The sequence below is a fragment of the Dendrobium catenatum genome, unplaced genomic scaffold (assembly GCF_001605985.2).
Source record: "Dendrobium catenatum unplaced genomic scaffold, ASM160598v2 fragScaff_scaffold_536, whole genome shotgun sequence".
In the NCBI taxonomy this organism is placed as follows: Eukaryota; Viridiplantae; Streptophyta; class Magnoliopsida; order Asparagales; family Orchidaceae; genus Dendrobium; species Dendrobium catenatum.
Genome location: NW_021318998.1, coordinates 141,471 through 213,559, shown reverse-complemented (window position 1 = coordinate 213,559; position 72,089 = coordinate 141,471). Strand labels below are relative to the sequence as shown.

The 72,089-nt window shown below is 33.7% G+C and overlaps 2 protein-coding genes across 3 annotated transcripts; one reads left to right on the top strand and one right to left on the bottom strand.

Annotated features, from left to right (window-relative positions):
- Positions 1-18,074: 18,074 nt before the first annotated feature.
- LOC110109334 lies at positions 18,075-48,408 on the top strand. 2 transcript variants are annotated; one of them, XR_003700645.1, is made up of 10 exons: positions 18,075-18,357; positions 18,433-18,545; positions 27,892-28,099; positions 28,195-28,744; positions 28,821-29,072; positions 29,236-29,427; positions 29,502-29,576; positions 29,674-32,127; positions 32,240-32,319; positions 47,994-48,130. XR_003700645.1 is itself a non-coding variant. In XM_020840354.2 (9 exons), the coding sequence occupies exons 1-9, from the start codon at positions 18,212-18,214 to the stop codon at positions 48,297-48,299; spliced, it is 4,296 nt and encodes a 1,431-aa protein (XP_020696013.1). In that variant the 5' UTR covers positions 18,075-18,211; the 3' UTR covers positions 48,300-48,408. The 2 variants fall into 2 exon arrangements, 1 of the variants encoding a protein (XP_020696013.1); XM_020840354.2 differs by lacking the exon at positions 32,240-32,319 and having other exon boundaries at positions 47,994-48,408.
- On the bottom strand, positions 34,131-34,856 carry LOC110109335 (protein CTR9 homolog). The gene has a single exon (XM_028694653.1). It carries the CDS (start codon positions 34,816-34,818, stop codon positions 34,153-34,155), a length of 666 nt encoding a protein of 221 aa, XP_028550486.1. The 5' UTR covers positions 34,819-34,856; the 3' UTR covers positions 34,131-34,152.
- Positions 48,409-72,089: the final 23,681 nt, after the last annotated feature.

Here is a 72,089-nt window from a genome sequence, read left to right as displayed (position 1 = left end):
TTCAGTTGTAAAGTTTACTTATTAATTTGAGATAGACTTTTATTTAGAAAAGAAAATTATAAAGCTAAAAGAGGTTAGAGGAAGGTAAATAATCAATGGTGTTTCTCTCTTTAATTGATTTAGGGATGCTAAACATTGACTATAAATTTTCAAAAATAGAAATAAGACACAAAATATCAATTCAGCTATGACCAAAAAGAAAAGCCAAAAAATAAAAACATCAGAGATAAAAACACTATAAAATAACAGCAAATAAAAAAAATAATACTCAAAACTAAAAAAGAATAATAGAAAATAACAACAAGCATTATAATAGAAAAACATGCAAATAAGAATTTAATAAGCAACAAGTTTATGCAATTATGTGTCATGAGCCTCTGTTATCCATGTACCACATGCTCTCACGAGGCCTTTTATGAGAGAAAACCTATAAAATCATCAAACATTAAATTTAGGAACCCGAACAAGTTTGGGTCCTTCTTATAAAAAGAAGAAAGTAATTTATGTGTGTTATGCTGTGAATCATGCAATTTGGGTCTCCACACCTAATGTGTACTATGGTGAACAGTGTAAGTGTGTGAAATGTGACCAAGCATGCCACATGAAAAATATTTAACACCAAAAAAAGGGTTTACTAATCTATTTGGGTTATACTATCTCTTCCTAGGTTTCAAAACTTTTAAATCAGGTGTGAGTGTAGTCCTATTTCCTCAAGTGCTTTTAATTCACCTTTAAACATCGAGTTAGAACTTTCTAAAATCATCTTATCAAACTTTAAATTATGATCCCTACTTTCAGCTTTATCAATATATGTTTTAAAATCAGTTTCAAGTGAGGTGTAGGATGCTTTTAATGAATAATGCTCAATGTGAAAGTGCACTGATGGCACTTGAAAGTTTGTTAGGAATGTTAAGCCCTTATGAACTAGTCCCAAAGCTAACCAAGAAGGGGGGTGAATTGGTATTTTAAAAAATCTTTCGATCAAAACACAATCTTAAAATAAAAATTAAGATTCACCATAGAAATTAAAGTGCAGAAAATAAATGCGGAAGCAGTAATAAAGAACACATAAATTTATAATGGTTCGGTCACCACAACCTACATCCACTCCCCAGGCGCCCTCCAAGTATTGTACTAAACTCAGTGTCTCTCCTTTTACTCCCACAGCAAAACGGAGAAGCTTATACAAATCTCCTTTCCACCAACCCAGGTGAGGCAGAGAACTCAACTCCTTTTGCTTCCTCCAGAAGCAGGAAGAGAACCCAACTTCTTTTGCTTCCTCCTAAAGTAGGTAGAGAACCCAACTCCCTTTACTTCCTCCTGAAGCAGGCAGAGAACCTTGAACAGATGCTGAAGTTTACCTCTCTAAAACCCCGAAGGAACTAAGGATGATAACTGGAGAAGATGACAATGGATCCTTGCTTGGAGCAACCTTTGTGAACTCCCTCATAAACTCTCCCTCACAAGATCTTCTCTCTACCTCCCTTTCTCTCCCTCTCCTCTTGGCTCTCTCAGGTCAAAGAAGCAGTAAAAAATGAGTTAAAAAGTAGAACATAAGCTCTTAAATAGAAGAGCTTCGAAATATCTCTTTTTTATATAAATTGACTTTATTTTCCAGGCTAATAGGTATATCATCCAGGCCAATCAGTGTAAATTTTGCTCAATCAGCCTAATCGGTTTGGGACGATCATAAGATTTTTGGTCATATCATCCAGGCTGATATACTATCGTCCTAGACGATAGGTATAATTCCTTGAATATCGTTCAGACGATCACTCTGAAAGGATGTCTAGACGATGAAAAAATAGCTTGATCATCCAGACCGATCTCACGATCGTCCTGGCCAATTAGCTCAAATACGAGAAAAATCATCCTGAACATCACCCTGAATAGAAGCTTGCCGATGTCAATCGTCCAAGAGATCATCCTAGATGATCCTGCGATTATCCCGAATGATGTGAGTGTGCAATCAAACCTTAATTGCTTTCTATAATTACCAGATTAATTTAGGCATAATTTTGTTGTATCGTCCAGGCCGATGTCCTAGACGATGTCCAAAAATAAAGAATACCTAAATAGATATAGCGGTTGATTCTTTCTAATTTGAGCCTATCGTCCCAGCCGATACGAATATCATCGAGGATGATATGCTTAATGATGGCTGCCTTAATCAGGATGCCCTAATTAAGGTTTCTATTTTTAGCTGATCGTCCAAGACAATTTTAGGATCGTCCCAAACTATATGATCAAAATAAAGAACTCTAATCAACATATAAAAAATTTCTCCCATGTGTGTGTGTGCAAGGTTACTTAGCATCAGGAATCATACAAGTTATAATAGACTCAAGAAAGGAAAAATTATAAACTTACTCAGACCTAATCTACCCAATCTTGAGCTAGCTTGAGTTGCACTCGATCTTGTGGACCTGAAAAATTAGTAGGCAGGGTAGTCATAAAAAATCATGAATGTTTGCTATCATCAAAATTCTAATACATGGAATCAGATTCGCAACAATCTCCTCCTTTTTTATGATGGCAAACTAAAAAATAATCTAAGCAGTTTCAAGAATAGTTAAAAAACAGTGAGAAGAAACAAAACACAATTTTATCTAATATCAAAATCAACCTATAGAATAAATAGTACACAAACTACTCCCCCTTTTGACATCACAAAATAGAGGAGGAAAGTAAAACAAAAACAAGAGCAGAGACTAAAAAATAGAAACAAACTACAAAAAAAACATAAAAAGAAACAGACTAATAGAAAGACGGCCCTTAATTATTGGATGGAGATGGAGGTAGGGGTGGCGAGTGAAAGTAGCTGGTAAGCATGGCAAGCTGCTCTCCAAACCAGGCCATATCCTGATCATGCTAGTGTTGTAGGCAAATAATGTCCTTAGTATGTACTGATCCTGTGCAACAATGTATCCCTCAAAGCGAAGCTCCCACTAGTCGAATCACTCCACCAGCTGATCTAGCTAAGAGTGCTGGCGGAGTATAGTAGGTGCAGGAGCAGGTGTTGTAGTAGGTGCAGGAGCCTCCTCCTCCTCCTGAGCTTCCCCATCCCCCGAGTGGTGATGAGTACTGTGAAGATCATGAAAGGAATTGTTGGAGTAGAAAGTAGGTTGGAAGTTTGGTGGAGCAGGATATTAAAGGTTATATTTTAATTTTAAGACATAAATAATGATATGTCTTAGGACTATATTTGGCTTCCTCCTATGTCTTGGATCACAAATGGTAGTAAGATGCTCAATGTAGCAAAAACTTAAATCAGTGGCATTGAATTCTCGATGGGCCAAAATATAAAAGGTGGTGATCAAAAGAAGTGGGGTGATATGAACGCGATCACCAACTTTTGGAATAATGGAAGTGCGAAGGACATGTTGTAAAAACTCCACACAATCCTAATATGTGATCTCGACTGGACATCGATTCACATAGGATCCAAGAGAAGTAAAGGTAGAATTTATACGGAGACTGACAAAGAACTCAAAGAAGAGTTTTAAATTGAAAGGAATTACAATAGTAAGAATGAAGCACAAAGAAGTGTGAGAAAACAAAACAAGTACTAGATAAGACAGATGGTTCGGGTTGATGGACTAGTAGAGAGTGATTCCGGCCATCTTATATCATTGGTAGGCGGCTTATTCGCCTGCCTCCATAAATTGAGGCTCCAGAGATACCCTCAAGGAACTTCCAGAAAGATGACATGATTGCTTTCCTCTTGCCATTATCAGTGAATAGAGTACAAAAACATGAGCATAAGAAGATTTGAGAAAATTTGGGTGAAGAGAAACGGCTGAATGACTCGATTTATAAAGAATCAGCCCGATCGTCCAAGATGATCACAGAATTATCCAGGCTGATAGGGAACATTAATGATGTCCATGCATTGGTCAAAAAAGTGGTCATATCATCCAGGTCGATCAAATATTATCCGGGATGATAATATACAGGTGATCATCCTGAGGAGGCAAGTTGGATGACCATTGAAAAAGTAGATCATCCTGGCCGATTAGGTGGATCGTCCAGGACGATGCCCAATAATGGATCACACCAGCCAAATTTAGAAATGTTTAAAACATTACCACGTATATCGTCCAGGATGAACAGGTGGATCTTTCGGGTCGATCATCAATAATTGATCGTACTTACCGAGTTTAAAGTATTAAAACATATTACTACGTGTATCATCCAGGACAAAATAGTGGATCGTCTGAGCTGATCATTAATAATTGATCGTACCAGCCGAGTTTAAAGTATTAAAATGTATTGCCACATGTATTGGCCAAGCCGAATAGGTGGATCATCCGGGCCAATTTTTCATAAATTGATCAAAGAGAGAATAACATCGTCTAGGATGAAAGAGAATCATCCAGGACGATCACAGATGATTGAAGCAAAAAGACGATCTGATTGTTAATGCATCATCTAGGATGATAAAGAGTATAAAGGTTATAATAGCCAGCAGATGATTTTTTAGAAGTGAATCAAACCGATTGTCAAGGACAATGTGAATATCATCCAGGATGATGTGATAAAAAGTTTAAATTAGAGGATGGATGGAGATGATCAGAAAAGACCCAGAAACATAACAACACCACAAAGTTAAAAATATGAAAAAGATAAAAAAGAAGAGAAAAAACAAAACAAAAAGTACACACATTTTTTTTAAATAAGGCATGAACATAATAAAATCTCTAAGTGATTTAGGGACTTATAAGACCACTGTGTTAACATCGATGAAATTAGAAAAATGGTAGAATATCTGATCCTGCTAATCCTAGCTCGGAGTTCTCTTAGGGCAAAATCATCTTTTGAAAATACAAGACCTAACTCAGAATAAACCAATTGGATAAGTAAAAAAGATCTGTTCAAAACATGGTTCTAAAAAAAATATCTTATAGAATAATATACCAAAGTGATTTATCACAATCACGAAATTTGAAATCAAACCTTTGAAAATATCAAGTGACACATGAATTCTTCTAAGATTTAAAGATTTTGAAAGAGAGGGAAGCTTTTCTTTTTTGTGGGCTCATTTTATGCCTCTTGTAAATTTGATTAGTGCACTTTGCGATTCTTTTAATTTTTTATACACGTGTATTTTTCAATTTTTTAGCGATCATTGCGCATCTTTTATTTTGGCATTATTGGCCACTTTTTTATTATTTTTTCAAGCTATATTCCTTTTCCAAACTCTTAAATATTCTCAGTTATGAGTATAACTTATAGTTATTAGAGAAGAAAACCTCACTCTCTAATAAAGGGAAGAATAAACCACAAAATAGAATCAAATTCATATGATAAATGCAATGATAAGATTTCAAAGAACTTGAGAGTAATATAAAGACTTCTGAACATTATATATAAAAGATAGATTACTGTAGCAAGATAAAAAAGATCTTAATTATAAAGTTTATTTGTTAATTTGAGATAGACTTTTATTTAGAAAAGAAAATTACACCATTAAAAGAGGTTAGAGGGAGAAAAATAATCAACGGTATTTTTCCCTTTAATTGATTTAGGGATGTTTAGACATTGACTATACAAAACCAAAAACCAAGCCAAAAAAAAACATTGGAGATGGAACAACTAGAAAATCAACAAATATAAAAGAAAAAAAATAATAATCAACATAGTAGAAAACAAGCAATCCATAATTTATTAAGTAGCAAGTTTAAGCAATTATGAGCCACGAGTATCTGCTATCCAAGTATTATATGCTCTGACAAGGTCTTTGGTGAGAGCACACCTACAAAAATCAAATGTCAGATTTAGAAACCCAAATAGGTTTGGGTCCCTTCTTATGAAAAGAAGAATGCAATGCATGTGTGTTATGCTGTGAATCAAGTAATTTTGGTCTCCACACCTAATGTGTACTATGGTGAATGGTGCAAGTGTATGCAATGTGTCCTAGCATGCCATATGAAAAACATCTAACTCTATGAAAAGGATTTACTAATCTGTTTGGGTTATAATGCCTCTTCCTAGGTTTTGGCTTTAGATCAAGTGTTGATGTATTCCAATTTCTCTCAAGTGTATTCAATTTAGCTTTAAACCTAAAGTTAGCACTTTCTAGCGCTGTATTATCAATTCTAAAATTATTCTCCCTATGCTCAGATTTATCAATGTATGCCTTAAAATCAGATTCAAGTGAGGAGTAAGATGCTTTCAATGAATCATGCTCAATAACTAACTCACAGTACTTTTTATTCAATTCATCAAACTCATCAAGTAAATACATGTGATTGCTATCAATTTGGAGGTGATCTTTCATCAAAATTTTATTCTCTTTTTGTAAATTCAAAAACTCCAATTTCAAATTAATATGCATTTTTTTAAGTTTTCTATATGATGCATGAATTTTCTCACAAATTTCAACTAATTGATCATAGGTTAGTTCACATAACTTCTTGATCTGATTGATCAAGTTATTTATCAGCCATTAAACATAAGTTTGTGGTTTCCTCCTCTACTTCAGTCTCAAAGGAGTCAGATGCAGAATCCGCCCAGAATGTCTTTTGGTACTACTTCCTATATTTGGGTTTCTCCTCACCCTTCTCTTTTCTTGGATGCTCCTTAAGTGTAGGACAATCAGCTTTAACATGTCCAGGCTTCCTGCATTCAAAGTAAACAACATCAGAAGAACTTTTATAATTTTTGCTATCCTTGCCTCTTTTCCACTTCTGATGGTCTTTATGCTTCTTCCTTAGAAAACTTTTAAATTGCCTAGTGATGAAGGCAACATCATCATTTTTAGATCTAGAAGAATCAGTGTCCATATTATTGGTTTTTAGTGTCACAATATTCTCCTTCTTTTTCTCACCTGCATCAAGATTTTTTTGATTCACCCCATGCTCGTAAGCAATGAGTGATCCAAGTAAGTTATCAATCAAATAAATGTTCAAATCTTTAGATTTAGTAATTGCAGTGATCTTATCATCAAAAGAAGAAGCCAAGCATCTCAAAATTTTATTGACCCTTTCATAATTAGTTAGCTCTCTTCCTAAAGCATACAATGAGGTGACAATTTGAGTAAACCTTGTATACATTTTAGTAATTGATTCAGAAGATTTTATACGAAAAAGTTCGTAGTCATGCAAAAGAATATTCAATCGAGATTGTTTAACTTTATCAGTTCCTTCATAAGTTACACATAATATATCCCAAATTTCTTTACCAGTTGCACAAGTTGAAACACGCATATAATCTTCATATTTTAAAGTTCATAAAAATAGTTCAAGTATTTTGTATTAAGTTGTGATAAATCTCTTTCATCAAAAGTCCATTCAGTAAAAGGAATTTTAATTTTAATGCTATTAAGTTCACGAGAAGGTGGTGTATAACCTTCTTTAACAAGAATCCACATATGATAATCAAGCGATTGTAAAAATATAGACATACTAGTTTTCCAAAAATCAAAAAGAATATTATCAAACAAAGGTAGACGTGTAATAGAATATCCTTCCATTGTGTTATGATTACCAAAGTTAGACATGAATCAAAGTTCAAAAAGTTTTTAAACTTAATTTTATGAATCCCGTTCTGATATCACTTGAAAGTGCACTGATGGCACTTAAAAGTTCGTTAGGGATGTTAAGCCCTTATGAACTAGTCCCAAGGCTAACTAAGAGGGGGGCGAATTAGTATTTTAAAAAATCTTTTGATCAAAATAGAATCTTAAAATAAAAACTAAGATTCACCAAAGAAATTAAAGTGCGGAAAATAAATGCTAAAGCAATAATAAATAACACAGAAATTTATAGTGGTTCGGTCAACATGACCTACGTCCACTCCCCAAAGGCGTCCTCCAAGTATTGCACTAAACTCAGTGTCTCTCCTTTTGCTCCCACAGTAAGGAAGAGAAGCCTTTACAAACCTCCTTTCCACCAACCCAGGTGAGGCAGAGAACCCAACTCCTTTTGCTTCCTTCAGAAGCAGGTAGAGAACCCAACTCCTTTTAATTCCTCCTAAAGTAGGCAGAGAACCCAACTCCTTTTGCTTCCTCCTACAGTAGGTAGAGAACCCAACTCCTTTTTCTTCCTCTTGAAGTAGGCAGAGAACCTTGATCAAATGCTGAAGTTTACCTCTCTAGAACCCCCAAGGAACTAAGGATGATGATTAAAGAAGATGAAGATGGATCCTTTCTTGGAGCAACCTTTGTGAACTCCCTCACAAACTCCCCCTCACAAGATCCTCTCTCTCTCTCCCTTGTTTTCCCTCTCCTCTTGGCTCTCTCAGGTCAAAGCAGCAGCAAAAGATGAGCTAAAAGGTAGAACAAGAGCTCTTAAATAGAAGAGCTTAGGAATAGCTTTTATTTTATATAAACCAAGTTTATCTTCCAGGCTGATAGGTATATTATCCTGACCGATCATCATAAATTTCACTCAATCAGCCAGGTCGATTTTGAATGATCAGAAGATTTTTTTTTTCATATCGTCCAAGACGATATACTATCATCTTGGATGATCAGTATAATTCCATAAATATCATCCAGACGATTGCTTTGAAAGGATGTCCGAATGATGAAAAAATAGCTTGATTATCCAGGCCGATCTCACGATTATCCTGGCCAATTAGCTCAAATCCGAGAAAAATCATCTTGAACATTACCCTGAATAGAAGCTAGCCGATGTCAATCGTCCAAGAGATCATCCCGGATGATCATACAATCATCCTGGATGATGTGATCATACAATCAAACCTTAATTACTATCCTTAATTACCAGATTAATTTAGGCATAATTGTGCTGCATCATCCAGGCCGATGTCCTAGATGATGTCTAAAAATAAAGAATACCTAAATAGATCTGGCGGCTGATTCTTTCTGATTTGAGCATATCGTCCAGGGTGATGTGCTTAATCATGGCTGCCTTAATCAAGATATCCTAATTAGGGTTTTTATTTTTAGCTCATCATCCAAGATGATTTTAGGATCATCCCGGATGAAGTGATCAAAATAAATAACTCTAATCAACAGATAAAAATTTTCCTCTATGTGTGTGTGTACAAGGCAATTTAGCATAAGGAACCACACCTGTTATAATAAACTCAAGAAAGGAAAAATTACAAACTGACTCATACCTAATCTACCCATTCTTGAGCTGGCTTGAGTTGCACTCGATCTTGTGGACCTTAAAAGATAGCAGGCAAGGCAATCGTAGAAAATCATGAATGTTTGCTATCATCAAAATTCTAATCCATGAAATCAGATTTGTAACACAATGATCAACTTAGAATGCTTTTTATTTAACTCATCAAACTCACCAAGTAATGACATGTGATTGATATCAATAATAGAGTGATCTTTAAATAAAATTTCATGCTCTTTTTGTAAATTTAAAAATTTAAATTTTAGGCTAGCATGCAATTTCTTAAGTTTCCTATATGATGTATGAATTTTCTCACAAACTTTAAGTAATTATTCATAGCTTAGTTCATATACCTCTTCTTGGTCAAACTAACCAAGATGTTGTATGCCATCAAGCACAAGTTTGTAATTTTCTCCTCAACTTCAGTCTTAGAGGAGTCAGATGTAGAATCTGCCCATAATGCCTTTTGGAACCGCTTCTTTTCCTTCCTGAACTTGGGTTTCTCCTCACCCTTCTCCTTGCTTGGATGAGTCTTAAGTGTTGGGAATCGGCTTTTACATGTCCCAGCTTCCAGCATTCAAACCAAATCATATCAGAAGAACTTTTAAATTTTTGCTATCCTTACTTTTTTTTTCACTTTTGATGGTGCTTATGATTTTTCCTTAGAAAGCTTTTAAATTTCCTAGTGATTAAAACAACATCATCACTTTCAGACCCAGAATAATTTGTATCCATATTGTTAGCTTTCAATACCACAATTTTCTCCTTCTTCTCACATGCATCAAGTTATCTTTGGTCACCCCTTGCTCGTAAGCAATATGTGATCAAAGTAACTTATCAATAGAATAAATATTTAAATCCTTAGATTCAGTTATTACAGTAATCTTAGAATCAAATAAAGAAGGCAAGCATCTCAAAATCTTATTGACTCTTTCATAATTTATGAGTTTTCTTCTTAAGGCATGCAATGAGGTGAAAATTTAAGTAAACCTAGTATACATGTCAGAAATTGATTGAGTATATTTCATATGAAAAAATTCATAGTCATGCAATAAAATATTCAACCTAGATTGCTTAACTTTATTTGTTCATTCATAAGTAATATATAATCTATCCCAATTTTCTTTACCGGTAGCACAAGTTGAAACACACATGTAATCTTTTAATTTCAAAACACAGTAAAAATAGTTCTAGCATTTTGCATTAAGTTGCACTAAATCTTTATCATCAAAAGTCTATTTAGTAAAAGGAAGTTCAGTTTTAAAGCCATTAATTTCACATGACGGTGGTGAATAACCTTCATTAGCAAGCATCCACATACGATAGTCAATTAATTATAAAAATGTAGACATGTAAGTTTTCAAAAAATCAAAAGGAATATTATCAAATAAAGGTGGTCGGGTAATAGAATACTCTTCCTCAATATTACGATTACTGGAGTTAATCATGGATCAAAATTCAAAAGTTTTCAAAACCTCAATTTTATGAATCCTGTTATGATACAAATTAAAAATTTGATAGGGATGTTAAGCCCTTGTGAACCAGCCCAAAGCTAAACAAGAGGGAGGGTGAATTGGTATTTAAAAAATTTCTCAATCAAAAACATAATCTTAAATCAATCTAAATTTCACCATAAGAAAAAAACTAAGTGTAAAAATTAAATGCAGAAAACATTAATAAAGAATACATAAATTTATAGTGGTTCAATCAACTTGACATATGTCCACTCCTCAGAGCCTCTCCTCTGAGTACTGAACTAAACTCAGTGACTCTCCTTTTGCTCCCATAGTAAGGTAGAGAAGCCTGTATAAACCTCCTTTCCACTAACACTGATGAGGCAGAGAACCCGACTCCTTTCGCTTCTTCATGAAGCAAGCAGAGAACCTCAATCAGTTGCTAAAGTAGACCTCTCTAGAACCACCAATGAACAGAGGATGATGATTGGAGAAGATGACTCAAATCCTTGCTTATATCAACCTTTGTGAAACCCCTCACAAACTCCCCCTAATAAGATCCTCTCTCTCTCTCTCTCTCTCTCTCTCTCTCTCTCTCTCTCTCTCTCTCTCTCTCTTTCCCTTACTCTCCCTCTCCTCTTGGCTCTCTCATGTCAAGATAGTAGCAAAAGATGAAATCTTAGGTAAACAAGATATCTTATATAGAAGAGCTTCAAATCTACTCTTAATTACAACAAACCAATATTATTGTCCAGGACAATCAGCCGATCATCCTGTACGATCAATACAAATTTAGCTTAATTAGCTAGGACGATCTGGGAGAGTCTGGACGATTAAAAAGTACCTTTGTTTAGATCATCCAGGAGGATAGGATATCATCATGTATGATTAATTCAAGTCATCAAATATCATTCAGACCATTTCCCTAGATGGATGTTAGGATAATGAAAAAATAACTTAATCATCCAGGTCGATTAGTATAAAATGATGAATATTGTCCAGAATATTGCCTTGGATGCATATCTAGATGATGAAAAAATAACTAATCATCAAGGATGATATATGATCATCTAGGATGATATATGATCGTCTAGGATGATATATGATCGTCTCGGATGATTAATATAAAATAATACACATCATCTAGAACATCATCTTGGTAGTCCAGGATAAAACTAAGGTTTGTTTAATTGATCATCTCAGACGATCCTGCGATTATCCATGATGATATGATCGAGCAATCAAGTATTAATTGATTTTCTTAATTACCAGATTAATTTAGGCATAATTGCACTACATTATCAAGGATGATGTCCTAGTCAATGCCCAAAAATAAAAGATGCATAAATAGATATGCGTGCTGATTCTCTCTGATTTTAGCCTATTGTTATGTACGATGCTAATATTGTCCAAGACGATTTGCTTAATTACGGGTGCCTTAACCAGGATGCCCTAATTAGAATTTCTATTTTTAACTGATCGTCCAAGACAATTTTTGGATCATCCCAAATGATATAATCAAAAATAGAAAACTCTAAAATAGTCAAAACTATTCCCTCAAGTATGTGTATGCAAGGTTACTTAGCATTATGACCCACATTATTATAATGGACTCAATAAAAAGTAATATATACTTGACATACATTACAAGCTAACTCAATCTTAATCTACCCAATCTTGAGCTGGTTTAATTTGCAATTTAATCTTGTGGACCTAAAATGTTAGTAGGCAAGATGGTCATAAAAAATAGAAGTATCAGTAATGTTTGCTATCATCAAAATTATATTTCCTAAAATCAGATTCGTAACACACCTTGGCATCCTAACATTCTAGCAAGCATCTAAATATTTTACTAACTTTTTCAACATCAGAAAATTCTATATTTTAAGCATATAATGAAGTAATAATCTAAGTAAAATGTGCATACATTTTCAAAATAGTTTTTTTTTTTTACATGAGGAATAGTTCATAATCAATAACAACATCAAGCCTTTATCCCACTAGTTAGCATTGGCTACATGAATCCTTTTCCTACATTATACCCAGTTAAGAATAAAATTCTCATTTAAATCTAATAAAGAAAGGTCATTTCTAATAATTTTTAACCAAGTCTTTTTAGGTCCACCTCTACCTTTCTTAACATAAGCCATATCTAATACATCTACTTTTCTAACCAAGTCATTGGAAGGTCACTATTTTATGTAACCAAACATTTTAGTATATGCACATTTCGTAACTTGCTCTAAGAGTAAAGCCACTCATCCACTTGAGCATCCTCACCTCTGCAATATTTAACTTAATATTATGCTTTCCTTTTAATGGACAATAATTTGCACCATAAAGCATTACAAGTCTCACACCCATCTTATAGAATTTTCACTTAAGTTTGAGGGGGACTTTTCTATCACACAACAAGCCTGATGCATTCCTCCACTTTAACCATCCAACCATAATTATATTGCTAATATCCCCATCTATTTCACCATCACTCTGAAAAATAGATCCAAGATATCTAAAATGAGTACTCTTATTAATGACTTGATCACCAAAGTCACAATCCCCCCCCCACTAGATCAAATATTATTAAAATTATACTCTATATATACAGTTTTAAATTGACTCAAATGAAAACCCTTATACTCTAAGGTTGACCTCCATAATTTAAGTTTACCTTCAATTCCTTCTCTAGCCTTGTCAACAAGAATAATATCATCAGCAAAAGGCATACACTAGGGTACAACATCTTACAAATGTTTAATGAGAACATCCATGACTAAAGAAAAAGATATGGACTTAAGGCTGGGCCTTGATGTAATCCAATTGAGATAGGAAAATACTTGGTCAAACCACCTTGTGTTTGAACACAAGTAACAACCCCTATATATATATCCTTAATGAATTTAATATAAGTATTATTAGCCCCTTTCTTTTCTAGAACACTATATAAACTTCTCTTGGAACTTTATAATATACTTTCTCTAAATAAATAAATATCATTTGTATATTCTTCTTAATCTCTCTATACTTCTACATCAAACCTCTCAATAAAAGTACAACTTCCATAATATACCTACCCAGTATGAATCCAATTTGATTTTCAGAAACATTAGTATTACGTCTAACCCATGCTCCATAACTCTCTCCAATAGTTTTAAAGTATGACACATTAACTTAGTTCCTCAAAAATTCACATAATCTTGTGTATCAACTTTATTCATAAAAATAGGAATCAACACACTCATTCTCCACTCATCCATCATCTTTTTAGTCTTTAAAATAATATTAAAAAGTTTAGTAAGTCAAGAAATTCCTTCATCTCCTAAGCATTTCCACACCTTTAATATAATATCATCAGGTCCACTGCTTTTCCATACTTTATTTTCTTTAAAGCCTCTCTAACTTTGGTTCTACTAATACGTCAATAAAAAACCAAAATCTTAATTTTCATTTAGGGTGCTATGTTCATTAAAGAGAATCATATTCTCATAATATTCATTGATAAGTTTAGCAAAATATCTTATCCACCTTTGTTGAATATCCTATTATAATAAATACACTTTTTTTCTTCATCCTTAATGCAGTTGACTTGAACTAAATCCTTACTACTCCTATCTCTTTGTTTGACTAGCTTATACACGTATCTTTTGCCCACCTTAGTATCTAATATATTATATAAACCATTTAAAGCTAAAATTTTTGCATTACATATTGCTTTGTTAGACTCCTTATAAGCCTCTTTATATTTATCCTAATTCTAAAAATTTTATATATAAACCTTTTTTATAACAAATCTTCTTATTTTTAAAATTTTTATGCACATTTTGATTCCATAGTCATGCAGAAAAATATTCAAGTGATATTATTTCACTCATTTATTTCTTCATGTCTTAAACATAATCTTTTCAAAATTTCTTTTTCAGTCGTACAAGTAGAAACACACATGTAATCTTCAAATTTTAAAGCATAAAAAAATAATTTAAATATTTAATATTAAGTTAAGTAGACTCTCTTTCTTCAAAGTTCCATTAATTGAATGTAAATTCTATTTTTATATCAATTACTACTTTATGGGGTGGTGTATATCTTACTTGTACTAGGTTCCATATTCTATAGTCTCTTGATTATATGAAAGTGGTTATGCATAGTTTTTAGAAGTCAAATAATATATTATCAAATAGTAGTGGCCAAAAAATCAAATACCCTTCTGATGAATTCCTTTTTTCGATAGTGTGTAAGAGATGGATCTGTTTGTGGTGTTAAAACCTATCTAGCAAGCAATATCTCTAATAGCAATTAATGCGTAGGCCCCTCCGTGGGTTTTACCAAAAAAAAATTAAAATTAAAAGTGTACCACATACCCAAGAGTGGGGTGAATTGATGTGCCTTTTAAAATTTTATGATTATATGGAAGCCTTCAAAACATTAATTATCCACTTTTTGAAAAGAATGGAAATAAGATTACTTTTCTCAAGAAGAATTGTATTTAAAATAATTTTTAAAATAAAGTATGAAAAATAAAAGAGTAAAAAGAATAATAATATTTCTTTTTAAATTATTTTATTTAATAAGATCAAAAGAATGACTAATTATCACAAGTTAAAAAATTACTTTTTAATGTAAATTCCAATAAAGATATTATCATTCAACATATATTAATAATATGCAGGAAATAAATAAATAAAAATAAATGTAAGAAGAGGCAAACAAATTTATATTGGTCCCCAAGACCTCTCCTTAGAATTTTCACTTGTACTCTTCATTTTGCTCTCAATAAGGCTGAGAATCCTCTCTCCTTCATAGGGTAATGGAGAAACCCTTACACATCCCTTCTCCTAAAAAAGCCTTCAAACCCATGCCTCCTTGACAAGATTTACAATGTACATACAACTTCCTCAAGATCTTCAGAATCTTTACAATATGACTCTTTAAAGCCCTCCACCAATAGCTTTGGCTACAACCCAAAGAAATAAAAATATGATTTTGAGAAACAACCAAGTGGATGCCTAACTCAAAAATAAAAAATCATCTCAATAAATTCCTTATGCTTCTCAAATCTCTCCCCTCTTAATCATCTTTGAAGCCTTTTGCAAAGTTGCAAAAATTCTCTCTCAAAGTTTTCATACACACTCCAAAGTTTTCATACATTCTCTCTTACTTTGCAAACTCTTCACACAAACATATTCCTTGTTAGGGTTTCTTAGATGTTAAGTATTTATAGGGTGGCTCCAATTAAAATCCTAGAAGAGGTTGATTAGTAAAAGTGTCATATTGATCTTATAGTTTGATTAGTAGATCATGTACTAATCCTAAAAACAATTTTTTGTTTTATTGGACTGTATGATTCATATTGTACATTATGATTATTTCACATTATGTTTAATTTGTTTGTATACTTAATAGTCATATCACTATACTCTCTATTTATTTGGCTTGCATGATCTATATCATACATTATACTTTTTTTAATCTTAATTTTTAATTACATTCTTGGATTCTTGGGTAGTAAATAGGTAAATATCATAATTGACCATATAGTATGGTACTAAAGATATAATATAATATACTTTAATTGGAAATTACCAATTCATGGAAATAATAGATAAATTGTAGTTTTTAATTTAAATATAATTGATCTTATGGCCCAATCCTAGTCATACAATATGATTAGTTTTGACTAATTTTATTTTCTAATTTTAAAAATTTTCCTTATGCCATGTATATCATATAGTACAAACCAACACATATAATACGATATGTTAATTTCCAGTTTTTCTCATTTTTTTAAAAATCCATTTTACTCTCATATATGTGTTTAGTTGTTTAATAAATCATATGCTTGAAAAAAAAATTACAAGATGACTAAAAAAACTAAAAAATACAATTAAAATTTTTATGGCTACGACAATCTTCTTTGATGTCACTATTTCTTGGTCTTGATTGGTTGTGTTTTTATGATTGTCATCTACTGTGTCCAATTATCATCTAATATTTAATCTGATTTATTGAACTATTAGGTTAAGCAAGAAGGAACCTGCACGTACAAATTCATTAGTTTAATTATCACAACCAATATCTGTGATCACCAAAATCTTATTTATCTCAATTGACTCATGGGGTCTAATAAGATCTACACAATAATTGAGGCTACAATAAAATAGGTTAGAAATTTTGTATTTACTCTTCTATAATAGTTTAGCATCCCTATTAAATACTCATCACTAAATCACTTATCCTTTTCATCACTTTCCCTCCAAAGGGTGAAGTGAATTAGGGAATTCAATGTATACTCGCATATGTATTCTTAGATATTTAGTAGATAGTTGATATGTCACAAGGGAAGAGCTATTTCCTTATGGGCCTAGAAAGGAACTCACCAAAAGATCATGAAATCTTGCTCTACAAAAGACTCAATAAAGATTCACCTCCCATATATATAGTTATAGATGCATAGTAGGTTGCCTAACTCGTCACTTTCCTCCCATGAAGAATTCATCATCAATGTTATTCTCTATCTACAATGACGAGGTGCCCTAGATCTTACTTACCACTTTAATTATAGGGAAGGTGCATACTCAAAAGATTCCTACCTTGCCCCATCAAAGCTAGCCAATCATGGAGTTCAACTATCTTATAAGTCAAGCTCACTCACCTCTCTCTCCATAAGGTGAAATACGATGTCAGTATAGGTAGTTAGTGATTTTAGGGTGTCAGTTAGTACATGCCTCTTTACTTAGCAGTTATCAATACACTCATCCTTACCTACTTGTCTATATGCACTCTACACTACTTTGCTTACTAAAAGGTAGTCCAATTAAGTTTAAGGAAGGCAACCTACCCTTTAGCCAACTAGAGTGTGACACATGTTTAAGCAAAGTCTGTAGAGTCATCGAGTTTTGTATTTTTTATTCATATGTTGATGTGGCCATTCATGTGGCCCTCAAGTTGCTACAAATGAAGGGTGAAGAGGATCATTTTTAATCTTTTAACATATTGAGCATCAAGTGACACTTATTCTACAAACGTTTGAGCTAGTGGACTATTATCACTCTCTCCATTTTTATATAAATTTTTAAGTCACACTCTCGGAGCTTTGCTTGCTAGTATGATCAAGTATCACCCATAGAGAAATTTGAATCCAGCACATATGTAGTCAATTTAGTCCCAAACTATCACATTCCTTCAATTTAGTCTCTTGAATTTACAAAATTTGTTCGAATTGGTTCCTCATATATAAACTATGATAAAAATTTAATTATATTAGTCCATCAATTATATAAAATTGACTGTAATTTAGGCTTCATTTGGGACGGCTTTTTTATTGCTTTCTAAAACGGAGTTTTAATACAAAAATAAAAAAATTTGTATTAAAACTCCGTTTTAGAAACCAGTAAAAAAGCCGCCCAAACGAAGCCTTAATCTATGAGGAATCATTTTGGATTAATTTTGCATATTCGATATACTAAATTCGAGTAATGTGATATTTTGGGATTAAATTGGCCACATATAAATAGTTGTAGACTCATATCGTTGCCGGTGAAGTGTTCATCGTCGAAAGCCTGACCTCTCCACCGAACATCGGTCTCGTAAACTACTAAGCTTCTCGTTTCTGGCGGCTGCAACCTATCTTGAACCAAAGGATTGTGAAAATAAGCTGAAGAATCCATGGAGGATGCGGGACAGCTGCAGTGCGTGGGGAAGTTAGAGATCGTGAAGCCAAAACCTGTCGGCTTTCTGTGCGGAACTCTTCATGTCCCAACTGATTCCACCTTCCCCTCTTTCCATGCTGCCATCGTTCCCGCTCCCCACACGTAGTCCTTCTTTACTCCTTTTATACCCTTGTCTTTTTCGATTTCAGCTCTAACCTGTGTTTTAAATTGATTCAGAATTGGAGCTCCGCGCTATCAAATGCTTCCTGCGGAGACCGACCTCAACACTCTTCCATTACTCTCCAATTTGCCAGAAAAAGCTTTCTTAGCGGAGTCTAATACCAGTGAAGGTGAATTATATTTGCCTTTTAACTCAGTGTTGTTTGAATGCATTAAGGATTATAAATAAGGATGCATGATTGCTGTAATGACTGCATTAAAGGGAAGGAAAAAAAAAATCGCCTTTGCGAAATCTAGTCGTGTAGCGCGGCGATATAGGGATCTCTACCTTTATGGCGGCACTGCTGTCCTTATTCCATAAAAAATGATGAGTAGGGTGGATGAATCGCCATCTGCTTCATCAGTATTTTGCATGCAATTTGATTTAGTGTCTTTCGTTGTGCTTTCCTAACTCAGGTTCAAAGTGACAAGCATAATAACTTTTCAAGCCACTGATTATTTTTGTGAACTAGAATGATTAATTGATGAGCGATTCTCCTTACGAATGATTTTATTTTACCTTCACTGTCACAGAAAAATCTAGTTTTGTGGATAATTTACAAAGTTACTGTATGACTTGTGAAGCCTGCTATCTTATGAAGCATAGACAGACCATGCTGTGTGATATAATTAGGATGCTGTTATAAAACAAAGCTTCATATGATTTTCCATTAGTCATATAATGTCCATGCACATATAGTGAAGATTGATTCTATGCATCATTACATCATCGAATATTCATGTTTATGTTCATATACATGGATTTATATTCATAAATAACGACCTTCACTATACTGCATGTACAAAATCATAGATGATAAGGAGATAAGGATAGAGTACATGATGTTGATTTAGAATACTAGGAATGATTAGTTGACAATATAAACAAGGTGAGATGGTTTTTAGGTGAAGTTGTAGAAGGAATTTGCAGGTGGCAATTGAGGGTCTAGAGGGTTGAGAATTGTGCTGTATGACTAATGTTTTTGGAATATCTTCCTTTGGAAAAAAAGAATATGAGACTTTTTATTGTGTGTGAAGCATGCCATTCGTTGATATCTTTGCAGTTGGCATACATTTGCTATCATATATGTCAGTTTCTACAAGATATATTGGCATGCTTATCAGCATATAACTCATATTAGCATATTCTATATGCGGCCTACTGGTGCTTCCTGCCTGGTATTTCTTTTCACCAAAATGATTTGTGTGTGTTTATTGGAGGTGGTAATTTTCTAACACAAATATTTTACTATTATTAGTGTTGGAATTTAATAAAATTGCAACTTGATAAAATGCCTAAATTAATGTCAGAACAAAAGCAAGATGTAATTTTGATAATTTTGGAGCAAAAGAATTAGAAAGCAAAGGCCAATCAAATAAGCAAACATAAAGGTGTTATGTATTTCCTTCCATAAAGAGCATCATACGGCGCCATTCCAGTACTAGAATGAAAACTATTATTGTATGCAATTTCAATTAAAGGTATATGAGTCTCCCAATTTTTACCAAAATCTAAGACACATAATCGTAGTAAATCTTCTAAACTTTGAATTTTCTTTTCTGACTGTCCATCTGTTTGAGGGTGGAATGTAGTGCTGAAAGTCAATCTGGTGCCCATAGGTTCCTTAATTTTCTTCCACAATCTAGATGTGAATCAGACATCTCTATCAGAAACTGTTGATTTTGGAGTTCCATGCAATCTTATCATTTCATCAACATATATCATTACCAATTTTTTTACTGAATATATCTTTTTAATTGGTAAGAAATGTGCGGATTTTGTCAATCAATCTAGAAAAAATCCATATTGCATCCTGACTCTGCCTTGACCTGGGTAATCCAATCACAAAATCTATTGCAATTTCTTCCCATTTCCATAGGTATAGGTAAAGGTTTTAATTGACCACCTGGCTTTTGATGTTCAGCTTTAATCATTGGACAGAGAATGCATTTTGCAATAAATTTTATAACACTTCATTTCAATCATGACCACCAAAATAATTCTCTAAATTCTTGATACATCTTCGCACTGCCTAGATGAATTTAATAATCAAAGTGGTGCTTCCTGCAATATTTCTTCCCTTAAATTGTCAGTATTTGGATTACAAATTCTACCTCTATATATCAATAATCCTTCATCACCCAATACAAAATCTTTCATCTGTTATGCTTGCATTTTCTTTATAATTTTCGGAGCTGTACATCTTAAGATAAGGAATTTCTTATTCTATCCTTTAGTGTGGATTGGAGTACCGGATGATTCAACATCATAATTTTAGTATCCTTTTGATTAACCACTAAAATTTCTAATCTTTTCATATTTCTAATTATCTGCTCATGCTGAGTAATCAACCATCTTTCTACTTAATGCATTTATAACTATATTTGCCTTTTCAGGATGATACTGTATATCCAAATCATAATCTTTAATGCGTTCCAACCATCGTCTCTGCCTTAAATTGAGCTCTTTTTGATTAAATATGTACTTTAAGCTTTTATGATCTATGAATACTTCTGATGCAAGACATATATGAAAATACAATTTAAATAAGAATTTTGCATGCTTGATGATTAAGAGCAAGTTAACTAAAGCTTTATGGTGATTTAGACAATGAAATAAAACACAAAGAGCGGTAACAAAAGCTTAGGTCAAGTCACTTGCGAAAGTAAAAGCCACAAAACAACCAATTACTCTTGACGTTGCATACAAGATGGGTTTCAAAAAAAATCCCTAGTCTAACAATAAGAGTAGTGCAATGAAAGATCTCTCACACACTTCCTACAAAATACTAAGCTTTTAGCGGAGCTTGACAAGATTTTGCATGAATCAAATAAAACCACAAGCAAGGATCAACGAAGAAGGTAAGAGAGAAGGCAAGAGTTCACCCTTTACTAAGATTCAACCTTCTTGCAAGCTTGAACAGCAGTTGGTGGCTTCTTGGATGGCCTGGATAGCAACAACCCAAGCTTGAACCTTTGGACAGTAAGCAGCCAACCTAGGACAGCGATTCCGGGCAGTTTCAGGCAATAACGATGTCTCCCCAAGGGGCTGGACAATAGGTAGCTCCTGCTGGGATACTAGACAGCAGGTAGGTGGCCTTGGACAATAGTTCTCTTAGGTTTGGAAGAGAGGACAGCCTCTGCTAGAATCGAGGAATTTATGGACAACAAGTAACTTAAAGTTCAAAGGAGAATTATAACTAAGCACTCTAATTCAATTTTGAAATTTGAAATTGGGAGTTAATACTTTCCTAATATAGATCATACCAAATAGGAAAGGTTTCAAATATGAAATTTGGAATAAGAATTTGAATTCCTTCCCTCTCAATCTCCCTACTCCAAGTTTGGAAAGAAATTAAATGGGGAGGGAGGCAAGGGGTCGGCGGCATCCATAGGGTGGAGGGTTTGGGAAGAGGAGTTATTCCTTGCCTCTTTTGGAATTCTAATTAAGGAGGGAGGAATTAATTCCAATCCAATTCAAATTTGATTTGGATTTGATTGGATAAGTTTCATAAAGTAGAATTTTATTTTAGGAAACAATTTGAATTTGGGGAGAATATGTTTGAATTATTTCCAAGAGTTGAGATTGGATTTAGGAAATAAATCCAAGGACTCAATGAAGATGGGGTCGGCGGCTTAATGGACTAGGGAGGAGTTTAAGGAAGCTTTTAATGCTTCCTTAAATGAGGGAATCAAATTTGGGATGAGATATTTCATCCTAATCTAAATTGAAATTAATAGGAAAGGATTTGGGAACTTTCCTAATATAGGAATGATATTTTAGGTAACTTTTCAAATTCAAATAAATTTGAATTTTGCAAAGTTAAGTTACCTAAATTATTCAACCCAATTAGGAAAGGAGTAATTGTAAGCAATGATGGAGAGAAAAATCCAAAGGGGAAGGGGAAGGGGAAGTGACTTGAGCTTGGGTTCGGTTGGGTAAGTGAGCCGGTGGTTGTAGTGGGGACGGATGGATGGTGGTGGTTTGAGGTTGTGGTGCTGGGAGAGGGTGGGCCGGTTTTGGGTGTGGAGGGAGGATGCGTTGGATGGCTTGGTGGTGGGAGACATTGGCCGGCGGCAAGGTGGGGTGGCTAGGGAATCTGGCGGCTAGGAAGTAAAGAGATTGAAAGGAAAAAATAACGATAAAACAAACCATGAACCCGGCTGTCTCCAAGGTTGGTGGGTGATTCGTTTTCCCTCTATAGGGATCTCTCCAATGCTCTCTCTTAGAACTCTCACAACTCAAAGAACACATGTGCAGGAATTTTCTTATAATTCATTCATTAACCCTCAAGGAAGAAGGAGGCTTTAAATAGCCCATAGAATGAAAAAATATAAAGTACTATAATGCCCCTTGGGCTTACACATACCTAAGCCATTAAGTAAGGGCAAAAAATAGAAAATTATAATAAAAAATTATAAAATAAAAATAATACATCAATAATAAATATGAAAATCAAAAGTAGAGCGATATAATCATGGCCGTAGATCGACGGTCACACCTTTAGTAAACTTTCCATGTCTTGAGGTCATCATCAACTTCGCACCTAACTCCGTATAAATAATGTTTCCATATTTTGAATACAAACTACAATAGCTAATTCCTAATCATGTGTAGGATAGTTTCTTTTATGGACTTTCAATTATCTTGAAGCATATGCCACTACTTTACCATTTTGCATCAGTTCACATCCAAGATATCTCAATGATAAATCACATAAAATTTAGAATCCCTCTATTCCTGAAGGAATTATTAATATGAGAGCATTCATTAAGAAATTCTTCAGTTTCTGAAAAGCTCATTCACATCAACCATTCCATTTAAATTTTATTGCCTTTTGAGTTTACCTGGATAATGACATTACAATCTTAGAGAATCCATCTAAAAATCTCATGTAATAGTCAGCAAGACCCAGAAAACTTCTCACTTCTGAAACTGTAGTTGCCTCGACCATTTTGTAATAACTTGAATTTTATTTTAATCAACTGAAATGCCTTTACCACTAATCACATGCCTAAAAAAATTTACACTACTCAACCAGAATTCACGTTTTGAAAATTTAGCATATAACTTGTTTTCCGTAAGTGTTTGAAATACATAATATAGATGACTGGAATGACTTTCTTCTTTTTTTTTTAATAAATCAAGATGTCATTTATAAATATAATAACAAAAATATTTAGGAATGATTTGAAAATTATGTTCAGCAAATCCATAAACATTGTTGGAGCCTTCGTCACTCAAAAAGGCATTACTACAAACTCATAATAACCATATCTTGTTCTGAAAGAAGCATTAGCAATATGCTCCTTAATGCGTAGCTGATGATACCCAATTGCAAATCAATCTTAGAGAAAATAGTAGCTCCCTTAAGTTGATCAAACAAGTCATCAATTCTGAGCAATGGATATTTATTTTTAACAGTGAGCTTGTTCAATTCTCTATAATTAATGCATATTATGAAACTCTTATTATTCTTCTTTTCAAACAATACTAGTGCTACCCATGAAGAGGAACTTGGAATAATAAAGCATTTATCTAACAACTCTTGTAATTAACTTTTTAGCTCCTATAATCCTTAACTACCATTCTCTAAGGTGCTTTTGCAACTTGTTTTGAATCCGAAAATAAATCAATAGTGAAGTCTATCTCTCTTTTTGATGGTAATCCTAACAAATCATCCAGAAATACTTCTGGATATTCTTTGGCTACATGTATATCCTTCAACTCTTTAATTTCTTTATTTGTATCTTTTATTTGAGTTAGGAAGCATAAATATCTCTTGGATACAAATTTGTAAGGTTTCATATATGTTATTACCATTGAAGAAAATCCTCGATCCCCATAAAATTTCCATTATTTTTCATCTGGGAATTTAAATTTAACTATCTTCCTATTGTAGTCTATTATCACAAAGTGATTTGATAATCAATCCATTCTCAAGATCGTATCAAATTCTTGCAATGGCAACACATTCAAGGTTATTTCAAACTCCCTTTTATTTATTTTAAAAACTATTTGACATATACTATTAAAATTGCTTGTGGATCCATTTGACATCAAAATTTCTAAAGATGTAGTTGTTTCATAAACATTCAACCCAACAGATTTAACAAATTCCTTTGAAATGAATGAGTGTGACACTTTTGTATCAAAAAGAATTTGTACAGGCTTTTCTTAAATTATTATCATTCCTATAAAATTTTCATAAGAATTAACATATACATATAATTATATATTTATTCTCATTATATCTTTTACTATTTCTATATTATTTTATTACTTGATTTATTATGCAATTAATAATTTTTTTTTTCATGAATTAAATAAAAAATATACCTATAATCACTTCAGGTGAGTCCTTCGCATCCTGCAGAGATAGTGCATATACGCTAGGCTGAGTACTGGATCGAACTTGACTTGGCTCTGGAGTAGAAGCAACTGATTTTATCATCCTTGGTTTTCCAATATTTCTTTGAGATCTAGCATTCATCTTTTATTCTCCTGATGGTCTTTGCCCAAGTGTAGGATAGTTCTTGGCTATATGACTAGGTTTATGACATTAGAAGCAAGTAAATGTCCTAGATAGTCATTCTCCCTTGTGTTGCTTTTCACACTTGCTATAATTATTCAGGCTCATTTGACTACCACTGCTACTGGGTTTTGCCTTCTTCCAATTAAACTTCCCAAACTATGAAGTAGATTTACTGTAAGAATCCTGATAAGCTCTCATAACATCACCACCCTTCCTCTTCTGAAATTTATGTCTTCTTTAGATATTTTGAATGTCTATTTCAATCATTTTAGCTCTCTCTACTAACACAATATAATCTTCAATCCCCAGAAGAACAAGGGGTTGCCTGATTGCATCTCTAATTCAAATAAGAATCAGTGACATTTTTTTTCTACAGTATGTACTAACTGAGAAGCATATCTAGATAATGTGGTGAATTCAGCCTCATATTGCATGACTCATCTATCTCCCTATACCAATCTTAAAAACTTATTATGCATCTGTCTCCTCACAGAAAGAGACACAAGCTAGTCTCTGAACACCTAAGTAAAGTCATCCCATTTAATTTGAATGTTAGGTACTCCAAATTTATCTTGATGTTAGCCCCTCCACTATCTTTCAACCTCACAATAAAGTACAAAAGTTGCCAATGAAAATTTCTTCTCTTTAGGGCAAAACATCCCTATAAAATCTTCTCAATCCATAGCAGCTAGTTTTCTACCTTAGTCGGTCCCTCTACCCCTTTAAATAGCGGCGTTCTCATATCTTGAAATATCTTTAAATATCTTTCCATAGTCATACTACTGACACTAGTACTTTTTGATGGTTGATTTTTTTAGTCTAGAATTAATTTTGTCATTGCTGTCATCACTTGTGTTAGTGCATCAGAGTTAACAACAACATTAGACATTGCTCTTTCTAAGTCTTATTCAGGATCATTCTGGATCCTGAAATACAATTAAAACTTTTCATAAATTTATAATTTATTATCAAATCAATTTCAATAATCAACCTAATGGTTCTTTCAGTATGATTCATATCTTAATTGGTCTCTGATACCACTTTTGTCACGATCCGGCCCAAATACTTAAATTAACGAGGCATGAACGAATAATCAAATATTTGTAAGATTTCTTCAAATAAAAAAAGAGTTTATCAAATATGTTTCAAAGAAAATTGAAGAGCCATTAATACAATTTTCTTATATTAAACTACTAATAAAATTTTTCACATGCATAACATTTATCTAAATCATATATTACTTGCTTTCACTTGTTCATCGTTTCCTGTAGACATATTCCTTTTATTCTTTAGCAATTTCTATTTGTAAGGAGACTTGCCTGAAAGTTTAGTTTAATAGGTTGAGTTTACATGATAAACTCAATTGGTAATCATACTTGTAACGTAGAAATTTCACATACATAAAAAAGAATTTGTTTAATAGCTTTTTTTTTTCTTTTACATGTATATATATGCATATATATATATATATATCATTTCTATTATATTTTGTATACAACAGTTAGGTATATAAAATAAAACATATATGTATTTTTGTCTTTCTTACACTTAAATTGCTTTTCATTATTTTTTCATTTGTCCATTTCTATTATACATTTATTTCATTTTTATTTTCATTTACAATTACATTACTACAAGAGCACCATCTAAATATATCTATAAAGGTACAATAATTTTCATTAATATTTAATGTGCACGTGTATGTTGTTTTTCTAGCCAATACCATGCGGGTAAGAACTTCTGTAATTGGCATTGCATATATCTTTTCTTTTTCCATTTTATGCTTTTATTTATATTTTATAAATTATTTTATGTATTTTATTCATTATAAAACTTGAACTATGGCGGTCAACATTAGAGACTAAAGGTTTTTGCTTGAGTAGATCTAAAATGGAATATATGGAGTGTAATTTTAGTAGTAATAGACCTAGTGAGGGGTTTGTGACTTTGAGCGATCAAGTCATTAATAAGAGTACACGTTTTAGATATCTTGGATCTATTGTTCAGAGTGATGGTGAAATTGATGGAGATATTATCAGCAGAATTCAAGTTGGATGGTTGAAGTGGAGGAATGCATCGGGCTTATTGTGTGATAGAAAAGCACCCCTCAAACTTAAGGGAAAATTCTATAAGATGGTTGTGAGGCCTGCAATGCTTTATGGTGCTAAATGTTGGCAATTAAAAGAGAAGCATAATACTAAGTTAAGTGTGACAAAGATGAGGATGCTCAGGTGGATGAGTGGCTTTACCCTTAGAGATAGGATACGAAATGAGCATATACGTGAAAAGGTTGGAGTAGCTCCAGTAGAAGATAAGATTAGAGAGAGTCGCTTTAGATGGTTTGGTCACATAAAACGGCGGCCTTCCAATGACCCGGTTAGGAGAGTAGAGGTATTAGATTTGACTTATGTTAAGAAAGGTAAAGGCAGACCTAAAAAGACTTGGTTAGAAAATATTAGGAATGACATTTCTTTATTAGATTTAAATGAGAATTTGACTTTTAATAGGACACAATGGAGAAAAAGTATTCATGTAGCCGACCCCACGTAGTGGGATAAAGGCTTGATGTTGTTGTTGTCGTCGTCTTGGAGTTTCCATAAAGCAATATTTTTGGCTCCATAAAGCTATATTTTTGGCTTCACTTATATTGAGAAGCTTTTTCACTTTTTGCTGCTAACTTGAGGACTTGAAGATTACTCTGGATATCATTTTTAAATGCATTTTGGTAATTTGCTGTTCTGCTCTTTCTAGTGTTCTGTTGTTCGGGAATTTACGATTACAATTTATTGATGCTTTGTTACTAATTTTCTCAATTTTGAGTATCTTTGTTAAAACATTTAAGCAATTTAGGATAACACCTTGTTGATGCTTTTTTACCATTATTCTCGTTTTTTATAATCTTTGGTAAATTCTGAACTTAAATCTTTTTTTTCTCTACCAGGTATACAATGGGATAATAGTGTGCTCTCTCAAAATCTTTTTAAAAAATGTGAAGCACTTGCGGTATCAGGTTTGACGGAATATGGTGATGAAATAGATGTTGTTGCTCCGACAGACATCTTGAAACAGATTTTTAAGATACCTTACTCGAAGGCCCAACTATCTGTTGCTGTTCAGCGGATTGGAGATACTCTCATTCTAAATGCAGGGTATGCTTTTAAATACGCATTAAATTTAATTAAACGTAATGAAACATGATGGTTTACGGGTTTCTAACTATTTTGTATTTTTTTGACAAATTAAGCCCCAATGTTGAAGAAGAAGAAAAGCTTTTCAGAAAACAAAGCAACCAATCTAAATGTTCCCATCCTTCAATATTTTTGAATTTCGCAATGCACTCAGTAAGAGCAGAGGCTTGTGATTGTCCGCCCAATCACCAACCTTCATCACAGAAGCAACCAACCTCCACTAGCTTGCCTGTGAACTTTGGACTTGTGGAGGATTCTTATGTGTCTTCCACCCCCTCACGTACTAGTAAGTCTCAGATTCTGGATCAGAAATCCAATAAAGGGAAAAAGCCTTCCCAGTCCAATAATGAGAAATACTTTTGGGACAACAAGATGAATAAGCAAAAAAGTGGTTCAGGTTCCGTCAAAAGAACTCATATTGGCGAAAATCCAAGACGTCCAATACAAGATTCTGATCAACGCAGGAGACCTGTTAATAATGGCTTCCTGAGGGTTCTATTTTGGCAATTTCACAATTTTCGGATGCTTTTGGGTAGTGATATGCTTCTGTTTAGCAATGATAAATATGTAGCAGTAAGCTTGCACCTGTGGGATGTAACAAGACAAGTAAGTCCAATAATAATCTGGAATCTTACATTTAATTTCATGAGTTACATTTGTCATCTAATTTTCATTCTGACAGGTCACACCACTAACTTGGCTTGAAGCCTGGCTAGACAACATTATGGCGAGCGTGCCTGAATTGGCTATCTGTTACCACCAAAATGGTGTTGTTCAAGGCTATGAACTTGTGAAAACAGACGATATTTTTCTACTTAAGGGTGTATCTGAGGATGGAATTCCTGCATTCCACCCACAAGTTGTTCAGCAGAATGGTCTTTCTGTGTTGAGGTTCCTCCAAGAGAACTGCAAACAAGATCCTGGTGCATATTGGGTATGCATGTCTGTTTTATCTCCTGTAGCAAACATAGTGAATCTTCAGCACGTTTTTTATTTATGGATTTATGTATTTTAAATGAAATTTACATCCACTGGTTTATTTCCATAGATTATTGTCAGTTCATGGTTGTTTATTTGTCCTTCATTTTTTTTTTCAGCTCTACAAAGGTTCTGGAGAGGATGTAATACAACTCTTCGACCTGTCTGTCCTTCCTAAGAGTCATCCAGATGACAATCATGATAAGGCCCCCAGTTCTTTATCGTCCTTAATGCAAAAAGGAAGAAGGGATACCATGTTCTCTCTTGGGACTCTTCTTTACCGTATTGCTCATAGGCTGTCACTCTCAAAGGTGCTCTAAAACAGAGATTCACTATCATTTTTTAGTAGGTGCCTTGTGTTCTGATTGATTTATAATTCATGCAGGCACCAAGTAATCGGACAAAGTGTGCAAAGTTCTTTAAAAAATGCCTGGATTTTCTTCGTGAGCAGGACCATATGGTATTTATGTGTTTCTGTTTTGATTCTCCTCAACTTCCGACTTCAAGAAATGTAAATTCATAAAAAAAACAAATTTTATTTATATTTTTTATGCTAGGTGGTTCGTGCATATGCTCATGAGCAATTTGCTCGACTCATCTTGAAATGCTATGAGGAATTGGAGCTAGCATCTGACACAATTCTTGTAGAACCTGAGGCTAGAGTGACTAATTTGGAAGAATGTTCAGAATTTCCATTCTCAATGTTTGGTTTAGTTGGGCATAGCACAGGGATTTCTCAAGATGATACGCCAACAAAAGATGGAAATACTATTGCAGGTGCATCTTTAGATACATCTGTCTTGCTTAACATAGAAGAAGCCAATTCACGAACTCCTCAAAATGATTCCATGTACCCAGCACCAGTTGCAAGAGATTTTTCACAAACTACAGCTAATTTAGAAATGTGCCAGATATCTACCTCTCCCAGTCTACCTAAAATAGTTGCGGATCCAATCTCCTCCAAGTTGGCTGCGATACACCATGTCTCTCAAGCAATTAAATCTCTCAGGTGGAAGAGGCAATTGCAAAATGCTAGAGGAGATTTTTTTGATCCTGGAAACAGATTGAATGAAAAACCAGCAACAGTCAACTTATCTCTTTGCATATGTGGTGATGTTAACTGTATTGAAATCTGCGATATTAGGGAATGGCTTCCAAAAACTAAAATGGACCAGAAGATGTGGAATCTTGTCTTGCTACTAGGAGAGTCGTATCTAGCTCTTGGGGATGCTTACAAGGAAGATGGGCAATTGCATCGAGCTCTTAAGGTTATTGAATTAGCTTGTCTAGTTTATGGATCAATGCCACAGCATCTAGATGAGGCTCGATTTATCTCATCTATGGACAGTGGGGAATCATATCAGCTTAAGTTCAAAGAAAGCGATGACACCCCATTTTTTCTAAGAGATGCCCAAGAAGACCTAAATTTCAATATCTGTAAGGAAGGTTATCTTTCTGAACATTTATCTTCTGTCTATTTATTCTGGCCTAAGGCCTGGTCTCTTATCGGGGATGTATATGTGGAGTATCAAAGAACGAAAGGTAAAGAAGTTCAGGGAAGAAAAGATGATAGAATATCAGGTAATGAGCTTAGGGTGTCAAATGATGTTGTAAGGGAGGTTATGCGTCTTAAGAAGAAGCTCGGACAATACATGAAAAACTGCAGTTCGTGCTTACTGATAAACTGTAGTTGTCAAAATGATAGAGCAAGCAGTGGCAACAGTGCAAGTAGTAGTGGAAATGCTCCCCCATCTTATAGCAGAAAGCATAACAGAAAATCAAACTTGAGGGCTTCTTTTTTACATTGTGGAAACAGTAATGATACTAGCAGTTCATGCTGGTCAGACAGTTTTAATTCTTCTGAAAATGAGCATTGTGAGAACGACAATGAAGAAGATGATGAGCATGACAGTCCAACAAAACCCTCTAATCCATACTTAACAGTTTTAGGTATCTTGGACAATGAAAATACAGTAGATAACACACCTTCTATGCAAACAGTCTTTTCTACATCAAGTTTCACAAATGCATCTAAAGTTGGAAATGGAGGTATTTTCAGGTTTCTTGGAGGTCCTGAACCAGATAATGTAGAATACAATTTGTCAGCTGCTATGTACTGTTATAATGCAGCAAGGAATGCTATGAAAGGCTTTAGTCTTTGTTCGCCGGAGTTAACTTCTATACTAAAAAAGAAAGGATGGGTTTGTAATGAACTAGGCCGCTATAGACTTGATAAAAAGGACTTGTCTTCCGCGGAAATTGCATTTGCTGATGCAATTCAGGCATTCAAAGAGGTTTCTGACCATACCAATATTATACTTATATACTGTAATCTAGGTCATGGGAGAAGATCATTGGCTGAAGAACTGGTATCCAAGTTAGACGAGCTTATTGAATATGATGTCCTTCAAAATGCATACAAACAGGCCATTAAGACTGCAAAATTGGAATATTTTGAATCACTAAAGCATTATGATGCTGCAAAAATGGAACTAGATTCCGTTAGTGGAACTTGTGATACTTTGTTATATAATGAAGTGTATACACAGTTTGCTCACACATACTTGAGACTTGGAATGCTTTTGGCAAAAGAAGGCATTTCTGATAACGTTCATGCTGGTATTAAAAAGGACTATTCTGTAAATGTTAGCGCACTAGAGCGACATAAAAAGATAACTTCAGCTAGTGATGCTTTTAGGGAGGCATTGTCCATGTATGAATCTCTGGGTGTGCTGCGGAAACAGGAAGCTGCTTTTGCACACTTCCAACTTGCCAACTTTCATAGAGACAATTGTTTGAAACTGGTAGATTTGGAACAAAAACAACTTAGCTTTGCAAAAGGAGAAAACAAGCATCTAAAGGCCAAGTGGTATTCTACTTTAGCTGATAAGCACTGGAAAAAAGCTTTAGATTTCTATGGCCCTATGACACATCCTGTCATGCATCTAAACATCCTCTTGGAGCAAGCAGCCCTTTCTATAGACCTCTCAATCTCATTCCATTCAAATGCAGTATGTTTCGCTGAACTGTTAATGACTTGTAGTGTTATGGTTTCTAGTGTTATTGTATTAATAAGTTTTTAATAGTTACCATAGCCTAATATATCTTATTGGTGTTTTATAGGTTGCAATTAGGCGTTCTTTGCCGGTGTGAGGCTTGTTTCTAATCTTTTGTTGATGATTATAATCAGTTTTTAAGTGAAGGTGAGCTGGATGCCCTATTGTTAGGAATAACACCTTTTATTAGAAAGTGATTACCATTGAGCGAATATGATTAAATAAAAAAAGAGATCAAAAGCCACAAAAATTCATGAAAATTTAAGTAGTTCGTCCATATTAAACCTACATCCAAGAGAGATGACAGAGGATTTGATTCAATTGGGAGATGCCACTTAAGTGTACAAAGTAATCGAGGCATTGGAAAGAATTTTCCCCAACCATAAGTACCCCCAACCTATCCAGAAAGAAAGATTTTCTTAGTGCTTCTTAGTTTTGTTGCTGGATTGCGACAATATATTGTGGCAATCTTCAGTTTTCTTCAATGACTACTTATTTCGTGGACTATTCTTGTGTGATTGTTTTCATTTGCAGTCTTTCCTTCTACAGACATTATAGCATTATTTGACTTCTTTCACTATACCAAGTTGCAGTATCTCCTTCCTTGGTGCTACAAATATACTTGGTCTTGCCTTTGGCTATTGTTCCTTCCTAGTACTGTAGTTTGGTAGGTGATTTATTTCATTCCTTGACATTGCACTGTAGGTAAATTTGGAACTTGCCAGGAATGAAAATTTAAACTTTTGTAATTTATTTTTTAATTGAAACTAAGATTGTAAATTTGTTGTTCTTGCTGAAATGAAACTTGTAATATTATGTTAGATCTGGGAGGATTTTGAGAATTTATATATTTTGTTATAAATAGGACCTCTAACGCATCTATAAGTTGAAATTTGTATTATGATATGCCTTGGTATAAAAAACTGCCAACAAACCAAGAGAAATTCAGCAAACCGCAAATTTTTATTGATAAGAAACGAAATACGAATGAGCAAGATACATCTGTCCTCTTTCGAGAGGACCCTCCCAAATTCTAGGCCCCACTAGATTCCTCACACAAATAGTGGATAGCAAACACTCACAAAACTTATCAATAAGCATGATCCCTGACCTTACTCCAAACTCCCCCTTAAATAACCCTGGCCATAATAACACAAATAGAACCTTCCTAAACAATTAAATATAATTTAGGAAACCTTCTTAAATAATTAAACATGAATTAGGAAACCTTCCTAAGCATCATAAACATAATTAAGAAACTTTATGAAATTATTAAGACATTGATAAACATCATAAACACAATTAGGAAATATTCCTAAATGATTAAAACATGTCTAAATATCATAAACATAATTAGGAAATTTTCCTAACAGTTCCCCTTTGATTCCTCCTCCTTACCTAATGAATCATATCGTCCCTGGTCCTAACAAGATGCCCCCCTTGGGCATATCAATACTATCCCCAAAAAATGCATCTTATCCTCAAGGTAGAAGGATTGGACGTCGGTCATGACTTTCTTTAGTTGTTCGAAGACCCGTGTTGCTGCTTTCCCCCAAATGAAATTGTTCTTCTTCAGCTGCTTCATCTCTATTTCCTTATTCCTTAGTTGGCATATTGCAATCGCAGCAACATTAAACATGCATTGAAGCAAATTCTTATCATCTCCTATTGATCGCAATTGATTCCACCAGCCATGACTTGTGAATGCTCGCTCTCTTTCCTCAGCCTCTGAAAGTTGAGAAGCCATTGCTACTAGAGCATTTGATGATATGCTCACCAGTTCATCAAGTGATGGTAACATTGATAATCTTGTGTTTGGTAACATATTTGATATTGAGAGTGTCCATTCTTTCCTTTTGGAGGACTAAGCTCCCCATAAATTGCTTCTTGTTTGAACTTAGTAATCTCTTCTGCAAGGACAGCTCACACTTGGCTTTGCCTTTCATCCTCAACGCTAACTTCATATACATTCATCATGACTTAAAGCTCATCCTCTATATCTGCTTTTTGTTCATAATAATCCTTCTTATTCTTCTTTCTCCTTTTCCCACCTTTCCTTATCTTCCTTTCTCTATTTCCGCCATGATCATCTTTAAACTGTGGCCTATCTTTGCGCTTACCTCTAGAGGTATTGATGTAATTTTTCCATTGCTCCTTTATACGCTCAAAATTTTCCTTCTGCCGTATTGCTCGTTTCAACTCATCCTCTTTTTTTCTCCGTTTCAACTGATATTTCCTTTGTTCGTTAGATTTTCGTCGAGCTTCCTCTGCCAAGGAATACCGACGATTATCTTCTAACTTCAGGTGGTTATGTTGCTCTTCACGTTCAACTGCCTCACAGTGTACCTTAGCAGCATCAAGCAAATGCTTACAATACTTTTCATGAGTTCGCATCTTCTTCTCATTGATTCCATGAGAATGGTAGCTAGAAGCTGCAGAAAGCTGATTGAACACACGGACTGCATTCTTCAATTCTGTGACTGTGGCATGTAACTCATTTGCAGTTATCTTTGACTTTTGCAGAGTTGATGCTGAATTTTTTTTGCATTGCAACTCCTGCATCAAACCAGAAAGTATAATTCGAAGGTTCCAAATGGATGTCTCTAAGCAATGTTCTCTTGTAATCTTGCCATTGTTAAGCCTCATAGTGAGTTCAAACCAAGTAAAGAAGTACTTGAGAATCTGTATTGTAGTAAAACTTCCTCGAGCAATTCTGATACATCTTCACAGCCAAGGAAAAATGACCTTGAGAAAAATAGACATGAGCCAGGTTTATCCAAACATCTGCCATCTGAATAAATATACTTCCAGATGCAGCCTCTTGAATCTGCGTGAAAACATCCTTTGAGACATCAAAATGACATTTCTGGGCCAAAATCACGCTAGCCCCATTTGCAACATAGAGATTTGCGGAGCACATCATTAAAACTTTTGTATAGAGCTCTTTTGCCTTCTCATGATGGGTAGTTTTCAATTCTGGATCTCTTTTCTGAGATCGTATAGCTGCAACATAGTTCCAATTACCCAGAGAGAGAGAGAGAGAGAGAGTGGAACAGGAGTCCTTTCCATTAGTTGCATCCCGGGTAGCACAGAAGGTGTCTTTGGCTTTAACTCAGTCATCACTCTTTAGTTCAAGATCACCAAGCATTGTCAGAGCATTACGGCACTTATTTTTTTTAAGAGCTTCATGAATCATTTCAATGCTGAGTTGAATATTCTTCCTTTCCTTGCCCATTGCTGCAATCCTTAAGTAAGCATCAAAGTAATCTGGATACTTAAACAAGGTCAGCCGGTATCGTATACTTGCATTGTCACTGTTGCGTTGTTGCTCAAGGAGTTTGACATAGTTGAATAGAGTAGTTATTTTATCCCGTAGATATTCTAGCTAAATACCTTCTTCTTCAAGCTGGTGGAATATTGTCATATCCCAGTACTGCCCATTGTATGCACCACAATCCCCAATATAACATTTTGTTCTTTCAAATAAAAAGACAGGAAAACGCCTTCTCCAAGTGCTTTCTTGGAAGTTTGCTAAACCAACTCAAACTTCCCCTTCTCAAAGTAGAGAAATTCAATATTGTTGAGTAATTCTACAGGTACTTCCTCACCTTCCTTCTTGAGAATATTTAAAGCCTTGTTCTCAATCATTTGCACCTTCAAATTTCTCACCCTAGAATCATTATTTGTCACACCCCAGTTTGGCTCACCCTCTACCACAAGCTGAAGTATAACAGAGAAGGATTTCAACATATCAAACTCCACTCTTAACAACAGGAAGCATGTAATATTACTTACTGAACATCAACATAATTAAAACAATTACAGAGCTCTACTAAAACTTTTGTACTTTACTTACATATCAAAAGGTTTATACAGCTATTATTCAGATCTCCTTGTACTCCAAAACATATTTACATCAAAAACAGATGATCACCTCTTTCTCGCCTAGTGCCCTATGGGCTCCTTTTCCTTACCTGCAGTACAACCACTGCTAATGAGCTATTGCCCAATGAAATACACCAATAATAGACAAGAATTAATAATAAACAAATAAGAAATGCTTAACAATGTTAACATATTGAAATGTCATATTGAGCCTGCAAGTGCCTAACCGTATTATTTATCTTACAAAAATTATTCCACATCTTTAAATAAGTTATATAATGGCTATAAGCTTTTGTACCATTTCAACTTTCCAATTCAAGGTTAGGTCTAACTTCCCAACTTTTAGAATGGAAGCTGTTTTCTCATTCAGGGTTGAGTCAAATTTCTCAACTTCTAGAATTAAGGGTGTAGGCTTACCTCATCAGGTCTTTCGCCTTTCCTTGTGCGGGCCTATCCCCCATATATAACTTATTTCACCTTTTATATAGTCATCCTTTTTAGCCCTAATGACATATGCTTTTGATGACATAGTTGCGCTTTAGCTGCCCTTTAGCTGCCCTTTAGTTGCACTTTAGTTGCGCTTTGGTTGCACCATTTCCCCTTCCAGCCTTCAACGCCAGGAACTCTCAGGGAGGGATAAGGAAAAATATCTCAAGATAGCTTAAGTCAAAGACTTCATATATTTATCGTTTAACACCTCATCCTCCACTATGAATATTATATTTACATTTCCACTAAGCCACTATACATTAATGCTATCCGTTGGATGAAGCATGAAAGGGATCAGCCATTGCATGTCAAGCTAAGTGGATATGCTACAGTAATCGTAAACGAATATTATATTTACATTTCCACTAAGCCACTATGCATTAATGTTATCCGTTGGATGAAGCATGAAAGGGATCAGCCATTGCATGCCAAGCTAAGTGGATATGCTACAGTAACCGTAAATAGGAAAATGGATTATTTGCTTTAACCATTAAATCAAATTAGTGCTAAGTATTATTACAGCATTCCTACTTTAACAAACTTTGGGTATTATATTATTGCCCCAATAACTTCTTCCTTCTCCAGTGTAGCGGTTGTCGTGATCCCTCCCTGTTTCCCCTGTGTATCGAGGGTGGGAATCCCACCTTTCTTCCACATGCCTGACATGTCTTGATCTCCATGGCTTGGTTTGTCCACCTCCTTCTCCAGTTGTCCATTCCCCTTGCTCAAACGACCTTCTATAGTGGTCAGTCATCCTACCAGCTCCACCATAAAACTCCTTTCATGTTGTCCCCCCATCCGAAAACCGTATTCTGCCCCTTGTTAGAGCCCTAGGAGGTGGCTCTTGATAAAAAGAGCTCTCTTCATTGAACTCTTCCCATCCAATCTCTTCCCTGTAGATTCAACTAAGGGAATTCCGATCAAATCTTGATTACGGTTAGCAATTGGAACGTTGGTGGGATTTTGGATCGCATCTCCATGAGCTTTCTCATCATCTCCTCCAGAAATTTTTTTCCCTTTTGGTTTAGTCCTAGGAATTGCCACTGAAGCATTTGTCTGCATCTCGATTATTTTCATCATCATATCTTCTAAATTCCCAAGCCTTCATTTCATTGCTGAAAAACGCTCATTCATTGATCCCCATCCGTTTGCTGCTGCTCTACTTCCCTCTCCAATTTTTTTTCCAACACCTTAACTCTTCTCTCGGCCATCGGTCCCAAGAAATTGCTTTGATACTAATTTGATACGCCTTGGTTCCAAAAACAGTCAACAAACCAAGAGAAATTCAGCAAACCGTATATTTTTATTAATAAGAAATGAAATACGAACGAGCAAGATACAATGGTCCTCTTTCGAGAGGAGCATCTTCTGTCCCAAGTTGATCCCCATGGCGTATCATATTAGGTTAGGTATTTATTGTGTTATAGAAAGGATACGCAAGGCATGTAAAAAAATATTAAATGGTTGAGTATTGGAATAAAATTTTGTTTCATCTCAATTCATTTGTGTTTTTGTATATGGGTTCTTTGAGCGCTTTGTAAGTTTTGTTGATGACATCTTTTGTGGGACAGATCTCCTTGTATTACGTGTGGCTTAAATCTTTCCATTGATAATTTTATTCTTATTGTTTTTTCTAAATTTTTTGACCTTTGTGTTTATTACATGCTTTGAGGCATAGAAAAAACACATGGAATGTTAAAATAGTGGAAAATAGTATATTTCCTCTCAATTCTTGTGTATTATACATGATGTTGATTGTTGATACTTCGGACTCTTTACAAGTTTTGATGATAGCTTTTTGAGGACGAATCTTTTTGTACTATAGCATGAGGCCTAAATCTTTCAATTAGTAATTTTTATCTGTTTTCCTATTACAAAATTATTTTAGTGATTCATGTGTTTTGTCATGTTTGATATGTATTGGTTTCCTTTTTGTGTTGTGAATTTCATTTGTTGCAAAATTTATATGAATTCTTATATTTTCTTGCTGGAATTTTAGATTTTGATCGCTTTTAAATTATTTTTTAGAATGAATAAAGTTTGTTTCTCATGCATATCAAATATAATAAGTTTTTCCTTAAATTAATTGTTGAGAAATTATGAATTTGTCTTTTTTTTGTTTATTTATGCTTCTCATCCTTGTGCTAATATATCTTAGATTCTAAGACATGCCATTTCAAATTAGTATTAGAGCTAAGATCATATCAAAATGGTTGAAAGTGGGGCTTTACATCAGGTTTTGTTAACAAATCACCAAAATAATGAGATTTTAGTTGCTTTGTGAAACCAATAAAATGAATGGCTAACAAAAGAAAATCAAACAAAAACTTAAATAAGTGAGATTAAAGATCGACTATATGATATGAAAACTTATCAACTTCGCCCACAAAAACTAGACAATGATTCTGGCCTTAATGATGAATCCATTCACTTTACTATTAAGAATCAAGAAACTCATCATTTTAGAGATAACCATGATTGACTTCATAGGGACAATGCCAATAAAAATTATGATAACCATAAGCTACAATTTTAAAACACTGATGAAAACGTAATCTGGAAAGTTAAAGCTAATGCATTTATATTTGATGGGGGAGTAGATCCAAAATTATTTTCAAATTGGATAACAAATATGGACAACTTCTTTGATTGAGAAATAATATTAGATGAGCTTCAAGTAAACTCTACAAATTAAAACTAACTATATGAACTAAAATATACTGGATGGTATGTTGGGACAAAGAGAAAGATCAATACTTGAACCTAAGAGTCTTTTCACATAAAAAAAATCGAGTGTTCTAATGATATAAAGAAACATATGCCTATCTTTAACTAACATGCTTTTGAAAAGGAGAATAGAGATGGGGGAGTAATCTATTCCTTGATTGCTATTGGATTTAATAAAGATGTAACTTGAGCATAATTGAATAGGAACCAAACTAGAGCATAAATGAATAGGAACCAAAGTTGTGCCCCTGATCTCTCCTTTGCCTATATATTGATAGCCATGTCTCTTTATGACAACTAGAGTGGCCATTGCCTCCATGGTGTCACTAAGCACTCCTTCAGTACTAGGTTGTGCAACTCTTTGACAACATTGGGGGGCTCTATTTATGGGCTTGTGTTGCTCATGTGTGGTTGCCCCCTTTGTAATGAAGCTTCCTTGGGTCTATTTACATTTAAGTTGCCCTTAAGTTGTGCTGATGATAATATGCATGATGTTTGACATCCCCCAACCCTTTTGGTTCACCGACACTATTGGAGGTGGGATATGATAAAAGCTTTCGGAAATGTAAAGGCTTTGGAGATGCTCTTTGAACGAAATAGCATGGCCTATGGCTTTTGGCCAATTGGCGAGCCGCCATGTTGCCAAGACCAACAATTTTTAGTTTTATAATCTTTATGTCACCACGTTCTCTCATCAACAACATGCTGTCAAAAAGGAAAGTTAGTGACTATTATGTCTCTGGCATATGTCAGTAGGTTGCCCAAGGATTGAGTCCTTGAAGTACAACAAAGAGGAGAACCCCAAAATATAGAGTAGTTAGCACATTATCAGTTGCTCCATTGTTCATTCGAGCTAGAAACCCCAAATATGGAGGTTGGTGAACATGTCAAAATTATACTACTTTTAATAGACTTTTGCTCATCAAAACTAAATATTTTTTATTTGAAAATATTAATATAAGAAACTCACCTTAGCTAAAGTTGTCGCTGATCCCTTGTGCCATCTCTAGCCACACTGTTACCTTCCATCAATAAGCTTTAATGTTGTGATCTTGCTAGAGCTCTATGTAGGGTGCGATGATATATGTATGGTAAGGAATTTGGGGATCACTCACTATCCTTCAAAATGTTGATTAGAATTTAATGATGAAGCTTTAGTCATTGCATTGAAATCCAAAAACCACAATCGATGCCTCTAGGGACTTTTGCTAACCTTTAGATCGACTTCAATTACCTTTAGAGAAAGGTGGATTAAGTCTTGAATGGTAGTTGTTGGACCAAAGCCCAACTTTCTGCAGCCCTCACTTGTCTTAGAGATTGTGTGAAGTGGTGGCCATGTGGTCCAATAACCTTCTAATAATGAAACCTTAGGCTGCTAACCGCAATATATTTCAATGTGGTTTCCTAATAGCAGTCATGTTTCTCATCCATTGAAAGTACCGCCATGGTGCTTGATTTTTTGCATTTGTTAAGATCAATTGAAATTAATTACTAAAAAAAATTATTTCTAGCTTAAACAATTCATAAAATACATTTTAAGCAAAAAAAAAAAAAAAATGATAATTTACATTTCTCATTATGAATTTAATCATAGCATCTTTACCTTATTTTAAATTAAATTAGATAACTTGTATATTTAATCTGGTTTATTGAGTTTTAAAGTGAACATATTTTTCTAAATGAATTAAAATTAATTCTAAAAAAAAATAAAAAATAAGAAGGTTGTCCCTTTATGATACTTCGGCCTTTATGGGTCCCCTTGGACTTGAATTGACGTTAGTCGAACTCTGGAAATCTAGTTAATTTAGTGTGATTTTGCTCATGTTATGAGCCTTGTTTTGAAAAAAATTAGATACAAGACCTTGAGAACTCTAAACTTTAAGCACATGCGGGATTTCCCTTTTATGGTTAGGAGAAATTTGTTGAGTAGGGGTATCAAAACAAGTTTTCGGATCGTGTTCGGGTCAAATCCGAAAAATAACCCGCCATCATCTAAACCGTCTCGATTATGGAAACGGGTCACAAACCTAGACCTAAACCCGACCCGGTTCAAACTCGAGTCGACCCAACACGACCTGCTGACCCGATTTGAGTACACGTAATGAGCAAATGATCGCGCGTAGTAGGGGGCGAGCACGTGCAAGGGCGGTCGGGCAAGTGCGCAGGTGTGGGTGAGCGCGAGGCGATCCACGACAGGATTGTGCCAATTTCAGGTTGACTCGAATCCTACCCGAAATTGCAATCCTGTCATAATATAAAACCTGAACCCGACTCTTATTCCAAACAGGTTGACCCAAACCCAGAATTTTTGGGTTGGGTTCAAGTCAGATTTTTTGGGTTGTGTCAAATATTGACACCCCTAGTGTTGAACTTCTAGTCTCACATGTTGTCCCTTCTAGATAGGTTAAACTTCTAAGGGATCTCCTTGGCCTTAAAATATTCCAAAAATATTTTCTCGTGGGTTTTAAAATTATGAAACTTAAGATATTGCCTTCTTATTTAAATAGAAAGGATGTGGGTGCTTAAACCACTTTATTGGTTTCTTTCAAAATTGCTGTCATCTGAACCACTCCTTAAGTGCATGTCAAAATGGAAAATAGTCTAATTTGTGCCTGCCAAAGCAATCTAAAGAGGGATGCTACAATATAAGGGGAACCTAATCTCAATTTTTAGGAAGTTGTCGCCAATGACCTAGTGCTCGGATGGGGCAGATTGATTTTTAGAATGCATCCCAAGAAATAGGAAACTTGATTTTTGGTTTCATCGAAATATTTGAACACAATAGTTGTATATGACCTTCAAGACTATTTATTATGAAGTTCTGTCAATCAAATATAGGTCTCCCTATCTCACAGTTGTTACATCCACTAATGTTAGGCTAGGATTGAACTAGTTGGCTTATGACCTATTTATGCCTTATCCAAAACGTGGAATGCAAACCTATGCCAAATTTGTATTGAAAATGATATGAGGTCAAGAAAATCAAAGATTAGGCTAGCATTTATACTACCATGTTCAATGGAACCTTTGCAAGTTCCTATAAAATGAAGCCATGAAACACCAAGCTAGCTCCCATTTTTCTTAGCATATGAAACCCCAAGCAAGCTCTTATGTTATCTAGACTAATCAAATATCTATGTGATGGACCGAATGAGCCTGTGGGTCCCACTAGTGTGGGCGGTGATCAAGGAGACAAGAGTGTGTGTGTGTGTGTGGGGGGGGGGGGGGGGGGGGGGGGGGGGGAGGTTGGAGCTTTCAAAGGGATTAATTATACTTTTAATTACTTACTATAGAAAATCAAAATTGGGAGGAAATCAGGAAGGTTTATCTAGGGAAAGAGAACTGATTTGAAATCAGATTTGCGAGAGAATTATGAAGGTTTATTTAGGTTAAGAGGGCTAATTTGAATTCATATTTGGGAGAGAATTAAAAAGTTTATTTAGGCAAAGATGGCTGATTTGAATTCAGATTTGGGAGGGAGTTATGAAGGCTTATGTAGGGTTAATTAGGCTGTTTTATTTGTATTATATAAATTGTGTTTTGCTATAGTTGTATTTGGAGTTGTACTTGGCGGTGCCTAGGGTTTGTGGAGAATTGATCAACCTCTTAAATAGTTAATCAACTTGTATTTCTGTTTGTTGTGTCGATATATCATTCTTTATCGCTGATTTTTGTTGCATTTTCTCTTTGTTATTGTTGTTTTTGCTATTTGCATATTAGATTCTTACCATATTATTATTAAAGCACCTTTTTTGGGACCTATGACGGTTAAGAAGGTTGATGTGTTGAAGGATAGGCTTGATGGGGAAGTTCTAAATCTGAAATTTGAATTTGGAGAGTGAATTTTAGCAATTGAGGGTAGATTTTTAAATTTGGAAGAGATGATGAAAAGGATGTTAGTGTTTCAAGCCAAAATAACTTTATCAGAGGTAGGAGCATCGTTGACCGAATAAGGAAGTGGGGGAAACCCTAATGTAGGGATGATGAGGGAGTATAGGGTAGTGGAAATATTGTGGGAAGAAGAGGAGATGCCACCTTTGAAGCCAATTCTGAGGGGAATAGATGAAGGGTATAGCCGATGAAGAAATTGGGATCATGAAGATTGGAAAGTTGATTTGGGGGAGATGGAAACGTGGAGGGATCTCAACATCCGCTACATTGGAGGAGGATGAAGATGTTGGGGGCGGTGGCGATTCTAGGGTTAGAAAGTTGAAGATGTCGGTTTTTTGAGGGAGAAAATGCTCACGGGTGAATTTACAGGGTGGAGCGATATTTTGCTTTAAACAGGTTGACAAAAGATGAAAAACTAATTGCAGACGCTCTATGTTTGAAATGGAAGGCTCTATCTTGGTACTAGTGGAGAGACTTGTGAGATTCGATCTTGTTATGGACGGAGTTTAAAGATTATTTAGTAGATTTTTTCAGAACTAGTCGGGAAGGAGACTTATACGAATATTTCTTTTCTTTGGTGCATGAGGGGATGGTGATAGAGTACTGGGAGAAGTTCTAGTACTTCTCAAGTTGATTGGGAAGGTTGACACAGATAGTGCTAGAGGGAGAACTTTATGAAGGGGCTCAAGCCTTATATTCGAGCAGTTGTTCGAGTACCTGAGACCACGTGGCTTAGGAGAGGCTATAGAGTTAGCCCAGGTGGTGGAGGATAAGAACCCCTTGGAGAGTAGTCGTAGAAGCAATTCGAGAGTCTTCTACTGCATGTCCACTACATTTCTGGCATTAAAGTTGCATATGGTGCCTGTATAGAAGGAAGCCCCGAGGGATAGAGGTCAGGGAGTACGACCAGTGGGTAACTTCAAGAGGTTGACTGAGTCAAAAAATTAGGAGAAGAGAGCCAAGAGTTTTTTGCTTTAGGTGTGATGAGCAGTTCGCTCTAGGTCACTATTGTAAGAACCATTCATTGTTTGTTGGTCTTAAGAGCCTGCGATGAGGAGGAAGATGCTACAAAAGAGGAAGTAGAGGAGGAAGATGATCACCTAGTCTTAGATGTTGCAGAGGTATCCTTTAACTCAGTGGGGTTCACACACCCAACCACACCATGAAGGTTAAGGGGAAGATCAGGCATTATGAGGTGGTAGTATTGGTGTATAGTGGAGCTACCCACCACTTTATTTTTAACAAGATACTAGATCAGTTGGGATTGAAATTAATGGATATGGGGGGTTTTGAGGTTATGCTGGGAATACAAAAATTAGAGAGTGGAGGAATTTTCAAAGGTGTGATCCTAATCCTTCCAGAGATTCAGCATGAGAAGAATTTTAATCATTAGATTTGGGGAGCATAGATGTGATATTGGGGATGAAGTGGTTATAGAAGTTGGGGAAGATCAAGATTGATTGGAAGGCTATAATGATGGAGTTTCAAGGTTGAGAAGAGGAAAGTGATTATTAGAGGGGATCCTACTGTTACAACCAAAAAATAAAAAGTATTTTAAAATATGAATTTTCAAATTTTTGTTTGAATTAGAGCACTTCGGTGTTGTGCTTGTGAGCACTACGACGCTATGCTTGAGAGCACAATGGTGCTAGAAAATGCCGCTACAACTTTTGAGTCTTTGTTCTTCAATAACTCTTGATTCAACATGCAACACGGCGGCGCTAGACCGCTAAAATTATTTTTTCATATATTTAATTCCAAATCATTTATGCCATTACCCCCACCATCTCCCTCGCTCGTGCCTTGGCCTGGAAGAAACCTAAGGAGATGGGAGAGGAAGAAGAGAAGAGGAGGGAGAAAGTTTGTTAGGGCCTTTTCGTCTTCTGTTCCTTTTACGAAGATTGTTCTATTCATTGTAAGTAATTATCCTTTTATCTTTGATTTCTACGAATTTTATCTCATAAATTTGCCAAAAATGCATTCCCTTAATTTTGTAAGCTTTCATCGTATAACTTTTGATATGTTATAGATTTGATCATTTTAAATAATATGATATTATTTTATTGCATTTTCATCAATTAAATGTGAATAGGAATTTCTGGGTAAAATGTGCAGAGAAAATAAATATTGAAATGGGTTGAAAAATAACATAGAGTGATTTTACATGATAATACTTAAATGTTATAGGAGATGAAATAATTAGAGTGATTAATATGTATAAAATTGATTTACTTAAATGATTATGATTAATATGATAGAATAATGTACTGATCGATATCAGATCAACGGTAAAAGTATGGATGATCGTACTGATACCTTAATGATAAGAGTATATATGATTATATTATTCCCTCAACGATAAGAGTACGGATGATCGTACTGATACTCAACGATAAGAGTACGGATGATTGTATTTATAACTCAATGATAAGAGTACGGATGATCGTACTAATACCTTAATGATATATTATTGTACTGATACCTTAATGATATATTATTGCACTGATTGTATTTTCACTATTATTGTACTGTTTTACTGTTTCTATTACTAACCTATTATTGATGGATACTGTTACTGATTCATTGTTACTATTATTGCTTACCATTATTGACTACGAATACAACAACAACAACATCAAGCCTTTGTCCCACTAAGTGGGGTCGGCTACATGAATCCTTTTTTTCCATTGTGTCTGGTTAAAAGTCAAATTCTCGTTTAAATCTAATAAAGAAAGATCATTTCTAATATTTTCTAACCAAGTCTTTTTAGGTCTACCTCTACCTTTCTTAACATAAGTCAAATCTAATACCTCAACTTTTCTAACCGGGTCATCGGGAGGCCTTCGTTTAACTAATAGACTGATAAAAATAATTGAATGATATGACTAAATAAAATTGACTGTATGATAAGGACATAATGATTGATTGATATAGGTGATCAGTACATATAACATATATTAATTCATATATTTCGTTATATGATTAACATCATATTGTTTCTAATTTTTTTGCATTGATTTAAGTTGTAAGTTTTTAGTTGCTAGATTTTCATGCTTATTACATGGTTTTACATGATTTTAGATAAAAGTATTAAGCCTATGGATTGAGGCTTAGCTGTAATGATGTTTTAGTTTTCTTTCATTTCTTCTAGTTTATGTATATTCTTTTTATAGTTCATGAAGGCTACTATATATATTGTTTTGGACTCTATTGACATGATGATATAATTATGGGCTATAATAATATGAATTATTATTTTCACTATTTATTTATTTCTTGTAATGCAATTAATCAACTCTAGATGTCAAATTGATTTGGTCATAAATGACTGAGCATTGGTTATTAATTGAAAAAAAAAAAGAAAAAAGAAATGAATAAAATGGTTTGAAAAGATAAATAAATAAAAGAATAGAAATCCTTCCACTTTAGATCTCGGGGCATGACATTTAACCTGTTCAAAACTATTGTTTCACTAAAAACTATTGTGAGAGAAATCCAAGTTGAAGGAGTGGGATTTTTGGTGGAGTTGTAGAGTTTTGAAGGATAAGAGGATGTGGAGAAGATAAAACCACCTGACCTGGTTCAACCACTCCTACAACAGTATCGAGAGGTATTCTAGCCAGTTCAGGGATTACTTCATCTGGAACATGAGTATGTTATCATCTTTAAGGAAAGAGTTTCACTTATCAGTGTTCGTCTGTGTACCGTTATCCTCAAATCCAGAAGGATGAGATCACGATATTTATCAAGGAGATGTTGGAGGCAATGATCATTGACCCTCTATCAGTCCATTTTTCAATTCAGTGCTATTACTAAAAACGAAATATGGTAGTTGAAGGTTTGCATGGACTACTAAGCGTTGAACAAGGAGACTATGCCAGACAAATTTTCCATTCCAGTGATTTATGAGTTGCTGGATGAGCTTTATGAAGCGTTACTTTTCTCGAAGATTGATTTAAAGTCAGGGTACCATCAGATCCGGATGAGTCCCAAGGATGTTCCCAAGATGGCATTTAGGACTCATAAGGGATACTATGAGTTTTTAGTGATGCCTTTTGGCCTCACTAATGCTCCAGTTACTTTCCAGCCCCTAATGAACAAGGTATTTTAACCATATCTTCTGAGGTTTGTGTTAGTCTTATTTGATGATATTTTGATTTACAGCGGGACTGAGGAGGAGCACTTAAAACACTTAGGATTGGTGGTATCCACTCTATGGGACCACTACTTGTTTGCCAATATGAGGAAATGCTCATTCGCCCAGCCTAGAGTGGACTCTTTGTGGCACGTGGTATCACAATAAGGAGAATCAATTGATCAATGTTGATAATGTTTGCTCCCGTAGTTGTGGACTAGGAGGCTTTGAGAAGGAAAAGTCATCAAGATTAAAAAAAAATTAATCTTATTTTTTTTTTAGGATTTGTATGTAGGGATGCTCATTAATACTTGGACATAATTCATATATCTTGTATATAGTAGATTACATGATATATTGCTTTAAATTCTGCATTTATTTGTGTGTTGTTCTTTCTTTTCTGAGTTGTTATTGTTTCTGCATCCATGTTCATCTTTACCTCCTAGTGACTATGCTATTCCATTTGCTTTAGTTATTGAATCGACTCATATACCTTTCAAATGCTTTACAATTCTCAACTACAATGATGATAATATAGTAAATTTACCTATAACATAGAAAATTTACCTTTTTTCATCGTTTGATATGGGTCTAGTGTTAGCCTTCAGAATTTAGTTAAGTGATCATATATTTGATCCCCAGATTAACAGAAATGTGGCTACAATCATCTCTTCTATTTTCATTTCTTCTGCAGATGCTGGAAGCTGCCCTACTTACCCTACTTGATGGCCGACAAATAGTAGAGAGAGGCAAAGATTGTGAAATTGACAAGGATTCACAGATGAAATCAAAATTCTGGAATAAGTTGCAATTTTTGTTGAAGAAAATGCTATCTTCTTCTCTCTCTGGTGGACGCAACAAAACTGGTGGGGCAAGCTTGCCAGCGCCCGCTGCTGCTAGCGTTTGGGATAATGGAAAACTGAAGGAGATGTATCGCATTTCCCTGAAATCTTCTACTTTTAGTCAACTGCATGAAATGCACAAGTTGTGGTTGTCCTAAATTGCATGTTCATAGTGAGTATGAGGACTGCAAGACTATGTTGTACGAATCTACTGAATTTATTCCATAATTTCAACAATATATATTTTTTATATGTTATTGTTTGTTAGAAAATTATCTATACTGTTTTTTTATTATCGATATATAATAATAATAAAAATAATGGCCTACTTAAATGATTGTTAAATTATAATTAAAATAGTTAATATTATATTCAAATAACGTGTGATATTTAAATTTAACGGTGGTAGTATACAATGAATTATAATCTAAAAAAGATAATGTTGAAGATGTGATGGTTAAATATTAATTAAATTAATTATAGATAATTGCATATCCTGTTTTGTTTATAAATTTAAGAATAATGATATATTGTAATGATTATATTTTCAATAAATTTTATTTGAGTTAAAATCATAAATTGCACCCCATATATATGTGTATACAGGCACACTAAAGCTTCTGTCAAAGAATTCCTAAAAAAACTATATAATGTATAGGTTTCTTAGCAGGCACACCTAGGCAAAGCTTTAGTGCTCCATTTCATTTAAGAATTTCAAGTGAATTTAATTATAAAAATATATTATAATTTGAGTAAACTTGACCACAAATGTACGCACAAAGTACTGCATCTTTTGCTGAAGTTGAAGCTCACATGACTGAGAATTTTTCACTAGTGCAAATATTTGACATACCTTAAAAATTTTGCCTTGAAATTAACCCCCCCCCCCCTTCCCCTTTTATGTTCGGGTTAACCCACCCATTAAGCAAATGGGACAAGTTTGATTTAGTTATTCGACTTAATTTTAATACCGGGTTGGCTTCGAGTCAACGTGCCAATTGAAAGCTACCCAAAACCAACTGGTATTCCTTCGTTCGATTAAATGGTGTTGGGGCTTGTTTTATTGTTGTAGAAATAAAAAACATGCATGTGACGCATCCATTATTTTTTTTGGCGTTGCTTCCTTGTCCTTGGGACTTACCGTATTGTCGTCGGTAGATGACTCAAACCTCTTGGTCATAGGCCTGTCAACGACTCCTCTCCTACTCTCCATTAATAGTACTTACCCGGTTGATGATGGGAAAAATGATAAACCTAAAAGCCATGGATGGCGTTGATATTTTAAAGAAACTTTTGGGATTTTGATTTTAATGTTTGGCTAGAACCTAAATGTTGTGAAAGCTAGTCTGTATGATCTGTGTTATAGCAATATTTCATCTTTGAATGTGCAACCGTGTTACATTTGCATTTCACATAATTATCCTCATCTTTGAAAGTGCAATCTATGTTACAACATTTCACCTATTTTTTAAGATGTAACCAGCAGGTTGGGTTTGGGTCTAGAATTTTGGCATGTTTAATAAATTAGTCAAGTACGGGTTTGAAAGATTCAAACTGGATCAACTTTGGTTTGGACTAGAGACCAACTCTAAAATCCACTTTGACAATTCTAGTAATTTTTTTTTTGTTTATTTAGTTTGTGCATTATCTTCTGCTTTTATTTTTTCACTTAAGCTAAATGATAACTTTTGACTATTTTTTATTATCACTAAATTTCATATATTCCAAATATTAATCGTTAAATTTGTGGTAGATATTATAATATAGGAATTGGTATGATTCCCATAGAAATTTTAAGTCATCGGTCAAAGGTTATAAGAACACATATAATTTTTGCTTTTGGATTATATGGACTTGGAATGATAAGTATTAGAAACATGTAGAGTGTTAACATACACAATTTTGGAGGAAGACTGTAAGGGGGGAGTATCATGGCCACCAGGAGTGAAGGTGAACCACATACACAATTTTGGAGGAAGACTGTAAGGGGGGAGTATCATGGCCACCAGGAGTGAAGGTGAACCAGATTGGCTAAATGGAGTAAAATCATTCGTGTATAAACCTAGTCTTACATTTCTTAGTTCTACAACAAAGGTAGTATGTGAATGACCAAAGTGCTAACAAGCCTTTGGTTTTGATGGTTGGGTTAAAACACTTTTTTGCAAGATGTGTTCGTTATGTCATCGCATATGTGCAATAAAGCTCATGATGCATATAAACATTGTAATATGAGAATAATGGGCAAGTAAATATTATTAAAATTATGGTCTAGTTGCATTATAAACCAATTCTTCCCGCATCTTAATATTTTTATCCTCAACTATGTTGGAACTTGTTGACAGGCCACATTAAAAGTCGAAATGCGACACGTACTCACCATGTGAAGTATAATACCAGTATATTGTCATGAATCCTCTATGATATAGATCAAGAGTAATCTCATGTGGTGTGAGGTACACTTAAATTTTGTGCTTTGAACATGGATAATGAAACCTCCCATCTGATATAAAACAAGGTAGTTGATAGGCCGCCTTGATGAAATAATTCAATCTGTTAATGAATTCATCTATTAATATTTTACATCCAAGCAAAAATCTATTATACATCCAATATCTCTGATGTTGAATACCCATATCAGACTTGAGCTATTTAAAGTTCTACACGCAAACATTGAGATTTTATGAGATAGAATGGTATTATAAGTACGACTTAATTTAGCTTATTATTTAGCCAAAGCTTAATTTAGCTTAATCTTATCTTGTAATATATTTTTGTTCAGTGTCAGACCCTTAGAAAGTAAAATTACCACATATTTTCCTCAACTAAAATTTCAAAGGATTATAACTTTTGATCCAACCATCCAAATTTGATGAAATTTGAAACATAGGATTGTGGCATCCTAATTTTGCAATCCGTGGAGTTTTATAGCTCCATGCATTGGGATCTAGGAGAAATTATAATTAGAAATTTAAACTTTAAATTAAGATATCATATAACATGTGAGTGGATTTTATTGATCTTAGGCCAGTTTCAAAGCTTGAAGGATTCTCTTCAAGTTTCTAAAAGGCTCAAAGAGCTGATTCTCACAAGATCAAAAGATAGGTTTCAAATCTCCTTTCTCTCTCTTACTGGGTTAGGGTTGTCTTGAACTAGAGGGGACTGTAGAAGACTATGGGAGAGCTAGGGTACTTTTTATAGAGTTGAGGAATTAGTTGATCATCCTCAAACCCTTGGAAAGTGAAGGCATTTATAGGAGATATAAAATAGAATAGAGTGCCTAGATATTATCACCAAAGCCCAGTCCAATAGCCATTTCAATTAATGTCTAACTAATGTGATCTAAGGGAAGGTTTTGGAGAGGTTGAAAGCACATGGGTTGTTATTTGGGAAGTTATGGTTGAACCAATAATTGGTGAGAGGTTATTTTAGTAAATCTTGCCACATTAGTAGCTGATGATGTGGGTTGTAGAGGAAAGGTTCTAGAGCCTATTGAAATCATTGGTTGGGTTCAAATTGGGCTGTTGGTCTAGGGTAAAAAATCATGGGTTTTGGAGTGTTTGGTTCAACCCATACTTTTAAACCAGGTCAAATAATGGGTTCAAACTCTCTAGGTGTGTGCATAGGATTAACACACATATACTACAACAAATTTCAAAATTTATTTTTATAAGTTTAGTGATTTAGATCAATAAAACCACATTTTTATAACTTGGTTCAACCTTATTGGTAAACCCAAGACCTTAACACTACCATTGCCAGGTCCCAAGTCATGGATGAGAAAAGTGAAGGGTTATCTTAGGTAGGCGATAGCTAGCGTAAAACTTTTCGAATAATCATGACATGAATCCTTTAAAAAATTATGATAATGATAGGGTGCACCCTGGAAGAAACACGCTTTATGTTTTGAATATAATGATAAGTGTTTAAGGGCTGCTACACCGACGCCTGGGTGCAGTGTTAAATAGGTAAGGCTTCCCACATAAATGATGGATATGGGCAAAGTAGTCTATGAAACTAAATTTAGGATATAAACTTGGAATATAGGTTCCCTTACATGAAAATTAATGGAATTAATAGATATCATGATTCATAGGAAGATAAATATTATGTGCATTTAGGAAACTAAATAAGTTTGAGAGAAGGCTAAAAAGGTTGGTAATTTAGGTTTTAAACTATAGTATTCGTGTAAGAGTCGTACTAGAAATGATGTAGGTGTGATTATAGATAATAGTTTGAAGGATAATATTATAAAAATTAATAGAATTTGAAATAGAATTATAGCGTTAAAGATTATTATTAATGCTAAGATAGTTAATATTATAAGTGCTTATGCTCCTCAAGTAGGTTTGGATATGAGTTCAACATTAAATTTTTAGAATGATTTAAAAGAATTAATACAAAAGATAGCTCTTGAAGAAATAATTTTTATTGGAGGAGATTTAAATGGACATGCTGGTAGAGATGAAAATCATTTTAAAAGCATTCATGGTGGCCATGAGTTTGGAATGACAAATGAAGGTATTAAGACCATATTAAAATTTTCTTTAGCTTATGATTTTTTAATTGCTAATAATTTATTTAAGAAAAGAGATGAGCATTTCATCACTTATAAAAATATATATAGTAAAACATAAATTGATTATTTTCTTATAAGAAAATTAGATTTTTTAGATTGCAAAGATTGTAAAGTTATTACGAGTAAAAAGTTATGTACCCAACATCAATTATTAGTTTTGAACTTTAAGATAAATGGGCATAAAATATTAAATAAAGTAAAATGATGATCTGGGATTATATGAGGGCATTTAAAAAAAATTAACAAAAATATTTTTGAGAATATGATTTTAGATCGTAAGATTTTACCTGTGCATGAGGATGCTAATGCTATAATGGAAAAAAGTGGCTAGAGATATTAAGAATATTACAAAAGATGTGCTTGAAGGATTAAAGAAAAAGGATCTTAATAATAAAAATGGTTGGTGGTGGAATCCAAATATATAAGAAAAGATAAAAAATAGATTTGTTATAAAAATTAGTTTAGATGTAAAAATTTTGATAATTGAGAAAGATATAAAGAGGCACATAAGGAATCTAGGAAAGCAATATGAGATGTAAAGATATTATCTTTTAATAATTTATATAATAAATTAGATACTAAGGAAGGAAAAAAATATGTATAAGTTAGCCAAACAAAGAGATGAGAATAGTAAGGATTTAGTTCAAGTGAAGTGTATTAAGGATGAAGATGCAAAAGTACTTTTCTTAGAAGATGATTTTAAACAAAGGTGAATTAGATATTTTGATAAAATTTTTAATGAGGATTGTGAAAATACAATTGACTTTAGTGACATTAGCACCCTAAATGAAAATAAAGATTTATATTTTTATTGGTGTATTAGTAAAACTAAAGTTAGAGAGACTTTAAAGAAAATGAAGTATGGAAAAGCTGTTGGACATGAAAATATTCCAATAGAGGTGTGAAAATGCTAAGGAATTGAAGGATTTCTTGGCTTACTAAACTTTTTAATACTATTTTGAAGACTAAAAAGATGACAGATGAGTGAAGAATGACTGTGTTAATTCCTATTTTTAAGAATAAAGGTGATGCACAAGATTGTATAAATTATAGAGGAATTAAGTTAACATGTCATACTTTAAAAATATGGGAGTATGTTATGGAGTATAGCTTGCGGCGTGATACTAATGTTTCTCAAAATCAATTTGGATTCATGCCGAATAGGTCCACTATGGAAGGAATATATTTATTAAGAGGTTTGATGGAGAAATATAAAGAGAATAAGGAGGATCTACATATGATATTTATTGATTTAGAAAAAGCATATGACAAAGTTCCAAGATAACTACTATAGAGCATTCTTTAAAAGAAAGGAGTTAATAATGCTTATATTCAAATCATTAAAGATATGTATGAAAGAGCTATTACTTGAGTTCAATCACAAGCTTGTTTGACCAAGTATTTTCCTATTTATGTTGGATTACATCAAGGATCAGCCTTAATTATGTATCTTTTTACTTAAGTCATGGATGTTCTCACCAGACATTTGCAAGAGGATGTACCTTGGTGCATGATTTTTGTTGATGATATTCTTCTTGTTGATAAGATTAGAGAGGGAGTTAAAGGTATACTTGAATTATGCAGGTTAACTCACTTGAGTAGATCTAAAACTGAATATACTGAGTGTAATTTTAGTAGTAATAGACCTAGTGAGGAGATTATAACTTTGGGCAATCAAGTCATTAATAAGGCACAAGTTTTAGATATCTTGGATCTATTAGCCTGAGTGATGGTAAAATAGATGGGGATATTATAAGTAGAATTCAAGTTGGATAGTTGAAATAGAGGAATGCATCAGGCTTGTTGTGCGATAAAAAAAGTCCCCCTCAATCTTAAGGAAAAGTTTTATAATATGGTGGTGAGATCTACAATGCTTTATGGTTCTAAATGTTGGCCATTAAAAGAGAAACATAATACTAAGTTAAGTAATGCAGAGATGAGGATGCTTAGGTGGATGAGTTGCTTTACCCTTAGAGATAGGATACAAAATGAGCATATACATGAAAGGTTGGAGTAGCACCGGTGGAATATAAACTAGAGAGAGTCACCTTAGATGGTTTGGTCACATAAAACAATGACCTTCTAATGACCCAGTTAAGAAAGTAGAGGTATTAGATCTTATATATGCTAAGAAGGGTAGAGGTAGACAGAAAAAGACTCGACTAGAAAATATTAGAAATGATATTTTTTAATAGATTTAAATAATAATTTTGTTACAAATTTATTTTCAGGGAATATAATTTTGATGATAGTAAACATTTCTGTTTCTCTACAACTTCCTTGCCTACTAACATTTCATATCCACAAGATCAAACTGCAATTTAAACTAGCTCAAGATTGGATAGACTAGGTCTGAGTCAGTTTGTAATCTTTTACCTTTTCTTGAGTCAATTGTAAATGACATGGTCCCTTATGCTAAGTAACCTTGCACACATACACACACTTGGGAGAAATTTTTCTGACTATTTTAGAGTTTTTTATTTTTGCTCACACCATCCAAGACGATCCATAAATCGGCCTAGATAATTAATTAAAAATAGAAACCCTAATTAAGGCATCCTGGATAAGGCAATTATCATTAAGCAGAACATCTTAGACGATATTCATATATGTCGGGATGATAAGATCAAATTAGAAAGAATCAACAGCCATATCTATTTAGGTAGCTTTTATTTTTAGACATAGTCCAGGATATCGTCTTGGATGATGTTATACAATTATTCCTAAATTAATATGGTAATTAAGGAAAGTAATTAAAGTTTTATTACTTGATCATATCATCTTGGATGATCTTAGAATAAGTCGGTATGGTCAGTTAAAAAATCTTAGTTGTTCCTGGACGATCAAATATCAGCCAGCTTCTATTCAGGGCGATGCTCTGGACGAAATGCACTAAATTAAACTAATCATCCGGGATGATCGCGAGATTAGCCTGAACGATCAGGTTATTTTCCATCGTCCAAACATCTATTCAGGGCGATGTTCTGGATGATATTCAATGACTTGTACTAATCGTACAATATGATATCTTATCATCTTGGATGATATGAATCAAAACCTTATGATCATCCCAAATTCTTCTGGCTGATTGAGATTAATTTGTACTGCTCATACAGGATGATATTTATATCGTCTTGGATGATAATGTTAGTTTGTTTCAATTTAGAGCTATTCTGAAGCTCTTCTATTTAAGACCTCTTATTTTACCCAAGATATCATCTTTTGCTACTGTCTTGACCTGAGAGAGCCTAGAGGAGAGGGAGATCGAGAAAGGGAGAGAGAGAGGATCTTATGAGGGGGAGTTTGTGAAGGGTTTCATAAAGGTAGCTCAAAGCAAGGATCCATGTCATCTTCTCCAATAGTTATCCCTAGTACTTGGAGGTTTGAGAGAGATCTGCTTTAACAATCGATTAAGGTTCTCTGCCTGCATTAGGAGGAAACAAAAGGAGTTGGGTTCCCTACCTCACAAGTGTTGGTGGAAAGGAGGTTTATAAAGGCTTCTCGGCCTTGCTTAGGGAGCAAAAGGAGAGTCATTGAGTTTAGTGCAATACTCGAAGGGCGCCTCAAGGGCGTGGACGTAGGTTGAGTTGACCAAACCACTATAAATTTTTATATTCTTCATTACTATTTTTTTCGCATTTAATTTCCGAACTTTGATTTTCTTTGTGGTGAACTTTGGTTTGAATTTGTGCTTTGATTGAAATATTTTTTAAATACCAATTCACCCCCTTCTTGGTTAGCCTTGGGCTAGTTCATAAGGTCTTAACATCCCTAACAAGCTCTCATGTGGTATCAGAGCGGGATTCATAAAATCATGTTTTTGAAAACTTTTGAATTTTGATCCATGGATAACTCTAGTAATCGTAATACTACATAAGGGTATTCTATTACCTGACCACCTTTGTTTGACAATATTCCTTTTGATTTTTGGAAAACTTGCATGTCTATATTTTTATAATCGATTGACTGTCGCATGTGGATGCTTGTTAAAGATGGTTATACAACCCCGACTGGTAACATTAATGGCATTACTATTTCACTTCCTTTTATTGAATGGGCTCTTCATGATATGGATTTATCACAACTTAATGCAAAATATTTGAACTATTTTTTTGTGCTTTAAAATTTAAAGATTACATGCGTGTTTTAACTTATACCACTGGTAAAGAAATTTGGAATAAATTGCGTATCACTTATAAAGGAACTAATGAAGTCAAACAATCAAGGATGAATATTTTATTGCATGATTATGAACTTTTTTATATGAAACCTAATAAATCAATTTCTGACATATATACTAGATTTACTCAAATTGTTACCTCACTGCATGCTTTAGGAAGAGAACTCACAAATTATAAAAAAATTAATAAAATTTTTAGATGTTTACCTTCTTTCTTTGATGCTAAAATTATCATAATTTTTTAATCTAAAGATTTGAATACCTATTCAATTTATAACTTACTTGGATCACTCATTACTTACGAGTAAGGGGTGAATGAAAGAAACCTTGATGCAGGTGAGAAAAAGAAGGAGAAAACTATGGCACTAAAGGCCAACAACATAGACAGTGGCTCTTTCAGGTCTGAAAGCAATGATGTTGCCTTAATCAAAAGGAAATTCAAAAGCTTTCTGAGGAAGGATCATAAGAACTATCAGAAATGGAATAAAGGTAAGGGTAGCAAAAATTTTAAGAATTTTATTGATATGATCTGTTTTGAATACAGGAAGTCGGGACACTTTAAAGCTAATTGTCCTACACTTAAAGCTCACTTAAGAAAGAAGAAGGGTGAGGAGAACCCCAAGTTCAAAAAAGATAAGAAGAGATTCCAAAAGGCATTCTAGGCGGATTCTACATCAGACTCCTCTGAGACTGAAGCTAAAGAGGAGACAATAAACTTGTGCTTAATGGCTGATGATCATCTTGGTCAAAGTAACCAAGAAGAGGTATATGAACTAACCTACAAGCAACTACTTAAAGTTTTTGAATAAATTCATGCATCATATAAAAAACTTAAGAAATCACATACTAGTCTGAATTAGAGTTTTTAAATTGCAAAAAAGCATAAAATTTTACTTAAAGATCACTCTACAATCGATAGCAATCACATATCACTACTTGATTAATATGATGCATTAAATAAAAAATATATTGAATTATCTGATGCATATAATTCCTTGAATTCATCTCATACTGAGTTAGAAAAAGAGTTTGAGAAATTAGAAATTCTCAAAGCTTTTGAAAATAACAAACCAACATTGCATGCATCACATAACTTTAAAAGGAAGCATCACCACCCGAGTATATTATTAAACCCTTTTCTTAGGGTTAGATATTTTTCATATGGCATATTTAGACACATCTCACACACTTGTATTATTCATCGTAGTGTACATTGGGTGTGGAGACCAAAATTACATGATTCACAGCATAACATACATACATTGTATTATGCTTTACATAAGAAGGAACCCAAACATGTTTGGGTTCTAAATATGATGTTGATGATTTTGTAGGCTTGCTCTCACAAAAGGCCTCGTGAGAGCATGTGGTGTCTTGAAAGCAGATGCTCATGACACATGACAGGAGATGCTAGCCAATTCATTTTGCTGGAGGTCAAGGTTGGAGTCAAGGTTACTCTTGGAGACAACACCACCAGGAAAGTGATGGGCACAAGTATAATAAAAAATTCCAAGAACCTTTTGATTGAAAATGTTTTACTTGTAGATGGACTAAAACACAACTTACTCAGCATCAGTCAGCTTTGTGATAAGGGCTTCATCATAAAATTCTTGGCAAATACTTGCATTATAAGCTTAAATAACAATACTGTTTTGCAAGAACAGTAGATCAATAATGTTTACATACTTAACTTAAATAATATTGAATTTGTTGCTTCATTTTGCTTAAAAACTACTATTGATGATTAATGATTATGACACAAGAGAATATATCATGTCAGTATGAAAACCCTTAGAAGAGTGACCCAGAAAGATCTAGTTAGAGGTGTCCCCAAGCTTAAATTCTCCAAAGACCACCTTTGTAATGCCTACCAACTAGAGAAGCAAGTCCAATCCTCTTTTCACTCCATTAAGGATATTAACACCTCTAGACCTTTAGAAGTCCTTCATATGGATTTGTTTGGACCTATTAGCTCTACTAGCTTAGGGGGAAAAGTATGGTTTTGTGATTGTTGATGGCTACTCAAGGTTTACTTGGATTAGATTTCTGTCACATAAGAATGAGTCTTTTGATGAGTTTAGATCCTTCTTTACTTGGACTAAAAAAAAACTAGGTTCTGAGATTTTGATCATCCATAGTGACCATGGGGAAGAGTTTGAAAATGAGAGATTAGGAGACTTCTGTGAGGATTAGGGGATTAGTTACAACTTTTCCGCTCCTAGGACCCCTCAGCAGAGCGGGGTAGCTAAAAGAAAGAACCGGACCTTAGTTAAAGCTGTTAAAGCCATACTTACTGAGTATTCACTTTCAAAGTACTTTTGGGCTAAAGTTATAAACATAGCTTGTTATGTGTTAATAAGATGAATGTTAGAGCCAAACTTAATAAGACACCCTATGAGATCCTTAAGGATAGGACACCTAACCTTTCCCACCTCCATGTCTTTGGCCGTAAAGTTTTTATTCTTAATAATGAGATGTCACACTTAGAAAATTTTGACCCAAAATCTGATGATGGAGTATTTTTAGGATATTCAAGTGTGGGGAAATCCTTTAGGGTGTTTAATAAGAGAACATTTTTGGTGGAAGAGACTACTCATATAGTGTTTGATGAATCTGATCCTAAGAAGTCTAGAGTTGAGGATGAAGATGATGTTGGAGAGATTACCATAGGAGTTGAAAATTTGGAGAAGAGGGTAGAGCCCCAAAATACTGAAGGAGTAGGTCAGATTACCTAAGGAGTAGAAAATACAAATATAGAGGAAAGGGTTGAACCTACACACACCTTGCCTAAAGATTAGAGATATTCTTTGAGTCAACATAAAGAACTAATCATATAATACCCTTCTGAAGGTGTTAGGATTAGGGATGGACTTAGAAAGGAAGTGAACCACTCCGCCTTCATCTCAATGATTGAACCCACCAACATCAATCAAGCCCTTTCTGATGAGTTTTAGATCTTAGCCATGCAAGAGGAATTATACAAATTTGTTAGGAATGATGTTTGGGAGCTTTTAGAAAGACCAAAGGGATAAAGTATTGTTGAAACCAAATAGGTCTTTAAGAATAAAATGAATGATTCTAGTGTGGTGGTTAGGAATAAGGCTAGATTGGTGGTTAAGGGATACAACCAAATAGAAGGGATTAATTTTAAGGAGACATTTGCCCCTGTAGTTAGATTAGAAGCCATTAGAGTGCTATTAGCCTTTGCCTATTATAAAGAATTTAAGCTTTTTTAAATGGATGTTAAGAGTGCCTTTTTAAATAGGAAATATTAGAAATGACCTTTTTTTTAGATTTAAATGATAATTTGACTCTTAATAGGACATAATGGAGAAAAAAGATTCATTTAGTTTACCCCATGTAATGGGATAAAGGATTAATGATTTTGTTGTAATTATATATCAGATGCCATGTAAATGAACTTATACCTAATAGCTTACTTAGATGAAGATGGAGGACCAAGTGACAGGCAACTTTAGAATATAAGGATTTAGATAATCAAACCATCAGAACCTTAATAGAAAGGATACCATACATGACTTTATACCATTTCTTTAAGGATACAGTTTAATAATATTTGGGAAATTTAAAATATATAAGATTTAGTATAAACTTCATGCCGGGTCTTATTCTCTGAACCTAATTTCTTTCAAAAAAATTTAGTACATTTAAGTAATATTAAAAAATAATTACAAGAAACATTTTAATTATTATAACATTTCTCCTTAGCACTATCCACCATAATAGCATTTGAGATATTGTCCATTTATAGGTAACATTGGACGATCTTTTTTATAATCAAGCAACTAATTAGATCCCCCTTGATATGCATTTTCTATCATGAATGAACCTTTCCAAGTTGGTTCAAATTTATTGCATATCTTTTGATGAGAAAATGTGGGTCTTCATAGAACTAAAACCAAGTCTTCTACTTGGAAAGTTCTTGGATGAACCAACTTATCATATGCTTGAATCATCTTAGCATTGTATAACTCAAGATTCTATTGATCTTGTAAACTCTTATCTTCTAAACCTTTGAGTTCTTCTTATTTGAGTTTTGTATTTTGTTTTTATGTGATCTTATAACTTACAACTATATGAATAGAATCAATAAAAAATTAATTTGCATCTCTTTACTTTATGTATTTAATTTCAAAATTTAACTTCACTGTTATTTTATTTTTAGCACTTTAGTTTTATTTGTGGTTATATATGTAAATGAAGTTTGTTGTGGTTGATTGTGATTTATATTTGTATTAAAAAGAAAATAAAATAAAAAAGAAAAACAAAAAATTATTTGTTTTCATCAAAATTAATTTTTTTTTTTTTTACTGATTTTGAGTTGTGTAGTGAGTTGATCTATATTATTTATTCAAATGCTTCCGCACGAATTTTTAATTTAGTTTTTATTTCTGAAGGTTTTGAAGAAATTTTTAAATCACTAATTAATCCCCTTATTAATGAGCCATTTTCATGTTCAATTAGTTTTACAGTTAATTATTAAACTTTTAATTTGTATCAGCGTGGGTTTGCTTGTATTGTGTTTTTAACACATAGAGTTTGATCCAATGGCTCATTTTAGAAATTTTAATATTGCTAAAGGGTATTCTATTACCCATCCACCATTGTTTGATAATATACTATTTGATTTTTGGAAAGTAAGCATGTCTAAATTTTTATAATCTATTGAATTTTGCACGTGGTACATGATTCAAGTTGGATATACATTTCCTTCTCCTAATTTTGATGCTGTAAAAATTAAAACTCTATTTATTGAATGGTCTATAAGAGATAGTGGTTTAACACAATTAAATGCAAAGGGTTTAATTTTTTTTTTCTATGCACTAAAATCAAATGATTATTTGTGTGCAACTTGTTGCAACTCGGGCTTCTGAGTTTATGATTTTGATCATAACAAATAATAGTGATTAATCTTTTATTTCTTCTAGTATTTGCAGTGCATATTTGTTTGTGTGTTTACTAATATTTCAAGTACACCATGCATATTTCTTTGAAGATTCAAGACTCAAGATTGTGTACAATTGGTTATATTAAATGAGTCTGTAATTTTCATTTCTTGAGTCAAGTCTTATAATGATGTATGTTAGTTATTTAATCGTGCACACACATAGAGGTATCAAAAAATGATTTTAAATATTTTAATTTTTCTGTACATCGTACTGTACAATCTGTATCATAATATATGATCTAATCTAATAGAAATCAATTAAAATATTTTATTTTCCTGCAAAAAATATTTTTAAAATATAACTAATTGTACTGTACGAACAGCACATCGTATTATATGATATGCTATAATTAGAAATCCTGCCATCCATTAAATTATGCAAAAAATTTGAATTTAAAAATTTATTCTAATCATACTGTACGATATTTAAAATATTACCTAATTTAATGATTAGTCAATCAAAACAGCTTAATTTTGATATTTTGATCGTACTGTACGAATTGGATCGTACTGTATGATCAATAGAGACAATCTTGGCCATCCCATGCTTCATCCTGGTTGAACTATTTTTTTGTTGAACTATTTGTACAACACTTCATACCAAACATCGTACAACACGAACAAGCAATTGAACTATTTGTACAGTACTAACAGGTTAATTTCTGCACATCGTATTAGACGATCTTGCGATCGTACTGTTCGATCTTTGGAGGCTAAATTGTGTTTTTTAGGGTTTTTTGACGTCTCTATTTAAGTACTCTCATAAGACTTTGTAAGTTTCTTTGGTATCTATTGAAGCTTCTTTTTTCTGGATAAAACTTCAAGAGAGAACTTGAAAGGGAGAGTGGAAAGGGTGGAGTTTGAGAGAGGGAAAAGATCCTTAGAGGGTTTTTCAAGGGAGTGTGAAGGAGATTTCACAAATTTGCTCTGACAAGCTTGTACCTATGTACCATCATATTCAAGGTTTGTCTTGAGGGAAGTTTTGATAAGAAAAAAATCTCTTTGGTGTCAATGGATCCGGCTCCTCCATCGCATTGGGGAAGGTGGAAGTGATTTTGTAAGGGCTTCTCCGTCTAGCTGTGGGGGCTAAAGGAGAGTCACTAAAGGTTTAGTGTAATACTCGGAGGGCACCTCCAGGGAGTGGACGTAGGTCATGATTTGACCGAACTACCATAAATTGGTGTGTTCTTTCCTTTATTATCCCTTACTTTATTTCTGCATTCATTTTTATTACGATTAATTACATGGGTGAAATTGATAATTTATCTTTTTTTATCATGAATGTAATTCACTTCCGCATTAAGTTATAAAAAAAGTTATTTCTTTTCTTTAAAGAAGTTGTTTTAAATATCCAATTCACCACTCTCTTGGAGCATCTCAAAATTTCACATCTATTTGTATTATTGGAAAAGAGATATATGATAGATTGTGTATCACCGACAAAGGAAATAGTGAGGTTAAATAATCATGATTAAATTTGTTGGGCATGATTATGAACATTTTTGCACGAAACTTAGTGAATCAATATTTGATATATGCAATAGGTTCACCAAGATAATTACTTCCTTACATGCCTTGGGTAGGGAAATTTCTAGATCAAAAAAAGTTAACAAAATATTACCTTATTTGCTTAATTCTTATGATGCTAAAGTTAGTGCTATATCTAAATAAATAGATCTTAATGTGTACTCTATTGAAAATCTTTTGGATCTCTTTTTTCTGGGAGAAAAAAGTGAGCCAAAGGCTTTCATATATAGGTGATCAAAAGAAAGAAACGACAGTGGCCTTTAAGATTAATAAAATTGAGTGTAGAGATTTAAGAGCTGATGGGAGGGAGGACATTGCATTGATGACGTGGTAATTTAAGAGCTTTATGAAATGCAAACATAAGCACCTCTTTGATAAGAGCAAAGTTAAAACTGGTATGTTAAATAAATTTTCATGTGACATGATTTATTTTGAGTGTAGGAAGCCTGGACATGTGAGATCAAATTGTCCCAACATCAAAATCCACCCTACTAAGGAAAAGGGTGAGGATAAGTTTAAGTCAAAGAAGTGTAATTAGAAGCTGTAAAAGGCATTCTGGGTGAACTCAGAGTTAGATTCCTCAGAAATGAAACTAGAAGAGGAGGCAAGCGACCATTTTTAAATGGAAAAAGATAGTGTTGGGAACTTCGACTAGGATGAGGTATGTGAGCATTCATATGATGATTTATTTTCTACATCTGAACAAATGCATGGCTCCTATAAAAAGTTGAAAAAGTAACACTCACACTTGAAGAAAGGATTTTTCAATTTAAAGGCATAACATGAAAATTTAAACAATGATCATTTAGGTTTTAAAATTGAGCACATTGAATTAGTTAAGGATTATGATTCATTAATGAAAGAGTTTGACTCAATAAATATATAGTATGTTTAATTATTAATGTCACATGAATCTTTGAACTATGAACATATTGGGTTAGAAGAAACATTCAAGAAGTTAGAAGAACTTACATTAGAATTAGACAATAATTAGCATGCATTAAGATAAAGGTTGGTTGTACAAAAGTACAAATGAACATTTTTAAAAATAAAAGAACTGCACTGTAAGATAATAGACTCAGGCATATACATATATTAAAACCACAACATAAGACACATCATGCATCACACATCCCTAGGAAGAGATACTATCCCCAATTTAGACAAGTAAACCAATTTTTATTAGTTAGGTGCTATTTGTGTGGGATACTAGGACACATTACATGCACTTGTACAATAAACTATAGAATACAATTAATTTGGAGGCCCAAATTCATTTCATTCATACATTCAAGCATAAGGTAGGACCCAAACCTAAACTATGATTATTTTGAAGGAATACTCTCACAACAGGTCTAGTGAGGGTTTGTCAATTTATTTTAACATAATCATGAACAACCTCAGCTAAGCGCACTAGTGATATAAAGGTGTTCTAGGTTTTCATTCTCTGGTGCTTCTGCTCCCATTTGCGTGGCTTTCTGGCTAGTTTTTTTTTGGATTTTGTGCTTTCTCTATTTTCTTTTTTATGTCTCATGGCATTATTTTGTTTCTTTTCCATTCTATTTTGGGGTTCAAAGGATGGCCTTTCCGTCATCCTCGAACACTTAGAAATCATCAAATGGTGAAGATAAAATGAGATCTTTCAAAGATGTTCTTGTTGGTTCTACTTCTTCTTCTTCCTCTAAGTTGGATTTGATTCTTATTTCATTTAAAGGATTGTCAGCTTTGATGTTTGAAGATAATGTGATCTCTCAACTTTCAGAACCATTTGCTTTTACTTTGATTGGTAAGTTCATTTTGGGAAGGCCTAACCTTGATGTTATTTGAAAAATTTTTCACAATCTAAAACTTTTATGTTCATTATCTATCAGTTTGATAGATCAACATCACATTAACATACAACTGTCAAATGATCTTGATTATAGTCACATTTTTGCCAGAAGATCCTTTTATATTATAGGATATCAAATGCATCTTCTTAAATGGACGCCGAATTTTGATGTTTGTGAGGAATCTCTGGTAGTCCCTATCTAGATTTCATTTCCAAATTAAGGCTTCATTTTTTTAATTGTCAAATCCATTTTGCTCTTGCCTTAATTTTTGGATGACCTTTACATACGAACCAAGTTACTGCTAATATTTTTTGTATAATATGGTTCATGTTATGGTCAAAATGGATGTTTCCAAGAAGCATCCTAAGGAAATCTGGATTGGGTCAAAGCTTAATAGATATATATAAAATGTCGACTTTGAAAATTTACCTATTTAATGTTCTCATTGTAAAATGCATGGTCATGGTATTTTTGAATGTTTTATTTTACATCCTAAGTTATAGAATCAGAAGGATAAGTACTAAGATCCTAAGGGGGAGAAATTATTAAGGAATAATTTATCTCAAGTTAGTACTAACCCATTGTAGGAAATAATTGTTGAGACAAACACTATACAGGAAACCATTGATAAAGATCCACATCATCCTGTGAAAGGTGGAATTGAATCTATTGATGCATCTAGAGAAGTGGAAACTGTTGGAGATGATAGTATGAATGAGGTTTGCATTCCTTTAATTGTTCAGGGAGTTGGTAATGACTTTCCTCCTGCTAGCATATCAACTCATAATCTAGGCACTAATGTGTTAGGTAATGTGGATGAGGAAATGATGGCTATTACTTTCAAAAATAATATTTCACATACAACTTCTAATTTTCCTTGTGCCACTGCGAACAATATCAAATTTGGATTTTAGAGCGACCAATAATGTATGTGCTAACATGAAATCCTCTCAAATTGGATCAAAACCATTAAGAAGCCTCCTAACTAAAAAATTTAAAATTTTAGTTAATTAAACAAATTTTGAAAAAAAAAACATAATTAATTCTAAAAAATTCCAAATTAACCAATAGTCAAAACCATTCAACTCCAGTTAAGGTCTAGTATTTTCTAAAAATGTCAAACCCCTAGAAATAAGTCAACCATACTTCTAAACTAGGTCAAAATTTAATGAAATCATGACATATTATAAAAAAAATCCAAATTTAGCAAACTTAAAGTCTAATTACTCACCTTAAGGAATACTATTTATAGAAAACGCTTAAAATTTAGAAATCATTTTAATTTTAAAAGTCAACTTTTTACCCCTTAATTAATGCATTAAAAAAATTAAAAATTCTAATAATTTAGTAATAAACTTATTTTTTTTGAAATTTTAACTAATCCATTAAAACTAGCAATTGAATCATCTAATTAAAAATTTTCAACCCCTTAACCTTAAATGAATTAAATTACCTGATTAATACAAGTTACTAATGGGTAACCCGGGTATATGAGATTATTAGCTTAGATTCATCGATGGTGAAATAAAATTTGCGGCCCTAGTGTAAACAAAGGTAGTGATAAATTAATGCTTAAAATATATTTTAAAATCAACCTTAATACACTAATACTTAAATTCAAACTCAAACCCCTTAAACCTTCAACAAACTAAAATATTAGACAACTTTAATAAATTACCCAACCTAGGACATATCCGAGCCACATAGCCTTTTGCACACACCTTAAATGATTTGCTAGGACAATAATCTCTAGATATAGGCTAGGCTGGTGTTCACTATTTTACTATTATGTGTCAATTTTTTTTTCTCTTTTTAGTGCATGCTTGCTACAAATTAATTTGATAGGTGTGATTGTCTATTTACTTATGCGATCTGTGAATTAATTTGATGGACATTAGTTTACTACTAGGTTAGGAATGATTTGGATGCTCATAGAGTTTTTCGTAGGTGATCATGCTCATGCAAGGCTAAATTAAGGGGGTCAATTTTAAAGCTTTTAAACTGATGTATTTTTGTAGGTGCAAAAAATTGCCTAAGTCTCCTTTGAAATTAAAAGAGCTTGGCCAAGTGAGTCTATGAATTTGGTTGGAGTAATCTAATTTATAATTGCTTGCATTGTATTTTAATTATAATTTCATAGGATAACCATGTAGTGTGCTATTTTTTTTTACATTTTTGATATGTGAGGTATTTGAACTTGAGTTGTAATGTGAAAGTGGCTTTTGAGTTGGGATATCACATCAAACTTGAAATCCAAAGAGGAGAAAAACATCCCTTAGGGGAGAGTTCCCTTTCATTTGGAGATCTAAGTTAGGATGGCTTTAATATACAAAGAGAAAAGAAAACACCCTTTTGGGGAGGAGTTTTCTTTTTAATTGGATATCTGGACCCAATGAATCTAAGGAGATCATGGAATAAGAGAAGATGAAAAAGTGAAGATAAAGAGTATCCCACTAAAAGTCACTTGTGTTAGTCCTATGATTAGAATCTAGGTTATTATTAGTGGTACCCAAACACTTTTAATTTTTATAGACACTGGATGCAAATTAAGTGGCACTTATCACAAGGACATTTATTTTATTTAATTAATTGATTTGATTAATTGTATACATTATTTACACAACAAAAATGCCTACTTTTTTAGCTTTTTTCATGTTGATTTTTATTTAGCTTGGATATGCGGAGGGTCATGAGGGTACGAAAAAAGGTTTTCTACTTAAAATTAAATTAAAATATTTAAGCTCATATAGTCACTCTAATGATTTAATAAGTAAGCCCGGGACCGCTGAGAGCCTTTAATGCATCATATTTACTACTTCTCCTCCTTGTTAGGCACTCCAAGCCTTCGAGTTCTAGCAGACAATCTAACTTATTAGGGTGCAATTCAATCAAGGGGATGTTGAGCAATCTACAGGATAAATTAGAAAAAAATAAAAATGTCTAAAATTTTAATTGCATTTCGCTCAAAGAATAATTAACGTATATAAGTTAAGGGGCCACTTATGAACTGCTATAGTAGTTGGCCCCGATTCCTCAAATTTAATTAATCAATTTCCCTACCACTCTTTAATATAAAGAAATAGACACATGGTTTTAAAGTACCTAGGTGGTTAGTTAGCTCCCAAATCTAGGTTATGGTAATTCCAGGTTTTACTCTATATTTGTTAGGTTAAGGCTACTATATTTTAGTGTCGAATTGAGACTTAGGATTTGTGACAAACTCAAAATCATAAGTCCTCACATTTGAGAATATAATCCAACCTTTCTAATAAAATGTCAACTCAAATAAAAAAATTCTCATCGATGAAAAATTTATAGCCCAACATATAGGGTAGACTTGGATGCTTGTAAAATATTTTAGAATCCTAAAGCCCTCCTACTTTTCTTCCTTTGAACTCTAGAAATAAGTGTTAAATATTTGATCCAATCCCTATTAGATTTCCAAGCTCACTTCTCTTGATATCACTAATTGAAAAATCTAAAAAATAAAATTTATGTAGTTGTTTTAATCGAGACTTTCGGTAGATTTCTTTGGTTTCCTACGATGTAAATAACTTCATTGGCTTACAATCATTGGAGATTTAGAACCTAGATCTAAAATTTAAAATTTGATTTTAAAAAACTGAATTAATCGTCTTTGGGAAAATAAAAATTAATGATGTTTATTATCATTATATTTGAATTATATACAATAGGTGATATCCTCTTCCATTGGAAGGATATATGATTTATCATCATGACTTTGAATATGAAAATAATAAGATTTTATCAAGACTATGATTGTTAGATACTTGGCAGAACATCATTTTGACCCTTTGGGGTCAAATGTAGTTCTTCCTTGAATTTGACTATCATAATAAGGATGAAACTTTTAGGTTTATCTTCTGAACCTATCAGGGAATAATGTTTTTTCCACGTGAGGTAATATATCATTTATAATGGTGTGTTTTATTTCAAAACAAAAATTCTAGGAATTGAATATTTTCAAAAAAAAAAAAAACTCTTCAAATTGCTTCTTTCAAATCCAACACAAGCAAAAAAATGGAGACTACATTGGGAATAAATCTCTCTCTTTATGTTTAATAACAATATAAATTTTATTACATCGATAGTTTTGACTACCTTCCTTCCGCTGATCCCTCTACCTCTTTCTTTCTTTGGTGAGTGTGGCCAACATCAAAAAGATAATTAAAAAGAATGGTGAGTGAGGAAACCTCTATCAAAGTTAAGCTTTGATATTTCGCCCCCAAGTTAATTGATGAAGCGAAAGAGACAAGCCAAATCTCTTAAGATTCTTGCATCAATTCTAGAAACCTTCATAATTGAGTTAAACTCAATATCTTGAGTTACAGAATTTTCATAACACCCATAAATTTCAATTTTAAGATTCAAAACCCTCTAGTAAAATCTAGGTTTTGACATTTCACCAAAAGTCAATTCACAGGATGAAAGATTCAAGCTAAACTTCTGGACATTTTGCATCAATTTTGTAAACCTTCCTGTTGAATAAAACTCAATATATTGAGTTTCGAGATTTGAAGAAAATCCGTTAGCTTCAAAATCTCAATTTCATTTCAAAATCATCCAAGTCATCTTAGATCATCATCATCTTATATTATGCTATAATATCCACTTGTAGTCTAACATATACATGGAAACTTAAAATCTTTTCAAGATGTAGGTGACCTTGCATTATATCGTCATATGTTGGGATATAGCTGCCTATATCCTAGTATATGTGATAAGATGAAAGGGTCCCTTGTGAATTTTTGATTTTCACATCAAAGTTCTAATTCAAACTCTCTTTTCAAATTCCAAAAAAAATTGACTCTATTGAAATGGCCAACAAGTTGATCTTTTCTTTGGACCAAGACATGTATGTCTAAGAACTAATTTGCAATAATACCATCTAGTTTGGGATAGGTTTTAAGAATTTGAAGTTATCTTTTAATAGAGGGGTAATTATCAACCTGATTGCTAAGGGGGAAAGGATACCCCTCTAGTAGAGATTGCTGTCGAGGCGAGGATTGACTCCCCTATTCCCAAAAAGGAGGTTTCTGTCACCTCCTTACCCATTGTATCCTCTATCAGTGAGGAAGAAAAATTAAAATCCCTTATCAAGGAGGTGGTCAAGCTCTGGAACCCTTTTACAAGTAAGAATCAGCAAAAGAACTATTTAAGAAGAATAAAAAAGAAAATCAATAATGCAAGGAAGGTTATTGAATTAAATACCATGTGCTAGGTCGAGCCAGAGGCTGTTGAGGAGCTCCCTATTCCTACTTCCTGTCTACTCCTTACTTCTACCCCTTGCTTCTATTATGGGGGAGGAGAGGGTGTCTAGGATAGTTAGCTCTCCACCATGCCCGGTGGATTACTTTGTGAAGAGAACTCCAAAAGAAAAAAAAAAAAAACAACTTTAAAGGACTACGATGCTAAGAAATATAATTCATACTTGTGCTGCCCAGGAAGGGGAAACTAAGGAGCAGTATATAAGACACCTAAAAGGGGTGATCTCACATTGATTTGAGAAGGAAATCCAGAAGGAAAAAAAGTATGAGGCAAAGAACTTAACTCCTTAACCTATCAAAAAAAAAATAAAATGTTTGTCAAGCAACCAGTGACCTCAGTGTTAGTGGATGGATACAACCGGGTGCCTCATCACCCATCTGCTAAGACGAATGAGATTTTGTTGATTAGATCTGGTAGAGACCACCATCCTTCTGGTAGGCCACTGATTCCACCTCCAAAACATTCAAAATTGGCCTCAATAGTAGCCAAGATTCGAGAGGCAGATAAGAGCCAGCATATTATTAAAATCAAAGGCAAGAGGCCTAAATCTCCTAAAAATAGTGTATTCCAAATAAAGTTAGCAAGATCAAAGATCCCTAGATTCCAGGTGATGTCCTTGAGGTCCTTACTTACCTAGGGATGTGAGGAATCTACCATTCCTGATGTAGGAGATATTTCCATTCAAGCTCCTTAATCACCTCCTAAGATGAATGTGCCTCACTCTATTGAGAATGCCACCCTTTCGACAACCAACCTTGAGGCAGTAGAAAAGGGAAGGGGTAGCTCTAAATATATATGAGGAAATGATTGACTAGATGGTTGCAAAACCTCTTATAATGGATGACCTCAAGATCCAAGATATTCTATCAAACTTAGAAGAGAGAGAAAGAGAGAGAGAGAGAGAGAGAGAGAGAGAGAGAGAGAGAGAGATTTTAATGATATGATGGAGTATAAGGGATACCTATCCATCGAGCTTGAGTCAATTAAAGGAAGATTGATCGATGAGGTGGTATAAGAGATCAAATATATCTTAAAGAAGAAAGAAGATTTGGAAGTTTTTGATCTAGATATAGATTATTTACTGATGTAAGAAGATGAAGCTATTATCAATTTTGATTCTAATAGATCAATTAAAGAAGCCAAGCCCAGCATCAATAGGGTTGAGACTAGGATGTCAGCTAAGGATGCCAAGCCCAACAGACACTGTCCAAGTAGGGAAGAAGATGTAGCTACTATTAATTTTTATTCTAACAGATTAGTAAAACTTAGAAGTAAAGATGGCCACAGTAAAGATCTAAAAAGGCATGATGTAGAGATGCTATTAAGGGTTAAGGTCATGTAGAGATAATTGGCTAAAACCCAATAACCTCAACTCGAATAGTCATAGCCTATAATGTAGATAGTGACTGATCAAAGAAGAGATAATTTACTTTTTAGTTCCCATAGTTCAACTAGCGGTCTCTTTAATTTTCTCAGTTCCTCCAACACAACCCCAAAAAGATATCAAACAAATTATTGGGGATGAGGTAAGGGAGGCCTTAGCTCATTCTTAAGGGACCACATATATTATAAAGG

Bases quoted from the DNA above. Each gene is read 5' to 3' on its own strand.
- LOC110109335 (XM_028694653.1), bottom strand. From the start codon at position 34,818: ATGAGGCTTAACAATGGCAAGATTACAAGAGAACATTGCTTAGAGACA.
- LOC110109334 (XM_020840354.2), top strand. From the start codon at position 18,212: ATGGAGGATGCGGGACAGCTGCAGTGCGTGGGGAAGTTAGAGATCGTG. The intron at 28,100-28,194 runs GTATGCTTTTAA...TGACAAATTAAG, and splicing joins ACTCTCATTCTAAATGCAGG to CCCCAATGTTGAAGAAGAAG. The intron at 28,745-28,820 runs GTAAGTCCAATA...TCATTCTGACAG, and splicing joins TGTGGGATGTAACAAGACAA to GTCACACCACTAACTTGGCT.